Source organism: Haliotis rubra, unplaced genomic scaffold (genome assembly GCF_003918875.1).
Source record: "Haliotis rubra isolate DU_JTF1 unplaced genomic scaffold, ASM391887v1 Scf405, whole genome shotgun sequence".
Classification (NCBI taxonomy): domain Eukaryota; kingdom Metazoa; phylum Mollusca; class Gastropoda; order Lepetellida; family Haliotidae; genus Haliotis; species Haliotis rubra.
Genome location: NW_025767086.1, coordinates 399214 through 460161, shown reverse-complemented (window position 1 = coordinate 460161; position 60948 = coordinate 399214). Strand labels below are relative to the sequence as shown.

The following is a 60948-nucleotide window of genomic DNA, read 5'->3' as shown; positions in this document are numbered from 1 at the left end:
AAGCCGTAGATGCATCCAGGGCATAGTGGAGAGTGATCGTAACGTATACCCTGGAGATTATCGAGGATGGGGGCAGGACCGAAGTCCTGGACCTCTCAAGAGTCATGATTCCAAACACGTCACCCATCCAAGAACTCTCCGAGCCCAACGCTGCTCAACTTCAACTGATTTGTGACCTGGACCTAAGCTCTATGGACAGGACCACTTGCCACGCTGATGACTCTTGACTAACAATGACTATCAAAGTCGGAAACAAGTACACTGAAACAATACATATAAATCATTCATCACATTTACTTTCAAACTTCCCATACATTTCGCAAATACATTTGTTTGACCAAGAGAAATGATGAATGGAACACATCCTGACAATCACCACTAAGCTACCCTGCCTTTCCAGTCACCTTCTGTCATTCTCTCTGTGCAGGAGTGTTATTGTAGTGTATACTTAAGTATAGGAAATATCTACATGGATTTAAAAAATTGCAAAGATCTTAAAATAAAGACAAATATGCATTTGATTTTAATGATTAACTGGCAAAGTATCACTTATCGCTTAGGTAGCGATGCTTATTCAACGGCATACTTGTTTAGGCTTTCCACATAATACATATGTTACATCCATACAGTGAACAGCTTCAAATTACTCTTTGAGACATATGAACATTCATTTCAAAAACTCACAATAACTAGTTGCCAGTAGGGTAACAAAAATATATTTTAAAAATAATCTGGATATGAAACATGTACAGCAGGATGTCTCTCAGTTTATCCAAATCTTGTATCAACAATTAAGAGATCTTAATTTATCCACAATTCAGTATGTAGTATAACTTATGAAACAAACACCAATGTTCAATAACTTCACTATAAAAAAAAGACAGCCATGGCCTAAAACAACCTATTTCTCTGTAGCAGAACATTACAGCAATAGCAGTCGCACACCTTGTTTTACAGACATTCTATGCCAGATGTAAAAGGAAATACATATAAATTTGCTGAATGATGAAAAGAAATCAACAACATGCAATTTGAAAAATGTGAAGTACATTGTATATAAAACATTCACTTGTTAGTTAGTCAGAATGTTAGCTGAAGGGTGGTGAATTTAACACACAGTCCTCACTCAGTTGAACCTTGGCTAATACCAGGTACTAATACCCTTCTTGTGTACCCTTTAACTACACATTACCAAGCACAACTGCATAAAACAGAGATTGCGTCAACATTGTGAAAAAGTGACAAGAAACACAAGATGAAGGCAGGCATGCTGGTGGGGCAGGATACGCTTACTTCCTTGTGAACACCTGGTGTCACCAGTGTTTCAGTGATACGTATGATGCACATACTTATGCTCTAGTCAGAATTATAAAATAGACTCTCCATTTAGCAGATATTACTAATGATTACAGAAATATTTTTTGTTTCTTCAAATAATAACATATGTATATGGCATACAGATCTCTGCCAACTTATTGGCATCTCTGTGTCACACACACACACACACACACACACACACACACACACACACACACACATTGCTGTACCCTCAACTAGGTGTTTGCACATATTCATGTGGCCACCATCTGGTCATCTACCAACGGATTCGTGGGTTCTTTTAAGTGCACAGGGTGTTGTACTGTACACTAGGGGTTGTACAAGAATCTGAAAAGAGTCTGCATACAAAGTTGACTCCAAGGTTTTTACACCCGGTCACAGGTGCGCTCGATCCGGCACCTCCAAGCTCACTGGATTACTAGCCTGGCGCCTTAGACAGCTCGCCCACCGTGCCCCCACCCGTTGCAAATAGGGTAACAGGTTCAAAAAAGTGTACTAAAAAAGTGTGAAGCAAGCAATTAATAACTACATAGTTAACGCACAAAACAAAACATGAAGATAAAGTTTGAAAACATCCCAAAAGAGCTTCACATGAACCAAAAGTATTAGGCATTTACATTCCTAGCAACAATGAAGTCTCAGAAATATAAGACCAACATGAGAATGTGATGTTCGTTATAGAGATCCACCTGTAGAGGGCCTCTTCAAGTAAAGTCATTACATTAAATCAAATACAATTTCATAAGCTTATTCTCGTCAATAAATAGTGTTATGTAGCAAAAGGAGAGTTTTAATACATGCTCAATGAATATGCAGACCAACATAATCTACACAATCTAGACCTCAGGAGATGACACATGAACAGCTTCAACACAAGAACACTGCAAATGAAACATCATCATTGACATTCATAACTGCAAATTAGGTGGAGTTGGGTTCCATGGCCACAACCAAGCCAGTAACAACACAAGGACAGATCATGGGGGGTACAATCTGACATCAGTTGTTGGATGTGTGCAACAGCATTGCACTTACAGTCATGTGTGTGTGTGTGTGCATGCATGCATGCAAATCCATGCCTGTCTGGACTTCTTGCACTTCTCTGATGAGACCACGCCCACTCAGACACAGCATATGACTTTAACTTTAAGCCGACCGGGTCTTGTTTAATTCTCTCAACTCCAGACTCCAAACAGGGTATCGTCAAGTATACATACCACCTTCTAGCATGTGGCCAGGTATTGATCCACTGACTTCATACTCTATAGGCAAATGCTCTACCTGCTATGCCATGGAGGAAGTAACGGACACACATGACTTGGCTTCCGGAACAACTATGTTTATTGATTGTTGGTTTCAGTTTGTGATGAGCTTCAAGTGTCATCCACTGCATCTTGTAATGAGGGTGATAGGACATTCTATGGAATCCAAATCACTGTCTCTCAAAACAAATAATGACCATATTCACAGAAACAAGTGTCTTAGTGCATAGAAAATTGAGAAAGAGGCCTTGCTACATCCACAGACAGTGTGTTAAATCAGTTTTCAGAGATTAAGCATCAGAGAACAAACTGAGTTCAAAAGTGAAAATCTTTTCAACAATAGTTAAAAGGCAACAATTATATGCCCCTTGTACAGTGCTGTGCTTTCTGTAAACACAGTCTCTAACACACACAAGACAATATGGGGCATATATAAAGAATACTCCAAACAGATTGGTCTTGAAGTTGATAACGGGCACTTAAATACAACAAAAACAGTATCTCAAATGTGGTTCATTAAGCACTTATTCATGTAAGTAATTGTCCCATCTCTAAGTAATTGTCAAATTTGCCATTTTTGCAGCTAGATTTTCTTGTCTCTTATGTCGAGCACTGATCAAATTCTTCCTGAATCTCTCTGCTACTTTGTCATTCCACTTGCAGTCAATGTACTCAATCCCCTTTATTGCTCGTATTGAGGGCTTTAAGTACTTCAGATTATGCTTTTTGTCCAAGAAAATAGGAATCACAAATTCCTTTTTACTATCTGAAAATAAGAATGATTCACATAAAGCAATATTCTGCTTATAGCAACAGAAGCTTTCTTCACAAAATACTTTGGTCATAAAAAGAAACATTATTTGTGCACTTTCTAGCCAACCCTCAAAGTAGGTGACTTCTCCTTTCCCCAAGTCAGGTCCATCGCCCTCGATGGCAACGGAGGCCATTTTATCGTCAAACAAAACAAGACTGTTCAAGTGGTCTTTGAGTTTGTTGACTTCGTGGGCATCGTCTTCATGGCAGATGATCACGGCGTCAAACTTCACAGGCACCGGCATGTCCACTGCGGATAAAACACATCATAATAAATCTTCTGAGATCACTGAGTTTCACCAATACATGGCCCAAGGTTCCCAACCTGGATGAGAAGCTAAACAAAATTCACTAAAAAACGAAAATGTTGCAAAAGAAATGAAAGATCATTGTGAGAGTGAGTGGTATTCTATGAAGAATCTAATCATATATCGTTTGTTCCATGTCAAATTCAAATATGGAGTCTTAAAAATAATAGATGTTCTGAATGTTCATGTACTCCTTGCTTGACACAGATGCTAAGCTTTTTTGTTTTGAACAAGGAAATCACCATAGAAAGTCAGACACTGTAAGCACAGTGGGCAGGTGCCCCATGTTGCCGGTCTGTAGAGGTGGGTCACAACAGTCAGTCTGGAACTGTCTTAGTCAGTCAGTCAGTGAGTGAGTGAGTGCCAGCTACATCATGAATTGTACACTGACTGACTGAGTTTGGTTTTACGCCGCTTTTAGCAATATTCCAGCAACATCACGGCGGGGGACACCAGAAATGGGCTTCACACATTGAACCCATGTGGGGATTCGAACCCGGGTCTTCGGTGTGACGAGCCAACGCTTTGACCACTAGGCTACCCCACGGCCCCAATTGTACACTGAAGGACAGGAAAGGGGGTAAAGCCTGAAGTTCTTAGGCATATTCATAGTGGAGATGCCTCTTCTATTTCGTTATCCTGGCATCCATTCTAAAGGATGTTTAAGACATAATGTGAACACCTCTGAGTATTACATGTATTACAATATAGTAAACACGTTTCAAAATATTACTTTGTCCAACATCAGCAACAGTTGTTTACAAACACTAGGGGTGAAACGGTTTACCGCGGTATTAGTAGAACAGCAGTATTTACATACCATCCCAATCAACCATCCACTGAGACAACACCATCACAATCAACCATCCACTGAGACAACATCATCACAATCAACCGCTGAGATAACACCATCACAACCAACCACTGAGACAACACCATAACAACCAGCCACTGAGACAACACCATAACAACCAACCACTGAGACAACACCATAACAACCAGCCACTGAGACAACACCATAACAACCAACCACTGAGACAACACCATAACAACCAACAATCCACTGAGACAATACCATCACAATCAACCACTGAGACAACACCATAACAACCAACCACTGAGACAACACTATCACAATCAACCAACCACTGAGACAACACCATCACAATCAACAATCCACTGAGACAACACCATCACAATCAACAATCCACTGAGACAACACCATAACAACCAACCACTGAGACAACACCATCACAATCAACAATCCACTGAGACAACACTGTAACAACCAACCACTGAGACAACACTGTAACAACCAACCACTGAGACAACACCATCACAATTAACCCAACTAAGGTGAATCAACAAGTCTTTGTTATTTCATTCATAACAGTAAATACCTTTCATGGTTTCTTCTTGAACAGGTGTACTTGATGGGGGATTGGCATCTCTGGACTGCTGATCTGGTTGAGCTGGTGGACAATATGTTTCCCTCCGTATTGGAACCTTAGGTTGCTGAGCTGCACACTGGCTACCTACAGGAGATTGAGTATGTGTATCTGGGTGGTGACAGGAAGAACCATATCCTGCCGTATGTCTCGGATCTGTCCTGGATGACTCTGCGAGGAGCTCTGTTAACGGTGGTGCTGTGGTTCCCTCAATTAGCTCTCTTGGCAAGTGGGTCGTTGCGTCTCCAAACATACCTGCTGCATGATTGACTTCAGGTGAGAATGGCACAGCGTCAGATTCAAGGTCTGATGTCGGCAGACTGGGGTATTCCATGCTGTTCCTTTGCGTAGCACCTGTGGTGTTCTCTTCATAGAAGCGAGTTTTGATTTGTTCTGGGTCAACACTTGATCCTTCCAAGTTCATGTCCATTTTGAGTTAATCACATCATCTTAATCTGTCAGTGAAAACAGGCGATCATTTCAAAATACAAATTCTGATACATTTAAGCATGGTTCACACTGTTAATTTACATATATCAAATCTTTTCTTTGAACCATTTTGTCTCCAGATTATCCCTTTACAACTGGTCTGTTGTGTTTTCATACTTCTATGTCATTCCTTATGATGTTACTTAATGCTTTTGTAATTGAAACACTTGCCAACAATGTTAAACTTATGATTTTACAACGAATGCTTGCACTGCCAAAACAGTCACATCATAAAGCTCCATGTTGACTCTTCTCTACAATTACCTAACTTGAATTGGATAGTAATCAGTTGTGTACAGCTGGTAATGTTCTGTTTCATCAATCAATTGCTCCATATGTCTATAAACAAACAATTTCTGGAATCCATGTCTTTACAAAGAAAACTACTTGTAGGATGTCAGTGGAGACATGATCAGATATAAAAGATTGTAGCAAAAATTGATTCTTTATTTTTTCCGATTACCATATACAACATTTAGGGTGGGGGTAGCTAGCTGCTTCCAATAGGCCTGTTAGTGAATGGGCACCTTATAAGTTGATTACACATGTTATTACTATCACATACCACATATGACTTGCATGGGGAAATATGACTTAGACTCATGTTTTGCTTTCTGTGCAGACTGGTGCATGAATCTATAATTAATTTGAGTCATTACATCCATTAATGATTTAAATTTGTTGGGATGAATTTGGAGTGTCAACATACACTTGTAACATGTTTGTAAACTAAAACTGTTTTATCAAAAGTTATTATACGTCATATACATATACTCAGTCATATTAGTAAATAATATTCAAAGAGTTGTATAGAAGTAGGTCAGGGTGCCAAGTACTTCTTACATGGCATGAAATAAACATGGGCTGCCTATGCATACGTGTAATCAGCTGATAAGGCAGATCTATGATAATATCAGGCCATGGTGATGTACATACTCCTAAACGTATACTAGATGATCCATACACACACAGATTTGTACCCTACAAAAATGGCTGACCTGTTCCAAGAATTCTCGTTAGCTTCGTTCCTAATTTTGAGCATTCATACCTTTTTCCATCCATACAGAAATATAGATGATTCATACCCAAATATAGATGATTCATACCCAAATATAGATGACAATTTACTTTATGGCTCAATAAATATAGCTGTGGCATATAGTTGTTTTAGTATGAAAGCTAATTATTCTTGGAAGTGAGTTCAAGTAATAATACAAGATTACACAGGTGGCAATTGGGCTTCTCATGCATTACATGAAACACAAATCAAACACTGTGGCTTACTTGAGAACATGATAAATATGTTTAGTCAATATACTGTTTAATCAATATGTTGAGCAGTAGGGCTGGGAAGGGTTAACCAAGTACCCAGGTCAGATAAACAATTTTCACTACCTGGGTCCTGAAAACAGTACCTGGACCAGTTTTGTTACGTGACTGGTCACGTGTGACTGATAGTCTGATACGTTACGCAACTTGATAGAAATGAAATAATAATGAACCAAACTTACAGTCTATATTTGTTTTTCAATCATAAAAATGAACCCAACAAAATCGGACATTCTACATTAGGCGTTGTGTTACATTGTTGATGCTTTCGGGAATTTAGGCAGGGATGTGATCCATCCATGAATGAACATCACAATAACCAATTTCGTCAATAATTAATTTGTGATATCTTTTGAAGAATAGAGTGTAACAAATTAATCCTAAGATTTTCTGATTTATAAGGAAGATATATAATAATGGCCAAGGTGACACCTATTAAGTATAATTTTCTTATCTGATTTTTTACAATTGGTTTAACCACATCTGCTGGGGCCTTGGCCACCTTCGACAGCCAGGTGTTTCCACATCCAGGACATACCATCATCTTTAAAGCTTATTTCTGCACAGCACATGTATGCAAATAAATTGCATAGGTTTTGACAGCTTAAAATATGACCAGACTCTATGTGGCCATGACTGCCATGACAAATCTTCAAATACAGCTGAAACAGATACCCAGGTCAGGTCAGGTAATGGCACCTTGGGTACCTGGGGCTCAAATTTCTGCTGGTGGTTGCCTTATTGAGTACGCAAGGGCTTGTAATGCTAAAAATGAAGGTATGTAGTTGTCATTTATCGGGGTCTTGGCACTATATAAAAGGAACTTCATTTTTATAGTGCTAAGACCCCAAGTAATGACAGTACATACCTTGATGGCAGTTTTGGTGTTACAAGCCCCTAGTTGTGAGTGAGTGAGTTGGGTTTTACGCCGCTGGTAGCAATATTCCAGCAATATCACGGTGGGAGACACCAGAAATGGACTTCCCACATTGTGCCCATGTGGGGAATCGAACCCGGGTCTTCGGCGTGACGAGTGAACGCTTTAACCACCAGACTAAACCCAACCCAACCCCCGCTGTGATTGCGTAGATACTTTTCAGAAGGGACTGAAATTACTAAATGAGTTTTATTGTTTCAAGCGATCAGTTGGTAATAAGATGTCCAGTTGTTTAGGTAAGATATGATACAGGATGTCCAACATTTGGGGTACGAGTACGAAAAAAATGTTTGGGCACGAATCTCCGAGACGTGGGTACCGTTACGGATTTTAATAGTTCCCACCCGACTGTCCCCCACGGCGGAGAGAAGCGCGCTTGTCGTCTACTTTATGACGTAAAACAATATCAAAACTGAAAATCATTGAATCGAAAACATGGAAAATAATATAGAGGCTACAAATTTAACCGACAGCTGACACATGGCGTCTGATACTCACGACTTGATGCTTACGTCATGGTTTGACTGTCACATTTGATCGCGGGCCTCGGCCACGAACAGCTGACAAACAGGCCCACGTCAAGTGAAGTTTATGGTAACAGTTGTAATAGTACTGAAGATGATTTACCTTCCACGTATAAACAGCAGTTACAAACGTCATCAGATTAATGTTAGTATCGTGCTGTCATAGGTATAGCTTCGAACCGAAAGCAGATCTTGTCTGGCAAACTCGATATTCCCCGACCGCTTCCGCATTTGGGTTGCGTTTTGGCGCAACACCTTTTGTTCCCAAACATCTAAATTTCAGCAGTACAATGTATTTTCATTATAAACACTGTATGTGTGTGCGCTCGCGTGCGTGCGTGTGTGCGTGCATGTGCATGTGCATGCATGTTTGTAATGTTCCACTCGCTTGTAATGTTCCACTATGCTTTTATCATCACAATTATTCCCACTGATAAATTTATACAAATCACATTTTAACTAAAATGTAATGGGATATAAAGAAAACCAGTTTTATGGCCAATAAACAAAAATATGATGTTGTACTTTTTTAAAAGTTAGCACTACGCGTACGGTTTTAAAATCAAATTTAGAGCTCTTATAATTTTGTTATATAGCTCTGATTTTCAACACGGTTCGTTTATATCCAAATTCACACCGCCCTGACAGACAGACAAGCACACAGTTTCGTCCTCACCGTAATCCTAGTTTTGTGAATAACCACTAAAAACAAATATGGCTGCCACCATGGGCAGCATGCGACGGAACTTGAAAGACTTTTCTACCCTTCTGGAAAGGCCCGAAATATTTCTCAGGTTCGTTTCCAATAATGAGAGGCAGTTAGTTGCCTACTAAGGGTATCAGTTTTAGTATTAAAAATCTACCCGTGTGTTGAAGCGTATATCGTGTTTGGACAGTAGAGTAACCTAATTTCGCGAGTGTCCTCGGATAATAAAACACGTGCATTCTAGCCTTACTATTACCTAACAAACGTCACTTTCATTCATTGTCGGGTAAAACGGGAGTACTGCACTTTACTGGGCACACTTTTTCAGGCTATTTATCGCTGCTGGGGTTCCCTAACCCTAACCCTTGCCCCTAACCCTAAGGATCGTAAAGGGTGCCTAACCCCAAGGATAGTAAAGGGTGCCTAACCCTAAACCCTAACCCTAAGGATCGTAAAGGGTGCCCTAACCCTAAGGATCGTAAAGGGAGCAGCGAGGGCTGCGCCCGGTAAAGTGCATTCTAGCCGGTAAAACATATCTTTCTCTTATTGAAAACAACGGTAAAGTGCAGTACTCCCCTTTCTTCTATTGAAAACAACGGTAAAGTGCAGTACTTCCCCAAAATTTAAGTTAGGGTTAGGTTTAGAGTTGGGGGAACGGAAAGAACTCTTTCAGCGATGGAGTGAGTGTGTTTAGATACAGTGTGACCAGTATTCCAGTTTTATCATGGCATCACTTAATGAATGTAATTAACAAATATGAAATTAAATTTGTATTTGCTACATCAAAATTCTGTAAGGGTCCTCCAGATTTGTGTATTGGGTATCCAAAGTTGTGTCTAAGCTAGTCAAATGATGTACAATTACTTCAAATGAGGTACAGATCAGATGGGATTTTTTTTATATGTATTAGCTATTTTTGATGAGACTGATTTGTGTAGTTATGGATCATGTAGCATCACCAAAGTATACAAACTGAATAACATAGACAGAGGCATTGTGGACAATGACACATTTTGCTGTTTTAGCCAATTTGCTGTCATTAACTGCTGAAAGCAGTCTATGATATGTTAAATATTTTATATGTGATCAAGTCCTGGTTATAACAAACATTAATTATGCATTAATGTATCATCAAACCTTCTTAAAATCTGTTTCAGTAACTAATGAATCATTAATAACTAGTTGTATCAGTAGGGTTTGATGTAACCATTAGTTAACATGGTTAATGGATATGTGATACAACAGGGTCCTGCCTGCAGATGTGGGTTCCCAAGTCATCCTCACTACACTGAAATAATATAGGAGCTGGCAGTGTTTTCACAACCTTTGGACATACTGAGTATATTAATGGTGGATATACTAGCCTGTGGCTCAGATGTAACAATACAATCACTCTAACTAACCATCTGTAGGTAGTGCAGCAGGTATATCATGTGCATGCCATACTTTGTTTAACACTGATGCCAAAGTCAGTACTACTACTAGCATTACATATGTGTCAAGTTGGCCTGTGTAGAGTTGATGGGAGGACCCAGAGGGGGGAGCCTGTCAGCTAGTGGCTGATAACATGAACACTGGAGTAGTTACCAGTCAGCTACTGGGCTTGGTGTTGTTGTTGTTTTTACTACTCAAAGTTCCCATCTTTTATCCCAAGGTAGCAATAAATATATTTAGCATGAGATACAACATACACACAGAACTGTAAACGTAACCATGATAACTGTCTTGTATATTGTGGGCTAAGTAAAATAATAAATATATATTACTGTCTTTACCTAACTTTGATCAATCAAGTTGATTGTTTCCATGTTTAGAAATACTCTATGGTTATTAAGTAGTGTAGGTCTCCTGTTTGAAGACCTAAAATTAATTAATCAACACACACGTTATGAACCTAGTTTATACTTTCTTACCTTTTAGCACCCAGCCATCTTTATGCAAGAAGTTAAGGACTGCCACCAAAGCTGTGTATGACTTTGCAAAGAACCAGGAATCTGATTGTACTTCTGACAAAGGAGTACTTCCTCGACTAATTGTGAAAGACTTCGACGAGGAACAGATCTGGCAGGAAATAGAATTACAGAACACGCACAGTGTGAAGAAGCTGCTTGTTGCTGTGTCTGAAGTTCTTGTCAAGAAAAACATTAGTTTTAAGTAAGTTATACTGAAATTTGCAGGCACAGTCAACCAGAATGGCTTTGGCCTGTTCGGTGATGATTTAGCAGATGAAGTATAAGCTGTAGCATCATAGTACTGATAACTGATGTAGTAGCTGTGTGGTCCAGTGGATAGAGTGTCTGCCTGGAGAGCTGTGTGTCAGTGTTTGATCCCCAGACAGGACAAGTGATGGTAGGAGATGACACCTGTTGTTAGTATGTTACTCAGTAACTCACTGACTGGTCAGTTCGCTGTTTGTATTCTTTATATAAGTGCCGCATCCATGTTAAAATTGCGTCATGGTACATCAGTGGGCTAGTACTGTAAAACCAGCTTTAGTCGTGACTAGTACAAGCCACACACACAACATGTAAGTGCTTGGTCTTGTTGAACCCTTTTAAACTCAGCCTGTCCATTAAACAAGGAATATGTGCTAGTATATTGTAATTCTAAATGTTGAAATGACATTTTGTATGCATGATATGTTTGCTCTTTGAATAAGGTGTTGAAAGATTAATTCTGATGGTAAGTGCATTGCAACTTTTACAAATACTTAGTTGTGTTTGGGATAATACAGTTGCATTGTGATAGTGTTTCTTACTTTCTATCCTCTCACCCAAATACTGATGATACCCAGAACATAGAAGCAAACTTTGTCAGGAGCATTTTTTACTCATTTGTTGTAGAGGTGGGGCCTTACCTTCACCTAAGAGGGGGAAAGAGAAAAAGGTTGAGTTGACGGAGGAGGATGAAGCTAGCAGCGATGATGCAGATGATGAGCTGCTGCAACGGATCAAGACGCGACTACGAGGGGGGAGAAGATGGGGGCGACTCGGAGGATGTTGATGACTTTGATGTGGGGTCAAGTGACCTTGAGATGGGGGAGGATGAGATGATGGACGATGATGATGATGAGGAGGAGGACATTCAAGATGACAACAGACAGAAGAAAGCAAAGAAGTTAAAATACAAGAGTGTGGTGGATGACACATTTTTCAAATTGTCTGAAATGGAGGCATTTTTAGTGCAGGAAGATGCTAGGGAAGAGAAACGTCGTCGATTGGAATCTGGGGGTAATGACGGCGATGAGAGTGACGATGACGAAGATGAAGAAGATGATATTGACATGTTTGCTGAAATCCCTACGTCAGACGAGGAGGATGGGGTTAGTATTCAACAGCCAATAGCTTATTCCATCACATGCATTGTTAACCAGATTCAATCTTGCCGTAAGGCCCAACAATATAATTTACAATGAAGATTGGTTGCTATAATGTTTTTAAAGGTATGTGAAATTGGTCTTGTGGCTTCAGTTGTGAGAAGTAGAGATCAAATGGTGAGTGTTTTGTTCTACGGTGCTTCTTTCGGAATCTACGGATCATTGTTCCTCGTTCCAGATTTGTACTGCTTATAAGACCACCATTACGGTCAAGTGGATAGAGGGTCTACTCAGAGGGATATGTTCATGTTTGATACTCGGACATATCATACCAAAATATGTTAAATGATGGTACTTGTTGCTTCCCTTCCTGGCGGTAGGCATTAAGGAGATAGAGCAAGGAGTACTCAGTTGTAGTCAGTATGAGTGTCTGAGTGGGGTATCCATGTTGAACATCAGTCCCACAGTAAAATAAGCCCTTAAGGCACGCCTAAAGTTTTAGAGACATAACTCACCTCTAGTCATTTAATCCGCAAAACATTTACGCAAATGACAAACAGAGTGATGGGAGTACTGATTAAGAGATTAATTTGATTAGCATATATGAAACATCAAATTTTACTTATATTCTGAACATAAAATCTTCACAACATACTTATTTTTCCTTATCCTGACTCATGCTTATTGCTTGTCTTCTTTTTCTTCTTCCAAAAGCCCGAACCTAGTGGAACAGTGAAGTGTATCAGCCCAATTGAAGTTCCCTTCAATAAAAATCACTCATTAGTACTCTTCACCAAAGAGAGAGTTAGCTCCCTTCCATATTCTGAACATAAAATCTTCAGGAGCATACTTATTTTTCCTTATCACTGAGGCTTATTGCGCCACCTGCACCATGTGCCTCCTCTCTCCTTCTTAAGCCCAGTGAGCTGGGCGTGGGAGCGCCTGTGTCTCCCAACACACTATATCCTTTATTTATATTTAGTTTAGTACCTCTTTATACTTAGTATAGAGGTGTTACTAGTATCCTTATTCAATTTTGCATTGATTATTAATCGTGTTTCTGCTGTTTATTCACGGTTAAGCGTGCTTGTTCAACAGTTTACGTTAATGAGAATCTGCACAGATTGTAAACTATGTTACTCTGATACAGACCCACATTTAAAATGCCCTAGTTGCATTACTCCATGTTCATTTGTTTCTCGTTGTAAATTATGTATTAATTTACCAATTTCTGCCTTTGATAAATATTTATGTTCCGTTTTTAGGCGGAAGGCAGATAAATCTAAGTAAACAAATCTCAGTCATGGCTAATAGATCACATATTAATGTTCCCTGTCAACTGTTGACTGACTGACCATACACCGACTGGTGGCATGCCTGAAGTTTCCCTCGGGGGATAAGCGTGGGGCCTTGATCTGCTATGTCCAAGAAGCGACCTGCGTCTCAAGATCTGTCGTCTTCTCAGTCTAAGACTAGTAAAGCATCCACATCTTCTGTGCGCTCGTACACCCAGGTCTACTACTGGCGTCAAAGGGAAGTCTACAAAATCTAATAATTTTGCCTCTGATATTTTACCAGTCACAGAATTAGCCTTATATGATGATGACATTCCGATTATCATTCAGAGATTACGTCACAAGAAGCGTCCGGTATCATGCGACTGTCACCTCAGCGCAGATTAACACACAACCCGGAGATGCCTACGCTGTCACCAGAAATTTTGACTGAGGGTCCGTCACCTTGACAGAGAGACAACCCTCATCATCAGCGCGGAACCGCCTCAGGCGACCTGGTCAACCATATCATGAGGCTGATGGAAGACCGTTACGGTTTACAGAGGCCCCAGAGCCACGGGCCCCAGAGCCCACCCCATACTAAGTCATACAGGGCCCCAGAGCCGCCTTGGCTTCAGCGTGGGGCCCCAGAGCCCACAGGCGGCGCTCTCCGCGAAGGGCATCCCAGCCCGGAGCGAGCTCTTTGCATAGGGAATCCCAGGTCACCTCCGCGAAGGAGCTAGAACCTCACCTATTGCGAGAGGCTTCGCGGAGAAGGAGCTCTTCGCCGAGCACCACTTTGTAATTCACAGAGGTCGTTCGCGAAGCAAGCAGCTCACATGTCGATTCGGACACTGACTTCGAGACATTCGCGAAGGACGCGAAGGCTAAGTGGTTCCATTTCTACCTCGCCTAGAAGAGCTTCACGAAGCCCCCAGCGTTCGCGGAATATCCAGCGTTCGCGAAGCCCCCAGTGTTCGAGAAGCCCACAGCGTTTGCGAAGCCCTCACCGTTCGCAAAGCCGTCAGCCTTCGCGAAGGATATCTTCTCCAAGGTCTCCGTACACTAGCCACTCATCAGTCCGTTCTCCACAGTCCTCACATAGATCTTCCCATAGATCTAGGACTCCGAAAATATGACCATCGTCAGAAGAGGAGGATGGTATCATTTTCTCAGACGCTGAGATAAGATATTGGATGGTGAACGAATTACAACTTGCCTCCCCATCAAAGAACGAGGATGCAACTCAGACTTATCTGAGGAAGGATGATGATGTGGATTATATCACCTTACCTCCTATTGACCCAATCGCAGCCGTACCAGCTAAACAAGATACAGTCTACTCCAAATCCACTAAAGCCCAATCTACTCATTTACCGGTCTTCAATGCCAAGAAATTTGCTGGACATAATATGGAACCCTTTTTCAAGGCCCAGGATATTGATGACAACTTTCAACTTATCTCTGATACCAAGTCCAGAAGTTACAGAGTAGACGATTGCAAACTGGCCCAATTAGATACCATTTCCAGAAGGATGTTCTTCGGATTAAATAGATCTAGGACTATTAATGAGACTCTCATCACCAAGTTCAAGAATTCTACAGATGAGGAAGACAGAATGATCTATTCAGCTCTACTCATGCAGAAAAAAGACCACCAATTTCTTACAGAACACCTTTCGGCGCTTACTGAAACTACTACCATGACTCGTCGGCAAGGACTACTAGCCTCCTGCTCTTGGAATAAACAATTCACAGAGCCTCTTTACACAGCTCCATGGTCATCGCCTTTCTGTTTGGTGGCAACATAAACAAGGTCTCCAAAGAAGTATCTAAAGATTCCAGAGAGGTACTCATGATTAGATCCATGGATACCTTAGCGAGCATGCTTTAAACAGTCAGCACAGAGATACTCGGGCAAGGCTCAGTTCTCAGGGCTACAGAGAGCACAGGGACAAGAAACTAGCTGCAGCTAATAATCCCAAGGATTCTTTTAAATTAAGCCCATACAGCAAATTTAGAGGAGGATCAGCGAGAGGCAGATCATCCAGAGGTGGCCGTGGATTTAAGCGATGAAAGGCAGGGTTGGAACGACTGGAGTCTTCCACCCCAGTCGTTCCAGTACAACCTTCTCAAGTGGGTGGGCGTCTTCAACTACACTGGGAAAACTGGGGAATACTACAAGATCCTTATGTATCCAACATCCTACAGCACGGATATCTCATACAACTCAAGGCCAAGCCGCCGTTAACAGTCAACCCACCAAGGTTCAGCGTTCAACCGGCTCAACTACCTATGTTAAGAGAAACAGTACAGTCTCTGCTAAACAAACAGGCCTTAGAAGTTCTGGATCAACGAAACATCGCATTACCAGGTTTCTACTCCCCAGTTTTCCTAGTGCGAAAAGAATTCCAAGGAGAAGTATGTCGTCTCATTTACAACATGAGCACCTTCAACAGAGAATATCTATGCAAACCACCAGCGTTTAGCATGATACATTTACCACAACCCGACAATTAATTAGACCCACTAGATTACATGGCCAGCATAGATTTGCAAGGCGCATATCTACACATTCCGATTCATCCCAGCTCAAGGAAATATCTAAGATTTATCCTAGGCGGCATACATTACCAATGGAAAGTACTTCCCTTCGGAATCACTTCAGCCCCTTGGGTATTCACAAGAGTAACCAAGCCTATTGTCTCTTACCTACATCGTCAAGGTCTGCGGAGCGCATTTTACCTAGATGACGGTATACAAGTGGATCCAGATCCACAGCGTCTCAGACTACAGCTGAACTTTATAATCAAGCTACTAACTCAATTAGGTTGGTTAGTAAATCTACTCAAGTCGGACCTGAAACCAACACAGGATCTGCACTTTCTAGGTATACGATTCCTCACAGCTCAGAATCGGTTAGTAGTCCCGGAGGACAGATGGATCAAGATCCAACAACTGATTCCTCAAGCCCTACTCTCTCCGTTACCACTACGACAGTGGCAGAGCCTATTGGGACTACTCACATCAGCTCAAGTCTTGACACTCAGAGGCAGGCTTCAATTACGTCCATTACAAGTCCTCATCAATGCTCATCTCGAGGACCCTCTACCGTTCAGTCTACCAGATTACGTCAAACCACATCTACTCTGGTGGACCAAGAGATTGAATGTTTGTGCAGGCGTCTCCTTAGTAGAGCCGGAATCGAAAATACATCTCTACGCAGACGCAGCGTCACTAAAAGGTTGGGGAGCCCAACTTGCCCGGCAGGACAGCGTCAGGCCTATGGAGCAACCAAGAGAGCAAATGTCACATAAATCTGCTAGAGATGCAAGCAGTCATAAACGCCATAAGTCACTGGAGCAACTTACTACAGAACGCTCAGTTGATGATTCACACGAACAATTCAACAGTGGCATTTTATGTGAACAAACAAGGTTCAACAAGATCACTAAACCTACTCAATCGTTGTTTCAGACTGTTCGATTTAGTCGACAGTCTAAACATACATGTCAGAGCGTGCCACATTCCAGGAGCAAAGAATGTGTTAGCAGACGCTCTCTCTCGGCCACACCAACCGTCACCGACAGAATGGATGCTCCACACAGAGATATTCAATCAAATAATCATGGAAATAGGATCTCCATTGATAGACCTATTTGCCACTCGATTCAACAAACAACTGACAACCTTCGTATCGCCAGTGCCAGACCCATTAGCATGGGCAACGGACGCACTAAGCATATCGTGGGAGGGACTCAACGCGTACGCTTTCCCGCCTCCTTAATGACCACAAGTCTTACAGAAAATCAGTCAAACGAAGAGCCTCGATCTCATTTTGGTCGCGCCATACTGGCCTGCGAGAACGTGGTTTCCAGATCTCATGCTAGGAATCGGAAAACCAGTACTTCAGCTCCCACTGCGCACCAATCTATTGATACATCCGCACACCAAACAAGTGCACAAGACACCAGAAGCATACCAACTTCACGTGTGGATTGTATCAAGGCATGTTTGAATAAGAGAGGTTATTCTGCCAGAGCGGCTAAAGCGGTCACGCTTGCACTACGTCACTCAACTCGTAACTTGTACGATGACAAATGGCACAGCTTTGTCAATTATGCTGCTAAGAAAGGATTTACAGCCAGATATGCTACACATCCTCAAGTGGCAGATTTCTTATGTTACCTACGTCAACCTAAGAATCTAAAAGGCTCAACCTTGTCCACTTATCTTGCAGCTTTAAGTTCTGTCATAACTATGAGAACGGGCGTCAAATTGACCAAAACACCGGAGTTACTCGCTTTGTTACGAGCGTTCCGATTGGAAGACCAGAAACGGAAGTTTCAAGCTCCAGCATGGGATCTAAATATAGTACTCCAACACCTCACAAGTGAGGCTTATGAGCCTTTGTTATCTGCATCGTTTGAATCACTGACCCACAAGACCTTATTCCTTTTAGCATTAGCTACTGCTGCCAGGATGTCTGAGATTCACGCTTTGGATTACGAGAGAACACGCTTTGATGATACTCATAACATCGCTCATCTGGGACTTCGCTGGGATTTTATAGCTAAAAATCAACTGCCAGGTCAACCAGACAGGTTGTTCCATGTCCCAGCTCTCTCATCCATACTTGGACCGCATGATACGATGGACCTATCACTTTGCCCTGTATGCACTGAAAATATATCTCCAACGATCCAAGAAAAGTAGAGGGAAATTCAAAAGATTGTTTATCCCTATATCCACCGCTTCACAGACAGAAGTGTCGCGTACTACAATTTCTATTTGGATCAGAACTGTCATACTACGAGCCTACAAGGCTGCTGGACTCGACCCTCCAAGAGCTTCTAATCCTCACGAAATTAGAGCGCTAGCCTCAACTCTCGCTCTACATGGAAATTGCTCATTGAATACCATTATGGAGGGATGTTTTTGGAGATCCGATATGGTGTTTGCCAACCACTATCTGAGAGATATCACCACCAAGGATGTCTCAGGTATCCACCATTTCGGTCCCATGGTCCTCGCTCAACAGTTGACAGTTCCACGGAGAAGATAAGTTGATCTTACAGATTTTATACTTATCTCATAACAGTACTAATAGCTACATGCTATATATATAATTTTTGCTTAAGTTTAATTTATTATCTTAAGCTCAGTACTTTGATTCTATATCATACTATATATATGTTTCAACTCCTAGGAGTTCTACTATTATATATATGTTCAGCTTATATTATCAATATTTAAGCTCAGTCACATGTTCAATTCATAACATGTATTAGTTAACAAACTCTAAGTAGTTGGTTACTATTATACAGCTTAAGTTATATTATATCTTAAGCACAGTACTATTACAGCTTATATATATACATATTGTAAGCTTCATACTTTGGTTCATTATAAAAGTATTCACTATAAACTCTCAGAAGTTTATACTATCACATTAATGGCTTCAATTTACCTTAATGTTGTATATACTTTTTTACCTTCACTAAATTGTAATAACCTTTTATATGGCAGCTGATAAGTTAACAGCAGGAATTCTTCAGTTCAGTGCCTTTATGAAGTTCCCATAGAGTTATTACAATCATCTCAGTTCAAAATCACTAATTATTAAAAATCCAAAGTATATATAATCCCACCTCCTGTTCCGTCGGATTCTATAAGCAATAAGCATGAGTCAGGATAAGGAAAAATATGAAATTTTTAGAGTAAAATTAATATTTTATACTTATCCTGACTCATGAGGTAAGCCCTCCGATCCTCCCACTAAACACTTTGGATTTCTTCGGAAAAATAAAGTGTCGGGCTCAAAATAAAAAGAGGAGAGAGTGAGGCACATGGGTGCAGGTGGCGACCTCGTTCCCGCGCTTGCGGAAGGGAGCTAACTCGTGGTGAGTACTAATGAGTGATTTTTTATTGAAGGGAACTTCAATTGGGAGATACACGTGTTCCACTAGGTTCGCAAGAAGAAGAAGACAAGCAATAAGCATGAGTCAGGATAAGTATAAAATATTAATTTTACTCTAAAAATTTCATTTTAATACTATGACTTAATATCAGCCTGAACCGGTAAGTCAGTTTTGTGATATTTCATGGAATGTACTTGAATACTACATTGCTTTGCATCTAAGGACAGCTTTGACAAGGCAAGGAGGCCACACCCCATCTGTGTATAAGTTGGGGCACCAACATGTTGTGTGGAAATTATTATTAAAGTAGAGTGGGTGTAATTTGTCTCATTTATTTAAGTGCATTCTTACAAAAATCTTACACAAAGGTCCCATCTCCATGATTTCTTTTTTCATCTATTGGTTCTACTAGTACCTGGTGAGGTGAAATTGGGTTCAACGTCGTGTTTGAGACTATATTTCGCCCATATGACGACGTGCATGCATGCATGCGTGTGTATGTGTATGTGCGGCTGCTTGTACTTGCCCAGACTGAAGATTCATTATACTGATCAGTCCTTGTTGTACTCATTAATGTAGAGCGTCAGGCAGGGACCAACAAGTACCATATTTTAATGTCTTTTGGTATGACGCAGTCGGGGATCAAACCCACGACCTTCCACTCTCCGGGCGGACGCTCGAACCACTACACACAGAGGTGGTCTCTACTGGTACCTAGTAGAAGAAAGAAAATAATTGTCTTATGAATTGTTTATCAATTTGTTGCTCATTACATGTAGGTGAGATGATGATGTTATGAGTGTTCTCTTCAATCAAGGGAGGAGAGCTGAGGTATGAAGATTTCTTCGACCCTCCTGATGAAGAACCAGAGAAAAAAGAGAAAAAGAAAAAAGTGAAATTCGTAAATGAAGAGAAAGAAAGGTGACTGAAAATTTTACAGTTTCTTGAATTCCACTTGACTGTCATTTTATGGTAATTTTGAGCTGTGAGGGTTCCAGTTTAATAGTGCCAAGCAACAATAGTGTGATGTACAAGGCAACCTAATGGATTGTTAGTAGCCCCAAAGCTGGTTCAGTTGTTTACAGACTGCCATCCCATTGCTGCACTATTGCTGAATGTGGTTTTAATCCAGCTTGATGTTGAAAATTAAGTTCAAAATCATTCCAACAATACTTCAGCTATTTCATTTTCAAGCTGTATGTTGTGCACTATGATCATGATGATCGTGTTTGAAGCACAACCTTCCCTCACAAGTCTAATCATATAACCTCTTTCAGGACATACACCTGTTTATAGTAAAACTTGTTAGGTAATACAATAATAAAATTCACAAAAGTAAGGTATTAACGCTAAATATAGACGTAACAGCTACCTAGTGGGGTTTAGGATAATTCTACCTTGAGTACTTGTTTATAAAATGTCTACCCATCCCAGCCCTTACCATGGTAAAATGTCTAATAAACATTGGCTTCTGTAGCCAGTGTGTTGTGTATGTGAAGTATAACTCATTTACTCCTGACTTCACAGTGAAGAAGACAACATGTCTGAGGAAATGGAATCCGACCGGGAGGAAGCCGCCAATAACAAGGTCAAGGACTCTACTAAAGCAGAGTTTCTGTCTACCTTTGAAAAGAGGCAGGAGAAGGTAGATATCCTTTAAGTTACGTGACAAATGAGTAACGAGGGCTGATGATGGGGATATGTGTCCGTTTTCCATAGAAAGCGATCTCTGATAATGGCCAACAAAAACCATCTCCTTACATACATGTAAACATGAAGTATTATATTTTTCTAAGAAATTAAAATTCAGTCCAAAGTTATTGTTACATACAAAATTATGTCAGTCAAGCCATGTCACAGGTGTGGGTGGAATGATAAGATGTGTAAAGAACACTGTGTAGATATGGTAACAAGCATTCTCTGTATGAAAAAGCGTTTACTACCAGCCTTCTGTGCGTGTTTCTTATGAAGCTGAATGGAGCATATAATATTTACTAGAAATAACATTAAATCAGGTATATTGGACATACCAATGTTATTCATTGGATAAAGGAAAGCAAGTAAGGTGTGCAGTAATGAATTGTCTAATAGGCCCAACGTGTGTGCACTGATTGATATTGTTTACTCCAAAAGGGTTAAAGAACAACCAGTTATTGTGTTGTAAGTACCTGTTGTAATATGAAGGAATCAGGTATTATTTAACTATTTGGACTAGTTTATTGAAGAGGTCAAAGTGGTTTTGGTTGTTTCTAAAGCATTTCTGTTTATCAGTTAAATGTTTAACACTCTGTAAGTCACTGATATATGCTGGATTTGCTGATCAGTCAAGTAGTCAGTTTGTATGTCAGGAATAACAATATATGGATGAAGAACTTCTTTAGTACAGTGAAAGTGACATGTAGGTGTAGATTCTATCACCATTATCAAGCAAACAACATCAGTTGTCCATCCATGTAGTGTTTTCCTTCCTTACTGCCTCAACTTCTAAATGCTTTCCAAAGAAGTTGTTAGTAAGTTAGACTGATAGAACTCTGGTCAGTTTACCTTTGACATGTTTCATCTGAATAGCTGGGAATCTTAACACCCGTTTTAATCGAAGATTCTCTTTGAGGAACCATGTGACTGTTTACATAGAAGTGACAAATCTCTATACTTGTGACTGTTTGTCATGTGTTGGTCTAAAACCTGCCTGCATCAATCTGTGTCTGTTCGGTAGTTGAAGAAACGCATCGAGCATCTAGAAAAGGCAAGTCTGGCAGACAAGACATGGCAGTTGTCAGGGGAGGTAGCCGGACCAGCCAGGCCTGAAAACAGCCTGCTGGAAGAGCATTTGCAGTTTGATGTCACGACACGGGCAGGTTAGGGTTGTCTCCCTTTGCTAAGCGAGCCTTCTGCAAGGATAGGTTTCAGATCTTTTCATCACAAAAAATAAGTGAATAAGAAGTGATCAATATGTGCTTATATGGTCAGTATCTGAAAATAATCCTGGTTGACATGCAGGAAGAGTGGCTAGATGTTTCACTCTCATCTATTCAAAGAATGGAAGCAGAATAACAGCAAAACCTTTTGAGACATTGCTTTTATAGTTTGTAGTATTTTGGTAATAATTTTACACCATGTGTGTGGAGGCCATGATGGAAGGGTATCTCATTAGTTATGACACTTGTTTTATGAAACATTAACTGACAAAAGAGGACAATTGTTTCTTGAAACAGTTTGTCTGTTTGTAAGTAGTTGTATGATTTAGTTGAACAGACAGGTGAACTTTTCAAGGCATTATCAAGAAAGAATGCGTAATGCATGAGAGAGTAATGTTTATTGAAAATTGGAAGGAACTTACCAAAAATCTGTACTAGAATGTGTACTTCACTGAGAAAGTTTAAGATGTAGAATATGTTATGATTGACAACTTTCTAAAAGGTATTGTGTGTTCATAGCTTTCGGCCTGAGAGCCATGGCAAATATCACTTGTCAGAGGGGTACACAAAGTATGTAATCTAGAATATCAGTTGTAAGACTTCCATATTTTTTAATGCTGCATTGGCTGAGAGTGTTAGATCGCTGACTTGCTTGCTGGCAATTAGGTGTGGGTTAGAATCCTGGATGGGGCTCAACCAGTCCGTGCAAGAGTCTGTACTTTACGAGAAAGTGTAATTCCAAATATAACATATGTTGTATTTTACCACTTTCTGAAATGGATTTTGTATTATGAAAGTGTTCTTAGATAAGTATTGTATGTTCAATGTTGAAAGTCATCATTAAGGTGTTTTGAGTAATACATGCTTGTTATGTATGTATATGTAATCACTTTGTGTTTTGCTTTTGACAGCCCCTGTAGTGACAGAAGAGACAACCAAATCAATTGAGGACATCGTACGTCAGAGGATTAAGGACAAGGTGAGTCTGAACAGTAACAGGCATTGACAGCCAGGTCTCTATAACCTCGTAGTTAGAAATGTATGATATGACAGTATGGTTGGACGTGATGGGTTAAGATGTGGATGTCCTCGAATAGGTGGACATATGGATGCATGTGTTGATGGTGCTTGGTTGGGTGGTCATGATGGTGCAGGTGTGGATGGGTGGTCATGATGGTGCAAGTGTGGATGGGTGGTCATGATGGTACAGTTGTCGATGGGTGGTCATGATGGTGCAGGTGTGGATGGGTGGTCATGATGGTGCAGGTGTGGATGGGTGGTCATGATGGTGCAGGTGTGGATGGGTGGTCATGATGGTGCAGGTGTGGATGGGTGGTCATGATGGTGCAGGTGTGGATGGGTGGTCATGATGGTGCAGGTGTGGATGGGTGGTCATGATGGTGCAAGTGTGGATGGGTGGTCATGATGGTGCAGGTGTGGATGGCTGGTCATGATGGTGCAGGTGTGGATGGCTGGACATGATGGGTGCAGGTGTGGATGGGTGGCCGTGATGGGTGCAGGTGTGGATGGGTGGCCGTGATGGGTGCAGGTGTGGATGGTGCTTGGATGGCTGGTCGTGATGGTGCAGGTGTGGATGGGTGGACATGATGGGTACAGGTGTGGATGGGTGGTCATGATTGGTGCAGGTTTGGATGGGTGGCCATGATGGTGCAGGTGTGGATGGGTGGCCATGATGGTGCAGGTGTGGATGGGTGGTCATGATGGTGCAGGTGTGGATTGGTGGTCATGATGGGTGCAGGTGTGGATGGGTGGTCATGATGTGTGCAGGTGTGGATGGGTGGACATGATGGGTGCAGGTGTGGATGGGTGGCCGTGATGGGTGCAGGTGTGGATGGGTAGACATGATGGGTGCAGGTGTGGATGGGTGGACATGATGGGTGCAGGTGTGGATGGGTGGACATGATGGTGCAGGTGTGGATGGGTGGTCATGATGGGTGCAGGTGTGGATAGGTGGACATGATGGGTGCAGGTGTGGATGGGTGGTCATGATAGGTGCAGGTGTGGTTGGGTGGTCATGATGGGTGCAGGTGTGGATGGGTGGCTGTGATGGGTGCAGATGTGGATGGTGCTTGGATGGGTGGTAATGATGGATGCAGGTTTGGATGGGTGGACATGAAGGGTGCAGCTGTGGATGGGTGATCATGATGGGTGCAGGTGTGGATGGTGCTTGGATTGGTAGTCATGACGGGTGCAGGTGTGGATGGGTGGACATGATAGGTGCAGGTGTGGATGGTGCTTGGATTGGTGGTCATGATGGGTGCAGGTGTGGATGGTTAGTCATGATGGGTGCAGGTGTGGATGGCTGGTCATGATGAGTGCAGATGTGGATGGGTGACATGATGGGTGCAGGTGTGGATGGGTGACATGATGGGTGCAGGTGTGGATGGGTGGCTGTGATGGGTGACTGACTAGGACAACGATTGTTGTGTGCTTTTGACAACGCTGTTTACTCAGTGTGCTTCAGGTGTGTTTGTGTTTCAGGCCTGGGATGATGTGGAGAGGAAGGTGAAGCCTAAAGGGGATGTGTTCGAGTACAAGAAGAGGATTGTCTTGGACCAGGAGAAGAGCAAGCAGAGTCTTGGCGACGTGTATGAACAGGAATTCCTCAAACAGCAAAAGGAGGAGGTAATTTCATTAAACAAAATACAACCATGTTTTGTATTGTCGTCATTGTGTGTCCTTTAGCTACTGTTGATGTTGATGTTTCTTGTTACAGAAAGAAGAAAGAGAGGAAGAAGATCCTAAGCATGAAAATATTCGCAAGTCCATGAGATCTTTGTTCCTCAAGCTTGATGCACTGTCCAACTTCCATTACACACCAAAAGAGGTAGTTATCTCATATGTAGTACTTTCCTGTATCATTAGTTCCTGTTTGGATCCTGTTTATACTCCTGATTAGATCAGGTGCTGGACGTGAGAGGCGGCCAAATGGATCCTGAAGTCAGACTCAGTGACTTGGATTGTCTGTTCCCTAGCATGAATGTGGACTCAAAATGTCCCTGTTAGTTCTATGTGAGGATGGGAGAGGTTGACCCCCAACATGTTTAGGTTGCAGCAGCTAGTCCTACTCTGACTATGTTGTGTCAGTAGTGATAATGATAATGCCCTGAAAAATAGCGTTACTGTTATTATAGCTAAAATGGATAGAATTTTTAATGAAATAAAAATAACGATATCGGTTTTAAAGCAGAGGTCACTGACACACAGTTTACAAATGTGGAAACAATGTACAACAAAACAGATGACATCACTGTTGTGAGTGACGACATTTGACCTTGACCTTTGCCCAGACGACCATTTTTGTCAGTGCTCAACAATGTTATAATGGCACAGGTACATGTGACGAATGTGAGTTAGAAATATCGTCAATATTGAACCCAAGTTCAAACGAGCCATAGGTGATTGGACATCAAGAGCTGAGCTCCTTATGACGTCGCCTAACAACAGGCATGATAATGGCTGGTCGTCAAGCAATTTTCACATCCCACCCCTACTGTCATTATACTGATGTTTGTCCACTGTTTGCATCCCACCCCTACTGTCGTCATAATGATGTTTGTCCCCTGTTCACATGCCACCCCTACTGATGTTTGTCCACTGTTCACATCCCACCCCTACTGTCGTCATACTGATGTTTGTCCCCTGTTCACATCCCACCCCTACCGTCATCATACTGATATTTGTCCACTGTCCACATCCCACCCCTACTGTCGTCATACTGATGTTTGTCCACTGTTCATATCCCACCCCTACTGTCGTCATACTGATGTTTGTCCCCTGTTCACATCCCACCCCTACTGTCATCATACTGATGTTTGTCCCCTGTTCACATCCCACCCCTACCGTCATCATACTGATGTTTGTCCCCTGTTCACATCCCACCCTACCGTCATCATACTGATGTTTGTCCCCTGTTCACATCGCACCCTACTGTCGTCGCCATACTGATGTTTGTCCACTGTTCACATCCCACCCCAACTGTCGCCATCATACTGATGTTTGTCCACTGTTCACATCCACACCCTACTGTCGCCATACTGATGTTTGTCCACTGTTCACATCCCACCCCTACTGTCATCATACTGATGTTTGTCCCCTGTTCACATCCCACCCCTACTGTCATCATACTGATGTTTGTCCCCTGTTCACATCCCACCCCTACCGTCATCATACTGATGTTTGTCCCCTGTTCACATCGCACCCCTACTGTCGTCATACTGATGTTTGTCCACTGTTCACATCCCACCCCAACTGTCGTCATACTGATGTTTGTCCACTGTTCACATCCCACCCCTACTGTCGTCATACTGATGTTTGTCCACTGTTCGCATCCCACCCTTACCGTCATCATACTGATGTTTGTCCACTGTTCACATCCCACCCCTACTGTCGTCATACTGATGTTTGTCCCCTGTTCACATCCGAACCCTTCTGTCGTCATACTGATGTTTGTCCCCTGTTCACATCCCACCCCTACTGTCATCATACTGATATTTGTCCCCTGTTCACATCCCACCCCTGCTGTCATCATACTGATATTTGTCCCTTGTTCACATCCCGTCCCTACTGTCATACTTGTGTTGTTGATTTTTGAGACTGTTCAGATGAATATGATTGTTTTGTCAGGCTCAGCCAGAGCTGAAGATTGTGTCCAACATGCCGACAATAGCAATGGAGGAGGTGGCACCTGTTAGTATCAGTGACCAGAAGTTGCTGGCGCCAGAAGAAGTAAAGGTAAATTGGCGATTTTTTTAGAACTACATGTACTCACATATCCATGAATATCTGGGTTACAATTGGTTTTCAGCAACAGATGCTTATCATAAGAGGTGACTAATTTGATCGGATGGTCAGACTTGCTGTCTTGGTTCACACATGTTATCATTTCCCAATTGCGTAGATCGATGCTCATGCTGTTGATCAACTCAACGCGATTATTCACAGACTACCGCCATATGGCTGGAGTATTGTTTAGTGCTGAGTTTAAACAACAAACAAGTGCACATAGGGGTGTGTAATGCAAGAAGTATCCTTGAGGCCAATATTGTCACGGCCAGGGTTTCAGCTAGGACAGTGACAATATTAGCCTTTACTTTGATACTGAGTGTTTTGTGTTGCATGCACCTGTGCATGTAATGTCATCCATTTCATAAATTCTCATCAGGAATAGTTCACTGTTGTCTTAGAATACATTCTTTTCATTCCCACACCAATAAAACAAATTAGTTCAAGCCAAAAACCTTTTTGAGTCCATGGATCTACAGTCTTTCATGTTGTGTGTAGGAGAAGGCCAAGCGAGATCTGAAAGGTGAGACGGAGAGGACAACGGAGGACAAGAAGAGGGACCACCGGGCGAAGAAGGAGAGGAAGAGGGCACGTCAGAAGGAGCGAGAACAGCGGGAGAAACTGGTGTCCAAGTTGAACCCAGGGCTAGGGAACAAATACAGCAAGGAAAAGGCTCTTCGTGACCTGGAGAAGATGGGCAAGTCTGACAGCTCCGTGACAGTCATGAAGGTGAGAGCTGTTCCGGATGTTCACACTGTTCTCAATGTGATGGTGTGTGTCTCTTGACCACCTGACATTGTCCTTCCCAAGCAACCAGGGCATGTCGAAAGAAGCAAGAAAATAAGAGATTACATAGATTGTTTGATTGCATAGATTGTTTGATTGCTTATCCAAGTATCCCACAGTGGGGGACATTTCCCTGATTCCTTTGGAGATTATCGAAATGTCTGTTCAATGACTATGTCCACTGAGACTGAAAACGTCTTATCCAACCATAAATCAAGGGTAAAATCTGAAACATTGTTTATCAACAATTTTATGTTTGAAAAATACTTTCAGCGAAACTCAAAAAATAGACGTAAATTATCTGTTGCTGACCTACATGTACATTCTGAAATGAATTTAATGGGAGTCTGAGATTCTCAAAAGCCTTGTGGTTGTTCAGTACCTTGTTGTGACCTTACTAAGCTACAGATGTTATGGTTGCACATTCCACTGAAATATCATTCCTCATATATCCTTATGTGTATTATGTTCAAATGCAAAACATCTGTAGCAAGGGACTTTCTATAGAAAGGTGAGAGGTGATTCTGTCATGTAGGGCAGCTATGAACAATAGATGGACTTCAATAGAGGTTTATAGGTTTAAGTAGAAAGAAACCACTATGAGACTAATTTTAAAAATTAAAATGTGATTGAAAAGAGTGGTGTGCTGTGAATGCACTCATGACTGGATCAAAGCACCAATAATTCATCATCATGTTTGAAACTATCTGTAAACGTCAAGATTATTACATGTATGTGTGCCACTCTCTAGATTGTGAAAAGTGATGACAATCTGGAAAACAACTCTTATTGAACTATTTGGCCAACTGCTTTTGATTGACGTGGTGATACTCTGCATGAAGCTAATATGCGTGCGAAATTGATCAAGGATGACGTGTTGTTTTTAACTTTCAGAGTGATTCAAGTAAGACAAGCCTGACGTCTTCGTCTGCTTTCTTCACCAAGCTACAAGATGAGGTAGCATCTCACATCAAACAGAGGCAGGATGACAAGAAAAGGGGAAAGAAGAAAACATCATCAGTGAAATTAAAATTGTAGATATGGAAATAAAACATTAGAAATGTTGCAAGTGTTGATGTCACTTTTCAAGGGAAAAGGTATTGTTTTACTAGAGATTTGGTTCGTGCCAGAAATATACAATTTTGAAACTCCTGACAAATTGAAATCCAAATGAAAGTTGTCAGATCAGTTTATACTGACAACTCAATACATAGAGTAAATGTTGTGCTGCAATATTGAAGCCTGCATTCCTCTACAGACATCTCAAAGTCTGCGTGCTATGATGGCAGCTGAATCTGTACAGATCAGATTCTCAATATGGCATAGAGAACATGCTATTAAATTCTCCAGATTTTTCTTGCGCTTTTTATGTCAAATTGAGACAGACAAAGTGGAAGTTGATATGAATGCTTCCTTAGGTGAGTTAACGTCTTTGGTATTTAGTGGCATTTAGAAGTTGGTGTGATGAGCGAGGAGAGTTCTATGGATATATAATATGAGCGACGTTTCAGTTTAGCTACTAACACGGTCATCAAGCAAGTGATGTACAATACTGAAGGCAAGGCTATATATACATTGTAAAGTTTGAACATTTGATGTTTGCACAATTAATGAGGTTGATGTACAAGATTGGAGGATGTTTACACAAGAAGGCAATTTGACAAAATCTTTGATCTGGTTTGTTTTTTTAGGTAAGAACCCATAGCTGAACCACATAATCTTATCTGCTAAGAGATATATTTACACTTGCTCTTTGACAAAAACAATTCCAAAAGTTGATAATTACTTAAAGGTCACATGCAACCAAAAAATCAAACATAATTAAAACACAATTATCACTTATTCATGACATATACTATACATTGCTGGTTATGAAAAAACAAATCAACAAAATTATAAGTTATGAAAAACAAATCAACAAAATTATAAGCGTACAATCGCAAGTCAAAAGTGCAATATTGTGTACTTGGGTTTACTTCCCTCGAAACGAAGCAGCCGGGATACCGAACCCAGTCAGAGCGGGTGGGTGTCCACTCAAGTGTAACGGCTGGTTCATTTGCAGATGCTCTTACGGCTCATTGTGTGTGTATATATAGAGATGTTGGGTTTTGTAAATGCTCATTTTTTGTGTATAACATTTTGCAATCAACAGACATCATAACATGTCATGTGTTCAAGTATTACACCTGCCTGTCTGTGTAATTACATAATGTGACAGAGACCGAACTCGGGCCATAAATCAATGCGTTTTGTTTATGGTGTATAGCCTGATTGGTGTCAAGTTCAAATTGCCTGTGGTCAGTGATCGCAGTTGTGTATTGAATATTGTCATTAGCAGACAGGCAGGCAGACATACAGGTGTCAATAAAACAAGACATTGAGTTTTGTCTGTGACAACGACATATCTATATCACAGTTAGAAATTCTGTCAAGGCTAAATAATGACATTGCTTTTAAGTATCGAACTGAGAAAGTGACTCGGTAAGAAGAACGTCTGGTGAAATAGACAAATGAAATTATATAAACAGTTTATTTACTGTCATAACATATAAAAAGCCTGCGCCTGTGAGATATCAACAAAACATCAGGAAAATAGCTCACACCAAAGCCTTCACCGAGTATTCAAAGGACAACCCGCTTCCAATTTGCGCGAACCTATTTCACTGCGCACGTGCTATGAGCGCAGCCCAGCTATTGAAACCAGTTTTCCCCCGAAAAGTCGCGTTATTTTTCAACTTTATAAGTTGAATTTGCATTTTTGATGATTTGTTTCGGTAAGTCGATACCGAAAGGTATCAGAATCTGCAAAGTTGTGTTTTACGTTGAATGTGACCTTTAAGGATATTGAAAGACATATTTACCACCGAATCATTCCTCTCCAGACGAAATAATAATGTTGAAACCTTTTTAGCCAAATGGTTTCCTCTCATCCTTGAATTTAACCATGAATGACTATTAAACAAAAACATATCACTGATATTGATATTCAATGTACTTAGTGTACTATATCGCTATTGAGCCCACTAGCTGCTATGTGCACATATTCCTCAATATGCTTGTACTCATCATGGTTTTGTACTCATCACATTGGGAACAATAAATAAATTTTTAAAAAATAAAAAATTCTCTTAAGACAGTTTGATAATTGATACAAGTGATACAGATTTCCCTAAAGAATTACAGTGGAATATCTTCATTGTTTGTATTTGTATATGTTAAAGTGTAGGCGTTTAAAATAATTCTGGATAGGTTTAATTGTGCATACTCTGTCGGGGTTAAGACTTTCCAAGTCTTGTTATCGTATTTTTACTTGCAGAATTTAAGACAGTTGAATATGTTAGAGTTCAGCTTGTCAGTCCAGTTGTCTTAACTTGCACGTAACCAAGCTGCCATAACCCTGGTTTAATGTTAACAGGAAAACACTGGAAATAAACTGTCAGGCTAATCTATTGCCACTGACGTGAACTGTACTATAAGCATATAAGATAAAAATCGATGAGTTACGTTTTGAATGTATGTTGTTTTGAAACCCTTAACTATTTCAATTACCTAAAGATATCGATCACCTCTTAGTAGATATCAAAATGGATATTGAACTGACAAACTTGGAAAAGCAAATACATGTATACTCATGGGGACAAATATCGCAACACTTAAGATTTATAAGAACTGTTTTTAGAAATACACATCCTAGGATCAAAGGCGAGCATCGCGTATACCCATCATTAAGCAAATATCAAGTTTCAGTAAACTGTCCTTACAGTTGTTTAACTCGGAAAATGGTTGTTGGCAAGCAAATATGGGACCCTCACAAATGACAACTGATCAATGTTGGCAAGTTATTGGTATGCCACTGAGGATTTATGCAAGAGATGATGGTTGTCATCCATGGACTAACAGCCGATTGGCCAGAAGACATCAGCTAACTAATGACGTTAATGACCGCCAGCGTTCCGGTCGACCACGAGTTATAACTCCTAGGGAAGATACAGCTCTTCTCAGAATCAGAAGACGTCATCAAGTGGAGTGTTAAAAACAGTGACTTCCACGTCGTCACTTTTCCAACAGAATGGTCCGACATCGCCTAAAACCTGCCCCGTATAGAGCCAGCTGTCAGACGTCCGTTGTCGTCCCCAGAGCACAAAGCAACACGATTAGCTTGGTGTGAAACTCGACGTCACTGTAATTTGAGGTCCTGGGGAAAGGTCCATCCGTGGGACGAAAGTCGATTTCCTTTGTTCTGTTGTTTATGACTAATGGTCGACCTCCTGTTTGGCGCCGCAGGAACACTGCATATACAGAACGGAATATCTTGGAGCAATTACTGTTGGCGGGGGTTCATTGAAGGTGTGGGGGTGCCTCTCTCATCAATGTACACTTGACCTTTGCGATAAGACAACGGTATATGTGTGAATGGACAACATCCTAGACAGGGTGGTTACACCACACCGATGATCATTCGTCCTATGAACACAAGGCCAGTCTTCTTGGACGACAGTGCTAGGACACATCGATGGTGAATCTTACGCACGTCAAGAGGTGACAACTCTACCATGGCCCGTAAGGAGATCTCAATGCCATCGACATTATTTTAACATTATAGGTCACGGAAGACGCCAGAGAGATCATCCAGTAAAATATCGTGATGTATTGGAACAAGCCCCCAACCAAGAATGCAACGCAATAGCTTGGTTCAACTTCTGATATAGTCATTGAGGAGGGTTAGAGGTGTTATTGCAGTTGGCGGAGGTTTGACTAGATATTGATATTGTGCACGGTTATTGATACCTATGTGGGTTTTTTAGGATTGTATGTCATTTTCTTAAAATGACCACACTTGGTAACGTCTTTCGATCATAGTTACCCGCACAATCCTAAAATAATACTCTGAAAATACTACAATGTTTCGTTCGTTTTGCGTTTCTATTGCCCTTCAATACTTCCTTGACGGTATCTTATTCATATAGTAAGTTAAAATGAGGTTTGCATACGTTCCTTTGCTATGGTTAATGGTAGCATGTTGAAACTAAGAAAACGATGGGATGTTGCGATACTTGTTCTGTGCGTATAGATCGTTGGAGAACATACTGAGGAAATCAATGGATCCGTTAAACAAACAAACGCACACGTGCAGATTTGAATCTCTAACCATGCATGGTCCTATCTCTGTTGACGGCTTCCATTTATGCAACACAGTTCTGTTGTCGAAGTACTTTGTCATGTGAAAACGACGATACATGACCATCACGATTTTTAAACAGTCACCTATTGCTTTAATTGATTTAAGTACTCGGGATTATTTTTCTTAAAGTATTTCCATCCGTACATGCATTCTCATTGGCTTGTCGTGTTTTTCGCACAGAACATTTATCGATAGATGAACATGACTGGTGACCATGGTGATGAAAGAAGCCTAGCGTTTTTAATTCAGATAGAGCACAGTAAAACGACCGTCCAAAGGTAAAACAAATCCGGTGAGAAGTTACAGAAAACAGATACGACTAAAGCCGCATGCATAGATGTATTCGGAGAAGGGTTCCAGTTAGTGGGAGTAGGGACCGTTCCAGTGCAGTGAGAATGTTCCAGTGGTGTAGTGGGAGAGGGGCCGTCCAATGTGTAGTGGGAGTAGGGACCGCTTCCAGTGGTGTAGTGGGAGTAGGGGCCGTTCCAGTGGTGTAGTGGGAGTAGGGTCCGTTCCAGTGGTGTAGTGGGAGTAGGGACCGTTCCAGTGGTGTAGTGGGAGTAGGGTCCGTTCCAGTGGTGTAGTGGGAGTAGGGGCCGTTCCAGTGGTGTAGTGGGAGTAGGGACCGTTCCAGTGGTGTAGTGGGAGTAGGGTCCGTTCCAGTGGTGTAGTGGGAGTAGGGTCCGTTCCAGTGGTGTAGTGGGAGTAGGAGCCGTTCCAGTGGTGTAGTGGGTAGGGTCCGTTCCAGTGGTGTAGTGGGAGAAGGAGCCGTTCCAGTGGTGTAGTGGGAGTAGGGATCGTTCTGTGGTGTAGGGTAGGGTCCGCTCCAGTGGTGTAGTGGGAGTAGGGACCGTTCCAGTGGTGTAGTGGGAGTAGGGCCGTTCCAGTTCCAGTGGTGTAGTGGGAGTGTGTGTAGTGGGAGTAGGGTCCGTTCCAGTGGTGTAGTGGGAGTAGGGTCCGTTCCAGTGGGTGTAGTTCCAGTGGTGTAGTGGTGAGTAGTGGTCCGTTCCAGTGGTGTAGTGGGAGTAGGGTCCGTTCCAGTGGTGTAGTGGGGAGTAGGAGCCGTTCCAGTGGTGTAGTGGGGAGTAGGGCCGTTCCAGTGGTGTAGTGGGAGTAGGGACCGTTCCAGTGGTGTAGTGGGGGAGTAGGAGCCGTTCCAGTGGTGTAGTGGGAGTAGGGTCCGTTCCAGTGGTGTAGTGGGAGTAGGGTCCGTTCCAGTGGTGTAGTGGGAGTAGGGTCCGTTCCAGTGGTGTAGTGGGAGTAGGAGCCGTTCCAGTGGTGCAGTGGGGAGTAGGCCGTTCCAGTGGTGTAGTGGGAGGGTCCGTTCCAGTGGTGTAGTGGGGAGTAGGGTCCGTTCCAGTGGTGTAGTGGGAGTAGGAGCCGTGGTCCAGTGGGAGTAGGGTCCGTTCCAGTGGTGTAGTGGGAGTGGGGTGTAGGGGAGTACCGTTCCAGTGGTGCAGTGGGAGTAGGGAGCGTTCCAGTGGTGTAGTTCCAGTGGTGTAGTGGGGGTAGGGACCCAGTTCCAGTGGTGTGGTGTAGTGGGAGTAGGAGCCGTTCCAGTGGTGTAGTGGGAGTAGGGACCGTTCCAGTGGTGTAGTGGGGAGTAGGAGGCAGTCCGTTCCAGTGGTGTAGTGGGAGTAGGGTCCGTTCCAGTGGTGTGTAGTGGGAGTAGGGTCTGTTCCAGTGGTGTAGTGCAGTGGGAGTAGGGACCGTTCCAGTGGTAGTGTATGGGAGTAGGACCGTAGTGGGAGTAGGGGCCGTTCCAGTGGTGTAGTGGGAGTAGGACCCGTTCCAGTGGTGTAGTGGTGGGAGTAGGAGCCCGTTCCAGTGGTGTAGTGGGAGTAGGGTCCGTTCCAGTGGTGTAGTGGGGAGTAGGGATCGTTCCAGTGGTGTGTGGGGAGTAGGGTCCGTTCCAGTGGTGTAGTGGGAGAGTGTAGGATCGTTCCAGTGGTCTAAAAAGTGGGAGTAGGAAAGTCCGTTCCAGTGGTCTAGTGGGAGTAGGGGCCGTTCCAGTGGTGTAGTGGGAGTAGGGATCTGTTCCAGTGGTGTGTGGGTCCGTTCCAGTGGTGTAGTGGGAGTAGGAGCAATCTCCAGTGGTGGGAGTGGTGGTAGTCCGTTCCAGTGGGGAGTAGGGAGTAGGGGCCGTTCCAGTGGTGTAGTGGGAGTAGGGGCTGCCCCAGTGGTGTAGTGGGAGTAGGGTCCTGTTCCAGTGGTGTAGTGGGAGTAGGGACCGTTCCAGTGGTGTAGTGGGAGAGGGTCCGTAGTGGGAGTAGTGGGGAGGTCACATGTTCCCTATTTTGACTTGTGTCAGTAGGATGTTCCAGTGGTTTTGACTTGTGTCACATGTTCCCCAGTAGTGGGGAGTATTTTGACTTGTGTCACATGTTCTCCTATTTTGACTTGTGTCACATGTTCCTGTATTTTTGACTTGTGTCACATGTTCCTATTTTGTCTTGTGTCACATGGTTCCTATTTTGACTTGTGTCACAGGTTCCCTTCCTGATTTTGGACTTGTGTCACATGTTCCCTCTTATTTTGACTTCCTTCTTGTGTAACATGTGTTCCCTATTTTGACTTTGTGTCACAGGTTCCCTTTTTGACTTGTGTTCACAGGTTCCCTATTTTGACTTGTGTCACAGGTTCCCTATTTTGACTTGTGTGGTTCACTTTTTTGACTTGTTCCCTTCTTATTTTGACTTGTGTCACATGTTCCTTATTTTGTCTTGTGTCACATGTTCCTATTTTGACTTGTGTCACAGGTTCCCAATTTTGACTTGTGTAACATGTTCCTATTTTGACTTGTGTGTAACATGTTCCCTATTTTGACTTGTGTCACAGGTTCCCTATTTTGACTTGTGTCACAGGTTCCCTTTTTTTGACTTGTCACTTGTGTCACAGGTTCCCCTTTTTGACTTGTGTCACAGGTTCCCTATTTTGACTTGTGTCACAGGTTCCCTATTTTGACTTGTGTCACAGGTTCCCTATTTTGACTTGTGTCACAGGTTCCCTATTTTGACTTGTGTCACAGGTTCCCTATTTTGACTTGTGTCACAGGTTCCCCTATTTTGACTTGTTGTGTCACATGTTCCCTATTTTGACTTGTGTCACAGGTTCCCTATTTTGACTTGTGTCACAGGTTCCCTATTTTGACTTGTGTAACATGTTCCCTATTTTGACTTGTGTCACAGGTTCCCTATTTTGACTTGTGTCACAGGTTCCCTATTTTGACTTGTGTCACAGGTTCCCTATTTTGACTTGTGTCACAGGTTCCCCTATTTTGACTTGTGTCACTTGTGTGTCACAGGTTCCCTATTTGACTTGTGTCACAGGTTCCCTATTTTGACTTGTGTCACAGGTTCCCAATTACATTGTGTCATGTTCCTATTTTGACTTGTGTCACAGGTTCCTTATTTTGACTTGTGTAACATGTTCCCTATTTTGACTTGTGTCACATGTTCCCTATTTTGACTTGTTGTCTTGTGTCACATGTTCCCTATTTTGACTTGTGTGTCACATGTTCCCTATTTTGACTTGTGTCACATGTTCCCTATTTTGTCTTGTGTCACATGTTCCTATTATTTTGACTTGTGTCACAGGTTCCCTATTTTGACTTGTGTCACACTTGTTCCATGTTCTATTTTGACTTGTGTCACAGGTTCCCTATTTTGACTTGTGTCACATGTTCCCTATTTTGACTTGTGTCACAGGTTCCCTATTTTGACTTGTGTCACATGTTCCCTATTTTGACTTGTGTCACATGTTCCCTATTTTGACTTGTGTCACATGTTCCCTATTTTGACTTGTGTCACATGTTCCCTATTTTGACTTGTGTCACAGGTTCCCAATTTTGACTTGTGTCACATGTTCCCTATTTTGACTTGTGTCACATGTTCCCTATTTTGACTTGTGTCACATGTTCCCTATTTTGACTTGTGTCACATGTTCCCTATTTTGACTTGTGTCACATGTTCCCCTTATTTTGACTTGTGTCACATGTTCCCTATTTTGACAGGTTCCTATTTTGACTTGTTTTCCCTATTTTGACTTGTGTCACAGGTTCCCTTATTTTGACTTGTGTCACATGTTCCCTATTTTGACTTGTGTCACATGTTCCCTATTTTGACTTGTGTCACAGGTTCCCTATTTTGACTTGTGTCACATGTTCCCTATTTTGACTTGTGTCACATGTTCCCTATTTTGACTTGTGTCACATGTTCCCTATTTTGACTTGTGTCACAGGTTCCCTATTTTGACTTGTGTCACATGTTCCCTATTTTGACTTGTGTCACATGTTCCCCCTATTTTGACTTGTGTCACAGGTTCCCTATTTTGACTTGTGTCACAGGTTCCCATTTTGACTCCCTATTGTCACATGTTCCCTATTTTGACTTGTGTCACAGGTTCCCTATTTTGACTTGTGTCACAGGTTCCCTATTTTGACTTGTGTCACAGGTTCCCTATTTTGACTTGTGTCACAGGTTCCCTATTTTGACTTGTGTCACAGGTTCCCTATTTTGACTTGTGTCACATGTTCCTTTATTTGTCACAGGTTCTTGTGTGTAACATGTTCCCTATTTTGACTTGTGTCACAGGTTCCCTATTTTGACTTGTGTCACATGTTCCCTTTTTGACTTGTGTCACATGGTTCCCTATTTTGACTTGTGTCACATGTTCCCTATTTTGACTTGTGTCACAGGTTCCCTATTTTGACTTGTGTCACATGTTCCCTACTTTGACTTGTGTCACAGGTTCCCAATTATGACTTGTGTAACATGTTCCCTTTTTTGACTTGTGTAACATGTTCCCTATTTTGACTTGTGTCACAGGTTCCTTGTATTTTTCAGGTGAACAACTGACTTGCCTTTGTATGTGTGTGTGACAATTGATTTCAATGGGGCCAGGTGGTGTCACAGCATTGTTCAGTCGTGATTTGTATATAATTATATTCTCATGTTAGACTCTGCTTTAACTGTGTTTTTGTTTATGAATATGGAAAGGTTTGTGTCGCAAACTCCAGTGTTTATACGGCCTCACTAATAAGCCTTACTATATGGCTTCACTATAAAGAATCTTTCTTCAATTAATTCACGCAGTGAAAGTATACATTCTCCTCAGAAAAACAGCATATTCTGGAATAGCAACCTAACAGCTTTCATACACGGATTTATTAGCTGTCTTCAAAGAAGTAGAAGACCGAGAAAATACATTTCACTGAAAGGAATCGTCAGAGCTAACGGGGCACTTTTATTCTCTGGAACGGATGTATGATAATGAACGAATTTGAAACACATTAAAATCGGTGATGTGAAAGCCGATGTTATGCCCGCCAACGATTTTGAAAAGCGGTAGTGGTAAGATGGATAGTTTCAAAGTAGATCTTTGGATCAGCAGCGCGTAATATTGGCTCGATTTATCGAGCATCATACCCGACGAGGCATACCGCGCATGATTCTCCCAATGGCTATGATCCACTCATTGGGGGTCGCTGTGTTTGGCCAACGTGTTCGGCGGCCGATGTCGTTGCTGCACACGTCTCACAATCTCCCCAGACGTGTTCAGTGGAGGAAGGATATGGGTTCTTTGCTGACCATTAAGATGTTGGGTTGGAGGTAAACATTGGTGGTTCGAGTATGGTGACCTTGAGCGTTGTCTTCCTGAAAGACAAAATGTCGACCCGCTCGCATTAAATCTGGACCATAAAGGGTGTCCGCATTCCGTCCCGAAGGTACTGTCCAGTAACCCTTCCTTGCACAATAGGGAGTTGGGATCTCTCAGTCACAGGGATGCCATCCCACGGCATAAACGATCTACTACCGAATCTGTCATGAGGTCTCGGGTTTTTATTGGCTTGCATGAATGATTTTGCAGTATATAGTGACTTTTCCTCTTCCTGTTCTGAAACATCTCCGTAAATATAACTGATGAATCACATGTAAGGATAACTGAATATGATTCCGGTTTTATGAGTTAGTTATCGTGACAATAACTGCTTACCCTAAAGTTTTAGTCCACTAATTCACGTATGCATTGGAGGACATCGCTTTTTAGTCTTCAATTATGGTCGCGTTAAAAAAGCAGTAACATGAAACGAGACAGCGATAGGTCCAAACTAGAAAGTGAAAACCCGGCTCGAGAAGGCGGTGAAACGAAAGGCGCTAGCACGAGGCGGGAAAGGGAAGGCACGAGACGAGAAAGCGATAACATGAGATGAGAAAGCGATAACAAGAGACGAGAAAGCGAAGGAACGAGACGAGAAAGCGATAACATGAGATGAGAAAGCGATAACAAGAGACGGGGAAGCGATAACATGAGACGAGAAAGCAATAACATGAGACAAGAAAGCGATAAAAAGAGACAAGAAAGCGATAACAAGAGATGAAAAAGCGAAGGAACGAGACGAGAAAGCGATAACATGAGACGAGAAAGCGATAGGAGACGAGAAAGCGAAGACGAGAAAGCGAGGACGAGACGAGAAAGCGATAACATGAGACGAGAAAGCGATAGTAACATGAGACGAGAAAGCGATAACATGAGACGAGAAAGCGATAACATGAGACGAGAAAGCGATAGCACGAGACGAGAAAGCGATAACATGAGACGAGAAAAGCGATAACAAGAGACGAGAAAGCGATAACATGAGACGAGAAAGCTATAACATGAGATGAGAAAGCTGATAACATGAGACGAGAAAGCGATAACATGAGACGAGAAAGCGATAACAAGAGACGAGAAAGCGATAAAATGAGACGAGAAAGCGATAACATGAGACGAGAAAGCGATAGCATGAGACGAGAAAGCGATAACACGAGACGAGAAAGCGATAACAAGAACGAGAAAGCGAGAAAGCGAGAAAGCGGTAGCATGAGACGAGAAAGCGATAACATGAGACGAGAAAGCATGAGATGAGAAATCGAACGGAAGAGACGAGAAAGCGATAGCATAAGAGAAAGCGAAGAGAGAAAGCGGAAGAAAGCGAGAAACATGAGAGAAAGCGAGAGAAGCGATAGGACGAGACGAGAAAGCGATAACAAGAGACGGGAAAGAAAGCGGATAACTAGCGAGACGAGAAAGCGATAACATGAGACGAGAAAGCGATAACATGAGAGGAGAAAGCGATAACATGAGACAAGAAAGCGATAACAAGGGACGAGAAAGCAATAACAAGAGACTAGAAAGCAATAACAAGAAACGAGTAAGCGATAACATGAGACGAGAAAGCGATAACATGAGATGAGAAATCGATAACATGAGACGAGAAAGCAATAACAGGAGACGAGAAAGCGAAGGAACGAGATGAGAAAGCGATAGCATGAGACGAGAAAGCGATAACATGAGACGAAAAAGTGATAACATGAAACGAGAAAGCGATACCAAGAGACTACTAAGCGAAGGAACGAGATGAGAAAGTGATAACAGGAGACGAGAAAGCGATAACATGAGACGAGGAAGCGATAACATGAGATGAGGAAGCGATAACAATAGACGAGGAAGTGATAACATGAGACGAGAAAGCGATAACATGAGACAAGGAAGCGATAACAAGAGACGAGGAAGCGATATAACAAGACTATCGTGGTGATAATTAAACATTACTGTCTCGGCTTCTATGTACATTTTATTGTTTGAAAATATAATTTATCCATCTAGATTATGTTTGTACAGACAAACCACAGTGGTGCATTGTCAACGAAAAGAAAATAGTGCTGTATGAATTACGCTGCACTTCCATCCATTTTAGTGGAAACTTTTGGAAAAAAACATATGAAATCTGTAATAAGAAATGGTGGCAGCTGATATGCTCTCCGCTGTCTTGTCCGTTTTCAGAAACAAGCGGTATGTCCCTTGAATTGTAGTCAGACATGAGACCGTAATATCACATGCTACTGTTCACGAATAAATTGTATGAAGTATGTTGCCGGGCCGGTTGTATAGCAACAACTGTGAATGTCGCAAATACATTGGCGATTTGTTAGGTTCATTGGATTCGGTGAGGTGAATTATATAAAATGAAGGTTAACGACCCGTTCAGTACTGCCATGTAGCCATGTACATACAAGGTAGTTCCTCAACTCCTGTTTAGAAGTATAATTTCAATGTGTAGACACACAAGTAAACGGGTTCACTCTACACTAACAATTGGGTGTTTCATGTCAGCGAGCGTCATACGGTCTCATGTCATATTCGTGTTTATTATATCACTTCTTCGACGATGGAGCATGGCAGTCTTTGTGACAGTGCTGACACTCGGGGTGACGGTGAAACACGTGCTAACGGTATCTCCGACCGTCATAGTGTTGTATCGACACAGGCAAACGTGATGGACAGAAGAACGTCAAGGACCTGTGTTCTGATTTAAAGATAACGGTTGACGTGGACCGTGACTGGAGCGGCACTTCCCAGGCAACGAGTCTTCCGTTTCTTCATTGGGCGGATCCACATCGATACGAAGGTGTCTGACACTAGAGACTACTTAATGAAGCGCGATGTCAAGGCGTCTTTCGTGAGAATTCTGAACAACAAATACAGACACACAACTTCAGCACAGGTAAATGTCCCTTTCCCTCAGAAGAAACTTGTTGAAGATCCTACATTTTGGCCTGATGGTATCGTTGTCCGTAAATGGATACCGAGGTCACAACTGTACAGCAACAAGACTGCATAATGATGGAAGTTGATAGGATTACTCTCATGTGCTGGAACTGTCGAGGTGTCTCAACCAGTGTGCCATATCTCAAATCATGCCTCTCACAGTGTGAAGTGGATATTTGTGGACTGAGTGAACATCAGCTCGGTAATCATAACCTCCAATTACTAACACAAATTGCTGATCCATATTCAGTGTTTGCTAGATGTTTTGGAGATGGTCAACTATTGCCTGATGGTTTCTTTGCATCTGGAGGTGGTGTTGCTTTGCTTATATCTAAGCGATTCCAGTGCTATTGTCAAGAGGTACCTAGCGACTATGACTTCTTAGTTGGTGTTGAGATTCACGTTCCTGGATGCAGACCTTTGTACATATTTAATGTGTAACTACCGGCTGTGACTAGACCTAATGAGTTGTTCTCTACTTGCCTTGACATTGTCGATGACATATATGCTGCCTACTCAGAACTTGGTGAAGTAATGACCATGGGGGATCTAAATACAAAAGTCAAATGTGCTCATTACAGATTCACAGAAGATGTCCGATCAAGGAGAATGAACGAGACAATTCAAAGGTCAGGCCTTACTTCAGTGAACACTCTGGATCTCTGTTCAGGGCCAACTTGGACCTTCTGCTCTTATCAGCATGGACCACGCAATATGATGGACCATATCTTGTTGCCTGAGACGACCCTGAGTGATGTTTTATGTGCCCGTATCTTAGACGATGCCCCCTTTAATGTGTCTGACCACACCCCAGTCATCTGCACCTTGTCTCTGCCATCACCTCTACCAAGACTCACGCGAGAGGGACGTGGGGTTGTCTCCTGGGAAAAAGCGAGAAGTCAGGACAGGTTGAAGGATTATACCTTTGCTGTTTCCCATCTGCTGTGGAGTATTAACCTCTCGCGGGAGGATTGTGAATTGACTGATATTGATGAATATTATTCAGCAATAACATGTACTATTTTGCATGCCAGCAGGGAGACACTACCAATGAAATCATTCAAGCCATTCCTGAAACCATACTGGTACAAAGTTGTGAATGATTATCATAATCACATGACTGCTAAGCGTTGTGTTTGGCTTGCTGATGGCAAACCTCGTGGCTCTGCACACACGTCCTACAGAGAATACAAGGCAGCAAAATCTTCTTGACGACATGTACACAGGAATGATTTGTCTAGTTTTCCTTGACTCAGTGTGTTGACTCAATGTGCATCTATTCCCATGATGCAGGGCATCAGACAAATTGGTGTGCTGTCAGGGAAGTTGTACCTGCTGTACAAAAACTCCCTGCTCCAGAAACTCTCTGAGTCGAATCTTGGTGCTGTCGTGATGGACTTAAGTGTGTGAAAGATGGTGAGGATTTCGGAGGAATACAGCAACGACTGGAGATACGCGCTGTCGTCCTCCAAGAGTGAAATTGTGACTTTTCCATACCGACCGAGATTTCAGCAGCTATAGCAGGTTGAAGTCAGGTTGTATAACCAACCTCTCCCGTGGAAGGATTCAATCCGCCATGTTGGAATAGTCTTGTCAGGCAACATGTCAAGCATAGAGCATGTGACGCAAGCTGCCATTTCCTTGCGGTCCGGTGTGAGATCACTGACAGCTCGTGTGTTTCACCCACGGTTTACAAACCCAATCATCAGCCTGACAGTTGTTAACCGTGTGTGTCTTCCCAAGCCCCGTACGGGTCGGAACTGTGGACTAACCTTTCCAAAGTTGAGATCTTAATGCTGGTGAGATCTTTCGTCATTAAATCAATCCAAGACCTGCCTCGTACATCTCGAACTGATAGTTGTCTTGGACTCCTTGGAGTGTTGCCTCTAGAGGCAGTTATAGATCAGCGGAAGTTGTTTTTCCTGGGTGGTCTCTTGAATATGGACAGATATCTACCTCACAAGCTGTTCATATCCCGGTTGATGTGCTACTTACACAACGTCTTATCGTCATCGTTTGGGTATGTGCCTGATGTAGTCAGGGTGCTCAAGAAGTACCTACTCTATTGTCACTTGGAAAAATTCCTAGAATCAGGGTCCTTCTTAGAGAGTTCGAAGTGGAGGAGAATAGTGAAGACGTCAGTCAGAGGGTATCATGTAGCACAGTGGAACAGTCGGTTGGCAGATGGCTCTAATCTTCACAAATTCCAGCGGATACATCGCCAGCTTGAAGTCCATCCTGCATGGACGGTGTCATTGCTTGATGCATCACTCAGACGGCAAGCTAACTTTGTCATCAAAGCCTGTGCTAGAGTGAGAGACCTATGTGAAGCAGGGCTGTGTTATCGGTGTGGGTTGATGTATGATGACCCCCTGACTCACGCCGTAGTTGTGTGTGGATACACAGATGCAACACGGGACGAACTGTGGGTAGGCCTGATCAATGCTGGGCCAATTGAATTCAGTGTGAAACTCCACAACATGAACCCAACTGAACTTACTGAGTGCTTGTTGTCGTGTACAACCGACTTCCCTCTGATCAAAGAGGACTTGATTGAGTTATCCACTCTGTGTATAAAAAAACATCACCATGATGTACAAAGCTGTGTTCCAGTGACTCATTGTGACTCTTGCCTTTGACTCATTACGAAAACGTGATACTGGCTCAAATATGCATGAAAATCCTGAAATACCTGCATAAATATTGTCTCTGTCCGTACTCTTCACTATGGAGGAATAAAAGATTATATATCACTTCTTCCATTTTGGAAGACATAAAGGTATCGAATCATCGTGACACGTATCTTGTCATTTGTTCAGAAATCAGGTTACTGTGCCAAGATGGTGGCTTTTGTCGACAACAGTCATCGCCTTGACTGAGTCAGTTCAGCAGTGAAAGGCGATCAATGTAAGCTGGTGTTGTCAATATGCTCTATTTGTATCAGTTTATTTATGTTCTTAACTAATTGCTTACAGGGAATTAGTTATCAATAAGATGATTACTAGTGAACAAAAGGAACCGATTAAATTGATTTATCTTATGTTGGAAATTTCCCCAAGCGGCATCACCGACATAGTCAATCAATTACTACACGAATAAAGTCATTCGTGATTTCCCATGGGGATTCCGCGACAGATAATAGAATATCTTTGAGAAGTTAGAAACAAAACATTAAGCGAAAAAAGAAAGAAAAAAGAACCATGCCAAATCACACGATGGGTTGGAAATATTTCTCAAACATCCGGTTGGAAATATTCCTCAAACATCCGGTGTCATCTCTGATTTTCTGCAATTTTCACCGCGTTGTTGCCTTTGCTTATGGTATAGATGAAATGTGATAACCCGTAGGAGCATACATCCCACTTCAACATTCTGTGCACTTCAAAGGCATGAGTGAGTTTAGTATTACGCCGCACTCAGCAACATTCCAGCTATATGGCGGCAGTCAGTAAATAATCGAGCCTGGACCAGACAATCCAGTGATCAACAGCATGAGCATCGATCTACGCAATTGGGATACGATGACATGTGCCAACCAAGTCAGCCAGCCTGACCACCCGATCCCGGCACACCAGAGGAACGTACTGTAAGTCCTCAGTGGGGTGACACAGCTTTGGCTATACGTGACTGGTAACAGTGCATTAGTCTGTTTTACGGTGGTGCTACCATGATTTGTAATGACGAAAAATTGTTATTTAACCACAATCCCTTCTCCCTAGACTGCCTGAATCCATGTTCTATGTGACCTCCATTATAAGGGATCATCTGCCATCCTCATCAATATAGTTCAAACATTATTTGCTTGCCATTTAGCAGGTCGGTGGGGTAGCCTAGCGGTTAGATCATTGGAACGGCACGCCGAAGACCCGGGTTCGAATCCCCACATGGGTACAGTGTGTGAAGCTCATTTCTGGTGTCTCGTTCCGTGATGTTGCTGGAATATTGCTAAAAGCGGCGTAAAACCAAACTCGGTCAGTCAGTGCCATTCAGCAGGGAAACAATCACCTCTAAGGGACTCTTAATAATGTATGGCTAGTGGGATGGGTGTGTGTGTGTGTGTGGGGGGGGGGGGGAGTGATGATTTTTATGGAGAAGCTTGTACAATGTAAATGACCCCCACTTGGAATTTATGTAGAAAATAAGTGACCCCCTGCATGTCATGTACAAAATTGATGACCCCCCAGTATGTGTGTACAAAATTGATGACCCCTCCCTAGCTCGCCAGAACAAAATGGGTGACCCCCCCTTAAAGTCATCATCACACACCCCACCCCCACCCCACCCATAAATTATGAACGGTCCCTAATGATCCGGTTACGACAGTTCTACGACAGTCACAGGCAATATTTCGCGAACAGTATTCCTATGCTTAGTCTACTAAGATCATAGGCCATCGAGCCTGGCCACCCGATTCACCTTCTACATGCAGTGACTGCTTGAGACCTACTTTAGCAAGAGTGTGGTTAAAAGTAGAAGGAAAATAGTAGAAACTGTAGTGGTGGTTGTTACAGTCGTAATGGTAATTAGTCGCCGTAGTAGCGTCAAGCATGGTCGGAGTAAAGTGCCAGTGGTGGACGTGCTGATTGAAGGTGTTTTAGCAGTACCAGCTGGTATTTGACCATGATCAAAACAGAAAAAGATCCTGGAGTTAACACCACCCCGCCGCACGTCCATTGCTGGCATCACGTCCCCACGACCTGTCTATCGCTGTTAAGTGACTGACATTTTATACTAATTATCGACTGATAGCCCATACGCTATTCACGCATTACTCTTTTGGATATTAATCATATAACTGTCTTTCAGTATATAGCGCTCGGAAATGAAAACTAAGATGCCCTTAGAGTGTAAACAACGTTTTCAATCAATGAGGCCATTCATTTTACAATGAAGAATATGATATCGATATACATGAAAAGATACAGAAGTTAAGTACACCGTATGTAGTTAACTATAAGGATGGGCCCGCATTCAGTAAGTTGTAAGTGATGTTTGTTTTCGGGTCTCCTGTCGACAAACTGTACTGGACTCCTGTTCTACTGTGTCTCGATTTATCCGTTATTGGCTGTGTACGTACTGGGCACCACTACTATCGTCATACATTTGGCTCGGCTTTGCAAGGTCGATGATGACTTCAACTCTTCCTGCATAGCTTCAAGAATTAGAATTTGAAATATGATTCAGGTATGCAAGTATAAGAACCACAGTTCCCCATCCCCTTAGCTATAACATATATATGTTCATAAAGAACATAGACAGTCCACGGGTGTCATATTTTTGGGGAAAAATGACATGTCAGTATAACTGTTTAATCTGAATTCAGACGATACGAGATAAGCTCCAGTGCCATGTCACTCTGTCTCCTCAGATACTACTGAACCACATGTGCTGCTGAACTAAGCACGTGTATGAAGCGCTAACATTAACTGATCAAGAGACATAAAAAAAAACGGCGATAGTTCGAATCCCAAATTTGCACATGAGGGACGTGCCATTGCAAGCAGGTTTCACAGTAGGGGCGTCACCTCCACGGGCTTTCCGCACAGATGTAACTCACGCTGATGAAACAGACGTGGCGTAAAACCAAACTCTGTCGCCCAAGGGTGTCTTCTCATGAAGTCACCAGAAGGGTGGACACTATTCGCACTAGGTCACTGGCGATTTTGCTATTAAGTTTCTAGTCCAATCGGATGAGTCAGTTGGTCACTCGTGCGAGAGAAGATAATGAGCTGAACTGGTGTTCACTTCATGTCACTGTAAATTAAATGACATTTATTAGTGAACTCTGTTCACAATTTTATGACAATTGTAGAGGTCCCGGACCACTTTCGTCACTAAGTCCTTCCATGGCAATTGCACAGCTAGAGGTCAAGTTCACCATCAGTGATATCCTCACCAGACCCTCCCAGAACCACAACCACCCACCAGTGGAGACCGACATCAAGGTGAGAGAGACCTTGGAGACACTAAAAGAAAACTCAAGGCCACGATCAGACCTCTGCCGCAGCTGTTCCAGGAAGAAGTCAACAGTAATCAGGGTGGTGACTTGACAGATTTTGACGAAAGACATTGAAGGGGGTGGGGTGGGTAGGGGGTTTTGTGTACAATGTGGTCCGAATGGAATCCTTAACAAGAAATGGTATTCATGTTGAACGTTTAGAAAGCATTGAATTGGTTATACCCCACACAATGAAGCTTTGGTGGAAATGCCTCATGCTTGTGGATACTTGATTGCCACTTGGATTTATAACTAGTCATATCGTTCAAAATGATACTTTGAAACGAATGCAACGAATACAAGTACGAAGACTACCGTGAGAAGCAAAGTTAGGCAGCACTCCGGTTCAAACATTGATTTCAGTTGACCTTATCGTGCATATCTTCAACTGCTACAGAGAGAAGACAACTCATGGAGCGAAATAGCACTCATGGTGTGTAACACACAGTTTTCTAATGCATACTTTTGCGTCACCCGCAAACCAGCCGGGTTGTCAAAGAAATCGCCAATTAGCAATGTCTTCCCAGCAACACATTATCAAACTTGATAAAACATTGATTGGATCATGGCACCCAAATCCAACAAAGTTGTCCATCAAAGTCAACATAGTAAATATGTCTCAATTAAAACATTCAGGTAAACACTGATCAGAAGTAATGTTTTATTAATCTAGAAAGTGTTTGATGAAACATCCAGGCGCCATGTGCACCAAACATTCTGTTACTCATGATACCATTCACAAAATGCTTGAAGCACATTTCCCTCTTTAATTAGGAGACGTGTCAAGTTTTCCATTCTTTTTCGGTGGAATAATGATTGACAAACTTTCTTTTGAAAACTTTAAGAAAACATTGCAGAAGTACCATATTTTCAATCTGTTGGATGTACACTGGTATTTTGGATGTCGGCAGCGGTAACATTTAACTGTGGTAGTTTGGATGTCGGCAGCGGTAACATTTAACTGTGGTAGTTTGGATGTCGGCAGCGTAACATTTAACTGTGGTAGTTTGGATGTCGGCAGCGGTAACATTTAACTCTGGTAGTTTGAATAGAAGGGTAACATTTAAGTCTGGTAGTTTGAACAGAGGTAACATTTAAGTCTGGTAGTTTGAACAGAGGTAGCATTTAAGTCTGGTAGTTTGAATGTCGGCAGCGGTTAACTCTGGTAGTTTGGATGTCGGCAGCGGTAACATTTAACACTGGTAGTTTGGATGTCGACAGCGGTAACATTTAACTCTAACACAAGCAAGTAAACGTCTTAATTATTCATGTCAACCTTTTCATCATGGGCAAACATTAAGTCAGTTGTTATAAAGCTAAATGTGTTCTCACAATGACTTGATCAGTCCTTAATCAAATGAGGACAGTCCAGTGAATGGCATCAAGAGCATCAACCACGTCAGCAACCACATGATCCCGTTAGCAGCCACTACACTGTTTACATCAGCTGAGGTAATTCTGCAACATCATTCACCTTCAACTTGATCAATCACACACAAAACTATGTAAAAATAGAAATAAAGGAGACTTGTCAATATAGTATAATTTCATACGAATCTGTTTGTATGTATGTTTTAGAAGCTGTAGTCAGAGTCATTTTATGTCATTATCGGTATCAAAATGAAGGTGTTCACGTGTGTGTGCTTTCGCTGATGACAACACGATGTAGTCACGTTCCTCTGCAAGAACAGATCTAGCTGCATCACGTACCGCATATAGCTACAATACAACTATAACGACTGACGCCTATTGTAAAAAGAACGTTCACCTACATATTGATTGTGAGTGAGAATTATGGGAAACCGAGAATGTTTCTTGAATTTCCCCATCAGATCGGGACTGATTCCTACGTGCCTGTGCCCGGATGTAACTGAAATCTCGCTACAACGAACAACCTGAAATGCAATGATCAATACTACATTGCAACAGTACCAGACATTATTGAAACTAGCAACGCGGCTAAAGTCTAGGATAACGGACTTGTCACAGACATTGTGTGTATCTGATCAGTAATGAAGTAGCATTAATTACAGGGGAAATATAATTATAATGATACTCGGGATGGACATATTAAGAGATCTGCACACAAAGTCGCATGTAGCAAGAACTGTGAAGTGTTATGGACACTTGTAGGGGTAAACTGAAGCTTCACAGAACTTGAGATGTATTCAACCTCTGGCATGTGAAGATTTGTGTGAACTCTAAATAGATTTACGGAGGTGGTACTAAACAAAGATTTGAGTGTGGCCTAAGATGAAGAAGTTACAGGTGCTTACAGTTACTTGTTGAGACTGACCAGCCGGGGAGACCTACCAGACCATCTTACAGTTACTTGTTGAGACTGGCCAGCCGGGGAGACCTACCAGACCATCTTACAGTTACTTGTTGAGACAGGCCAGCCGGGGAGACCTGCCAGACCATCTTACAGTTACCTGTTGAGACAGGCCAGCCGGGGAGACCTGCCAGACCATCTTACAGTTACTTGTTGAGACAGGCCAGCAGGGGAGACCTGCCAGACCATCTTACAGTTACCTGTTGAGACAGGCCAGCCGGGGAGACCTGCCAGACCATCTTACAGTTACTTGTTGAGACAGGCCAGCAGGGGAGACCTGCCAGACCATCTTACAGTTACCTGTTGAGACTGGCCAGCCGGGGAGACCTACCAGACCATCTTACAGTTACTTGTTGAGACAGGCCAGCAGGGGAGACCTGCCAGACCATCTTACAGTTACCTGTTGAGACTGGCCAGCCGGGGAGACCTACCAGACCATCTTACAGTTACTTGTTGAGACTGGCCAGCCGGGGAGACCTGCCAGACCATCTTACAGTTACCTGTTGAGACTGGCCAGCCGGGGAGACCTACCAGACCATCTTACAGTTACTTGTTGAGACAGGCCAGCAGGGGAGACCTGCCAGACCATCTTACAGTTACTTGTTGAGACTGGCCAGCCAGGGAGACCTACAGTTACCTGTTGAGACTGGCCAGCCGGGGAGACCTACCAGACCATCTGACAGTTACCTGTTGAGACTGACCAGCCGGGGAGACCTACCAGACCATCTTACAGTTACTTGTTGATACTGGCCAGCCGGGGAGACCTGCCAGACCACCTTACACTATGGCACTGCTGATTGCCTGTTTCCTTCTTCTGCTGTTGTATACAGGTAGGCTGATAGTTAGTCTTTAACTATATATCAAGAAATGCATGGTGATACATAAAATACATCTGTTGATATTCAGGCCCAGCAAACACTTCAATAACTTTTCATGTCATGGAATACCATAATAATCTAAATAAGAAAACAACTAACAAAATTACAAACGAAAAGTGAGTTGCTGCGAGATAGCAACTGTGTTCTGGCACTCAAGGTGGAAACATATTCTGTCCTGATGAACAGGAAGTCTTCTCTATAATTGTCTTGTTACATCAATACAAAGAACAACATAAAACAAAATAATTTCCATTATCGTGACAAATCTCAGCTAAAAGAAGAATATATTGTACAGTTCCAAGTTTATCATAAGCATATATTTAATGAATCATAATAATCTGGATGATAGCAGGTGTACGCGGAAAGAGGCACGAAGATCCACCAGGGGTATGGGTCACAATAACATGGCGGGGCAAGCCATGTATTCATCTGAACAAACGCGAGAACATATAACATCTATAGTGTATAAGCTGTTATCTCAGGCTCTCACGTCACATTTAAAAGTGTTGAAATCGGTGTCAGCCCTGTACTCATAGCGATGCAGTTGTGTTTGTTAGTTTTGAATGTCTTGAATGACTTCCAGTTAGTTCCCAGCTGCACCGATATGTTGTTACCTACAAAAAACAACAACGAAAAACAACAACCCCCAACCGCAACCCACCATAAAAAAGACCAAAAAACCCAACGACCATCGAAGACTTATTTTCTGAACTGGCGTCAGTTCATAAGATATAAACTTGTTCCTTGTTTATCATGTGATATTAATGACAGACATTGTACTCATCTGTCTCAATCCTGAACCATATTATGCTTCCTTCCACCCAGCCCTTTCTGTAATGCAAAATGTCAGAAAATCGGACAATATCAACAGTTTCCGATCTTGTCTCAAAACCATCCTCTTCAAACGAGCACTCGACTAAGCGCACATGAGCAGGACTCATACAAATGTCTAATTTGATTGATTTGATTTGAAAAGTCATAAATGAAGAAGCTTACATTCTCTGAATGTCCCTTCTCACTGGGCTGCTATTCGAGGCATATATAGAGCAGCGTTTTTACACCCCAAAAATATATATTTTACATATTTTCAGATACCGTGTGTTAGTTGAAATGACATGAGGCTGAGCGTTTCGGTGGCAATATTTCCTGTCTATGATCAACGTGTAGAGTTGTGCCCCTTATCCGCAGTGACAGGATCTGCTTGATTGATTCGAATCCTGATAATGATTGTGTGTGTGTATCATCTGTCTTCAGCCGTAAGGGAGGACTTTTAAACCGCTGACACAAGTCCTATACCCAGAGTTCCATGCAGTCAGCATCGTGCCTCTACCACAGGCAGCCGCCATGTGTCACATCTCACACAGTCCATTTAAGATATTGCATACGTTTTTCTAGGCCTCACGAGTCTTAAAGCAATAGTTATCCCTCAAACAGACTGAACTGTCCGCTTATCTAGACTTGTCTATGATTTGACTGGGACGAAGTCACTGTGCACCATGGGCTTGGCATCCCATGCAGCCTTGCAGCAAGGCTAACGTTTTTCATCTGCCTCATTGTGTGGGATAGACTAGTTAACTTTCATTGAGAAAACATCCTAAAAGGTGAAAAACTATTTTTGTTTGCGTAGTCATCAATTATTTAGATTGGTTGCGCTGCGCCACATGTTGTTATCGAAACCCTACGGAGAACTAGCGATACAGTCACTTTGATGTGTAAATATCTATTGTCATTCACCTCACTATTGCAGTTATGGTAGCATATCTATATAATTATGCAAAACGTAATGTAGAGTCACAGAAATGGTTGCACTAGGCCAGTTTGTTCTGACTACAGAACGAGCGCGTTTGTTTACAAACAAGAGACATGTCCGATGACGTGGTGAGCAAATAAACCTGTGGCAGTGATTGTATTCATCACAGCGCCGGAGTGGGTCGACTACCTTCAGCTACACTCAGAGGTTCTCTGTTAGCAATTTGGAGCGGGCAAATCGTAGTCGTATCAGGGGTATACACTGTTTCTATCATCTCTTGACCTTGGAACCAAAAGCAACAACACAGTGACAATATGGTGCCATGTAGTCCATGTACATCAGGTGGAACAACATCGTCAACTACACCGTCTGTGGTCACAGTGTGGTGCAACGCAGAACATGATCTAACAAGCAATGAAGAACACGCTCCATCGAGCTCATGTGAGAGCCAGTGTGTATTGACGCCGCCATGAACATTTTACTGCCATGTGGTCGACATCTTTGGTGGTGGTAGCACAATGATGTGGACATGAATTTCCTACACTGGCTGAACATACCTGGTGCAAGGCAACGTAATGGCCTGACTGTTGCTAGGAAGGCAATGACTGTTCACCAGGTGACCACTACCTACACTGGATTTATAGGCCGCCGTCACACTGATATAACATGGATAGTATTGTAGCAATCAGGCAAGCAAGCACTTTAGTAGACTTATGTCAGGAACTTCTATTCTCATTGACGAAAGTGAGACTTTAATTAAGCGTGGTAACAATTCGTTCCAAGATGGGAGCAACGCTACAATATGAATTCATGCACCTGGTCGTAGTATATCATTTATGTTTATAGACTGTGACAAGCAGACAGAATGCATATATTTTAGATGTTAGGTGAAACTTACGTTGTTCTAAAGGAAGAGGCGTCAACGGAATAATTGTTAACATAGATAACAATACCATACTATCAAAACATAGAAATCAATTTGTTTTCAAGCACTTTACTTTCTCTCAGCTCATAAATCTGTATCGAAGGACAGAGACATGGATAAAACGCGCGTCCTATCACACGACTGGGACTGATACAAACAACATGTAATATAAACAACATGTAATATAAACAACATGTAATATAAACATGTAATATAAACAACATGTAATATAAACAACATGTAACGATCAAGGTATCAAGGCTCTGTTATAGTATAGCTCGATTTGGCATGCGAATATTTACTTTCCAGAATACACTGCACAAGATTTACTTAGCTAATAGTGGAGGCCTTTAGAATAATCTGTTTAGCATGGCTTCATTTGACAAATGCTTTTAGTTACTACACCTATCATCATCAGAGTGGTGACGGTGCGTTAGGCTCTTAAATATATAGTTATTTCATCAAAGTTAATTGTGGAGTAGACAGATTACAGACAACAAAGAAGGGGATGTTATTGTGCACGCAGAAAATGTCATCATCACAGTGGCTCTGTCGCTTCAATGTAAGGCACGTCCCTTAAGCCAGCGATCGTAGGGTCGAATCTAAGATTCCCCCTGATTAAGATGATTGTTTATCTGCATCATTCCCGTCATTTAAGGATAGCAGGAGTTCAACATTTCCCTCCACGTGAGGCTGACACGTAATATATACATGAAACGCTGTGAAAAACAACTCACTTAACTTGTTCACTTCGCTTGGACATAGGTGAATGTCCTTTACTATAGACGTTTCACATCAGTACAACAAAAACACATACGTACATTCACACTTTTCTTCATTCTTGAGTCTTCAATCACTGGATTATCATGTCCAGACTGGATCATATACGGGTCATACTGATGGCCTAGTGACGAGAACGGCATAATACAACCGATAAGCAACCTACAACTTTGTCATACCCGAAATGAGTTACACTCCGATTCTGGTTTGTGCTTACACAGTTTTATTGTCAATTTTTAGCATAAGCCATTTCACTGTATCCGTTACTGACAGCTGTTTGTAGATGTTAGTCCAAAATAATTTCAACATTTGATTACATATGGCCATGGATGAGTGACTATTAGTAAATAACGTCGAAATAGCAGGTTAAATTGAGATTTCGGAAACCGACGATACATGGCAGTTCTGTTGTCGCTACTGTCGTCAACGTTGTTAAATGAAACAACACTTGTGTTCGTGAACTGCTGAACGCCAGAACATGCACAGCACAACCTATACACAACACAGCCAATGCACAGCACAACCAATGCACAATATAACGCACAGGTGCATGAGTTTCAAGTAGAAATCGATTCCAATAGAAATTGCACTTAGACATCGTGCTGCTTAGAAAATTGCAATTGGTCTCGTTTTACAACATTGATATTGAACAAACCGAACATAATAACATCCGGCTTATTTTCGGTACCTTGGAGTATTTGTAATGTCTGATTACGTGGGACAACTTGCTATTGTTCAATCCATCCTTTTATAGGAAACTGAGTTTGAGGAAATCATATTGCCACAGTTGTGTGACGTAAACAGAGAAAAGCAGACTGGAAACCTATTGACATGCGTTACACCATAACGTAGATGAAATGAATTCCTTGAGAAGTGTTTATTAGGCTGACAGGGTTCGCTTGGCTAGACGGTTCACATATACCGTTCACCAATAACCAGGGAATTGTGTGATATCTGCCTCGGATATCTAAGTAAGCAGTTACCTAGTGTTCTATATCTGATAATGCCTTAACACTTATTCTATATCTGATAATGCCCTAACACGTATTCTATATCTGATAATGCCCTAACACGTATTCTATATCTGATAATGCCCTAACACGTATTCTATATCTGATAATGCCCTAACACGTATTCTGAATCTGATAATGGCCTAACACGTATTCTGTATCCGATAATGCCCTAACACGTACTCTATATCTGATAATGCCCTAACACGTATTCTGTATCTGATAATGCCTTAACACGTATTCTATATCTGATAATGCCTCAACACGTACTCTATGTCTGATAATGCCTCAATACGTACTCTATATCTGATAATGACCTAACACGTATTCTATATCTAATAATGCCTCAACATGTATTCTATATCCGATAATGCCTCAACACGTATTCTATATCTGATAATGCCCTAACACGTATTCTATATCTGATAATGCCCTAACACGTATTCTGTATCTGATAATGCCTCAACACGTACTCTATATCTGATAATGCCTTAATACGTATTCTGTATCTGATAATGCCTTAAGGCGTATTCTATATCTGATAATGCCCTCACACGTATTCCATATCTGATAATGCCCTAACACGTATTCTATATCTGATAATGCCCTAACACATATTCTATATCTGATAATGCCTTAACACGTATTCTATATCTGATAATTCCTTAACACGCATTCTATGTTTGACAATACCTTAGCACGTTTTCTTATTTATATATGACAATGCTGAGACTGGCCTGCTGGGGAGACCTACCAGACCATCTTACAGTTACTTGTTGAGACTGACCAGCCGGGGAGACCTACCAGACCACCTTACAGTTACTTGTTGAGACTGGCCAGCAGGGGAGACCTGCCAGACCATCTTACAGTTACTTGTTGAGACTGACCAGCCGGGGAGACCTACCAGACCATCTTACAGTTACTTGTTGAGACTGGCCAGCCGGGGAGACCTACCAGACCATCTTACAGTTACTTGTTGAGACTGGCCAGCCGGGGAGACCTACCAGACCATCTTACAGTTACTTGTTGAGACTGACCAGCCGGGGAGACCTACCAGACCATCTTACAGTTACTTGTTGAGACTGACCAGCCGGGGAGACCTACCAGACCATCTTACAGTTACTTGTTGAGACTGACCAGCCGGGGAGACCTACCAGACCATCTTACAGTTACTTGTTGAGACAGACCAGCCGGGGAGACCTACCAGACCATCTTACAGTTACTTGTTGAGACTGACCAGCCGGGGAGACCTACCAGACCATCTTACAGTTACTTGTTGAGACTGGCCAGCCGGGGAGACCTGCCAGACCATCTTACAGTTACTTGTTGAGACTGACCAGCCGGGGAGACCTACCAGACCATCTTACAGTTACTTGTTGAGACTGACCAGCCGGGGAGACCTACCAGACCATCTGACAGTTACTTGTTGAGACTGGCCAGCCGGGAGACCTGCCAGACCATCTTACAGTTACTTGTTGAGACTGACCAGCCGGGGAGACCTACCAGACCATCTTACAGTTACTTGTTGAGACTGGCCAGCCGGGGAGACCTACCAGACCATCTTACAGTTACTTGTTGAGACTGACCAGCCGGGGAGACCTACCAGACCATCTTACAGTTACTTGTTGAGACTGACCAGCCAGGGAGACCTACCAGACCTTACAGTTACTTGTTGAGACTGGGGGGAGACCTACCAGACCATCTTACAGTTACTTGTTGAGACCAGCCGGGGAGACCTACCAGACCATCTTACAGTTACTTGTTGAGACTGACCAGCCGGGGAGACCTACCTTACAGTTACTTGTTGAGACCATCTTACAGTTACTTGTTGAGACTGACCAGCCGGGGAGACCTACCAGACCATCTTACAGTTACTTGTTGAGACTGACCAGCCGGGGAGACCTACCAGACCATCTTACAGTTACTTGTTGAGACTGGCCAGCAGGGGAGACCTACCAGACCATCTTACAGTTACTTGTTGAGACTGACCAGTCGGGGACACCCACCAGACCATATTACAGTTACTTGCTGAGATTGACCAGCCGGGGAGACCTACCAGACCATCTTATAGTTACTTGTTGAGACTGACCAACCGGGGACACCCACCAGACCATATTACAGTTACTTGTTGAGATTGACCAGCAGGGGAGACCTGCCAGACCATCTTACAGTTACTTGTTGAGACTGGCCAGCAGGGGAGACCTACCAGACCATCTTACAGTTACTTGTTGAGACTGACCAGCAGGGGAGACCTACCAGACCACCTTACAGTTCCTTGTTGAGACTGACCAGCCGGGGACACCCACCAGACCATATTACAGTTACTTGTTGAGACTGGCCAGCCAGGGAGACCGGCCAGACCATATTACAGTTACTTGTTGAGACTGACCAGCCGGGGAGACCTACCAGACCATCTTACAGTTACTTGTTGAGACTGACCAGCCGGGGAGACCTACCAGACCATCTTACAGTTACTTGTTGAGACAGGCCAGCCGGGGAGACCTACCAGACCATCTTACAGTTACTTGTTGAGACTGGCCAGCCGGGAGAGACCTGCCAGAACATTACTTACACCAGTCAGTTTACAGTTGTTGAGACTGACCAGCCGGGGAGACCTGCCAGAACATCTTACAGTTACTTGTTGAGACTGACCAGCCGGGAGACCTGCCAGAGGGAGGACCTGCCAGACCATCTTACAGTTACTTGCTGAGACTGGCCAGCCAGGGGAGACCTGCCAGACCATCTTACAGTTACTTGTTGAGACTGGCCAGCAGGGGAGACCTACCAGACCATCTTACAGTTACTTGTTGTTGAGACTGGCCAGCCGGGGAGACCTGCCAGACCATCTTACAGTTACTTGTTGAGACTGGCCAGCAGGGGAGACCTACCAGACCATCTTACAGTTACTTGTTGAGACTGACCAGCCGGGGAGACCTACCAGACCATCTTACAGTTACTTGTTGAGACAGGCCAGCCGGGGAGACCTACCAGACCATCTTACAGTTACTTGTTGAGACTGGCCAGCCGGGGAGACCTGCCAGAACATCTTACAGTTACTTGCTGAGACTGGCCAGCCGGGGTGACCTGCCAGACCATCTTACAGTTACTTGTTGAGACTGGCCAGCAGGGGAGACCTACCAGACCATCTTACAGTTACTTGTTGAGACTGGCCAGCCGGGGAGACCTGCCAGACCATCTTACAGTTACTTGTTGAGACTGGCCAGCCGGGGAGACCTACCAGACCATGTCACACTATGGCACTGCTGATTACCTGTTTCCTTCTTCTGCTGTTGTATACAGGTAAGCTGATTGTTAGTCCTTAACTATATATCAAGAAATGCATGGTTGATACATAAGATACATTTGTTGATATACAGGCCCAGCAACCACTTCAATAACTCTACATGTCATGGAATACCATAATAATCTAAATAAGAAAACAACTAACAAAATTACAAACGAAAAGTGAGTTGCTGCGAGATAGCAACTGTGCTCTGGCACTCAAGGTAGAAACATATTCTGTCAGGATCAACAAGAAGTCTTCTCTATAATAGTCTTGTTACATCAATACAAAGAACAACATAAAACAAAATAATTTCCATTATCGTGACAAATCTCAGCTAAAAGAAGAATATATTGTACAGTTCCAAGTTTATAATAAGCATATATTTTAATGAATCATAATAATCTGGATGATAGCAGGTGTACGCGGAAAGAGGCACGAAGATCCACCAGGGGTATGGGTCACAATAACATGGCGGGGCAAGCCATGTATTCATCTGAACAAACGCAAGAACATATAACATCTATAGTGTATAAGCTGTTATCTCACGCTCTCACGTCACATTTAAAAGTGTTGAAATCGATGTCAGTCCTGTACTCATAGCGATGCAGTTGTGTTTGTTAGTTTTGAATGTCTTGAATGACTTCCAGTTAGTTCCCAGCTGCACCGATATGTTGTTACCTACAAAAAACAACAACGAAAAACAACAACCCCCAACCGCAACCCTCCATAAAAAAGACCAAAAAACCCAACGACCATCGAAGACTTATTTTCTGAACTGGCGTCAGTTCATAAGATATAAACTTGTTCCTTGTTTATCATGTGATATTAATGACAGACATTGTACTCATCTGTCTCAATCCTGAACCATATTATACTTCCTTCCACCCAGCCCTTTCTGTAATGCAAAATGTCAGAAAATCGGACAATATCAACAGTTTCCGATCTTGTCTCAAAACCATCCTCTTCAAACGAGCACTCGACTAAGCGCACATGAGCAGGACTCATACAAATGTCTAATTTGATTGATTTGATTTGAAAAGTCATAAATGAAGAAGCTTACATTCTCTGAATGTCCCTTCTCACTGGGCTGCTTTTCGAGGCATATATAGAGCAGCGTTTATAACATGAATAGTATTGTCGCAATCAGGCAAGCAAGCACTTCGGTAGACTTATGTCAGGAACTTCTATTCTCATTGACGAAAGTGCAGACTTTAATTAAGCGTGGTAACAATTCGTTCCAAGATGGGAGCAACGCTACAATATAAATTCATGCACCTGGTCGTAGTATATCATTTATGTTTATAGACTGTGACAAGCAGACAGAATGCATATATTTTAGATATTAGGTGAAACTTACGTTGTTCTAAAGGAAGAGGCGTTAACAGAATAATTGTTTACATAGATAACAATACCATACTATCGAAACATAGAAATCAATTTGTTCACTTTGCAAGCACTTTACTTTCTCTCAGCTCATAAATCTGTATCGAGGGACAGAGACATGGATAAAACGCGCGTCCTATCACACGACTGGGACTGATATAAACAACATGTAATATAAACAACATGTAACGAGCAAGGTATCAAGGCTTTGGTATAGTATAGCTCGATTTGGCATGCGAATATTTACTTTCCAGAGTAGACTGCACAAGATGTACTTAGCTAATAGTGGAGGCTTTGAGAATAATCTGTTTAGCATGATTTCATTTGACAAATGCTTTTAGTTACTACACCTATCATCATCAGAGTGGTGACGGTGCGTTAGGCTCTTAAATATATAGTTATTTCATCAAAGTTAATTGTGGAGTAGACAGATTACAGACAACAAAGAAGGGGATGTTATTGTGCACGCAGAAAATGTCATCATCACAGTGGCTCTGTCGCTTCAATGTAAGGCACGTCCCTTAAGCCAGCGATCGTAGGATCGAATCTAGAATTCTCCTTGATGAAAATGATTGTTTATCTGCATCATTCCCGTCATTTAAGGATAGCAGGAGTTCAACATTTCCCTCCACGTGAGGCTGACACGTAATATATACATGA

The 60948-nt window shown here is 42.4% G+C and overlaps 4 protein-coding genes across 10 annotated transcripts in view; 3 read left to right on the top strand and 1 right to left on the bottom strand.

Moving 5' to 3' along the window:
* Positions 1–276: 276 nt before the first annotated feature.
* LOC124287711 lies at positions 277–8696 on the bottom strand. 6 transcript variants are annotated; one of them, XM_046724240.1, is made up of 4 exons: positions 8552–8696; positions 7663–7752; positions 5122–5624; positions 277–3663 (listed from the first exon to the last, which is right to left on the bottom strand). In XM_046724240.1, exons 3-4 carry the CDS (start codon positions 5597–5599, stop codon positions 3152–3154), a joined length of 990 nt encoding a protein of 329 aa, XP_046580196.1. In that variant the 5' UTR covers positions 5600–5624; positions 7663–7752; positions 8552–8696; the 3' UTR covers positions 277–3151. The 6 variants fall into 6 exon arrangements, with proteins under 6 accessions (XP_046580196.1, XP_046580193.1, XP_046580192.1 ...); XM_046724237.1 differs by having other exon boundaries at positions 7696–7752; XM_046724236.1 differs by lacking the exon at positions 7663–7752.
* Positions 8697–9134: 438 nt separating this feature from the next.
* On the top strand, positions 9135–29240 carry LOC124287709 (U3 small nucleolar ribonucleoprotein protein MPP10-like). The gene is made up of 12 exons (XM_046724233.1): positions 9135–9242; positions 11075–11308; positions 11998–12476; positions 20483–20586; positions 21193–21310; positions 22382–22523; positions 23495–23562; positions 25086–25229; positions 25321–25431; positions 27231–27338; positions 27888–28118; positions 29070–29240. The coding sequence occupies exons 3-12, from the start codon at positions 12060–12062 to the stop codon at positions 29211–29213; spliced, it is 1587 nt and encodes a 528-aa protein (XP_046580189.1). The 5' UTR covers positions 9135–9242; positions 11075–11308; positions 11998–12059; the 3' UTR covers positions 29214–29240.
* LOC124287693 (U3 small nucleolar ribonucleoprotein protein MPP10-like) lies at positions 9163–11312 on the top strand. Its single transcript, XM_046724211.1, has 2 exons — positions 9163–9242; positions 11075–11312. Exons 1-2 carry the CDS (start codon positions 9163–9165, stop codon positions 11310–11312), a joined length of 318 nt encoding a protein of 105 aa, XP_046580167.1.
* A 21764-nt stretch (positions 29241–51004) lies between the features above and the next one.
* LOC124287720 (cell wall protein DAN4-like) overlaps positions 51005–60948 on the top strand; it is a 27817-nt gene continuing 17873 nt past the window's right edge. The window contains exon 1 of one of the 2 annotated variants that reach the window (XM_046724253.1): positions 51005–51106. In XM_046724253.1, coding sequence (XP_046580209.1) covers positions 51061–51106 — 46 coding nt within the window. In that variant the 5' untranslated portion in view covers positions 51005–51060. Of the gene's footprint in view, positions 51107–58768; positions 58920–60948 lie in introns of those variants that run through there. The other variant, XM_046724254.1, reaches the window with a different exon arrangement.

Coding starts and splice junctions, on each gene's coding strand:
- LOC124287711 (XM_046724240.1), bottom strand. CDS start 5,599: ATGGACATGAACTTGGAAGGATCAAGTGTTGACCCAGAACAAATCAAA. Junction 3,664..5,121: donor TCAAGAAGAAACCATGAAAG/GTATTTACTGTT, acceptor TTTTATCCGCAG/TGGACATGCCGGTGCCTGTG.
- LOC124287693 (XM_046724211.1), top strand. CDS start 9,163: ATGGCTGCCACCATGGGCAGCATGCGACGGAACTTGAAAGACTTTTCT. Junction 9,243..11,074: donor AGGCCCGAAATATTTCTCAG/GTTCGTTTCCAA, acceptor CTTACCTTTTAG/CACCCAGCCATCTTTATGCA.
- LOC124287709 (XM_046724233.1), top strand. CDS start 12,060: ATGAAGCTAGCAGCGATGATGCAGATGATGAGCTGCTGCAACGGATCA. Junction 21,311..22,381: donor TTGAAAAGAGGCAGGAGAAG/GTAGATATCCTT, acceptor TCTGTTCGGTAG/TTGAAGAAACGCATCGAGCA. Junction 28,119..29,069: donor GCTCCGTGACAGTCATGAAG/GTGAGAGCTGTT, acceptor TTTAACTTTCAG/AGTGATTCAAGTAAGACAAG.